At 34.9% G+C, this 72,089-nt stretch overlaps 3 protein-coding genes across 8 annotated transcripts; 2 read left to right on the plus strand and 1 right to left on the minus strand.

The window, feature by feature from the left end:
- Positions 1-3,011: 3,011 nt before the first annotated feature.
- Positions 3,012-7,424, plus strand: LOC102602135 (probable pectate lyase 5). The gene is made up of 5 exons (XM_006364386.2): positions 3,012-3,442; positions 3,523-4,225; positions 4,311-4,502; positions 5,027-5,232; positions 7,056-7,424. Exons 1-5 carry the CDS (start codon positions 3,234-3,236, stop codon positions 7,297-7,299), a joined length of 1,554 nt encoding a protein of 517 aa, XP_006364448.1. The 5' UTR covers positions 3,012-3,233; the 3' UTR covers positions 7,300-7,424.
- A 58-nt stretch (positions 7,425-7,482) lies between these two features.
- On the minus strand, positions 7,483-15,097 carry LOC102601577 (glycine-rich RNA-binding protein RZ1C-like). Of its 4 annotated transcripts, none has more exons than XM_015303940.1 (4): positions 14,868-14,956; positions 10,887-12,563; positions 8,172-8,653; positions 7,483-7,937 (listed from the first exon to the last, which is right to left on the minus strand). In XM_015303940.1, the coding sequence occupies exons 2-4, from the start codon at positions 10,983-10,985 to the stop codon at positions 7,718-7,720; spliced, it is 801 nt and encodes a 266-aa protein (XP_015159426.1). In that variant the 5' UTR covers positions 10,986-12,563; positions 14,868-14,956; the 3' UTR covers positions 7,483-7,717. The 4 variants fall into 4 exon arrangements, with proteins under 4 accessions (XP_015159426.1, XP_006364447.1, XP_015159425.1 ...); XM_006364385.2 differs by having other exon boundaries at positions 10,887-12,904; positions 14,868-14,955; XM_015303939.1 differs by having other exon boundaries at positions 10,887-12,914; positions 14,868-14,950.
- Positions 15,098-27,126: 12,029 nt separating this feature from the next.
- LOC102602469 (uncharacterized) lies at positions 27,127-38,357 on the plus strand. Of its 3 annotated transcripts, none has more exons than XM_006364387.2 (11): positions 27,127-27,164; positions 27,839-29,704; positions 30,156-30,285; positions 30,383-30,471; positions 30,731-30,975; positions 31,263-31,349; positions 31,498-31,597; positions 32,205-32,412; positions 32,490-32,622; positions 37,812-37,869; positions 37,957-38,357. In XM_006364387.2, the coding sequence occupies exons 2-11, from the start codon at positions 27,977-27,979 to the stop codon at positions 38,101-38,103; spliced, it is 2,925 nt and encodes a 974-aa protein (XP_006364449.1). In that variant the 5' UTR covers positions 27,127-27,164; positions 27,839-27,976; the 3' UTR covers positions 38,104-38,357. The 3 variants fall into 3 exon arrangements, with proteins under 3 accessions (XP_006364449.1, XP_006364450.1, XP_015159427.1); XM_006364388.2 differs by having other exon boundaries at positions 32,493-32,622; XM_015303941.1 differs by lacking the exon at positions 27,127-27,164 and adding an exon at positions 27,186-27,267.
- The last annotated feature ends 33,732 nt before the right edge of the window (positions 38,358-72,089 follow it).

The following is a 72,089-nucleotide window of genomic DNA, read 5'->3' on the forward strand; positions in this document are numbered from 1 at the left end:
TTCTAAGACAAATCTTATGGGGCCACGCAGTTAGGGACAAAGAGATTGCTACTATAGACCCAACCTCTACTAACAGGAGAGCCTCCATCTCAATATCCTCTCGGTGCTAAGTAAAATTCCAATGGAATAGTCATATTCATAAACATATCATCATACATGGAAGGCACATTAAATTACTAATTCAAGCTTAAAACATCATAGAGTAACTCCTTAAATCATGAAGCATGCATGTGTGAAAAAACCTTTCACCAATCATGATTCCTTAATATGTGAGGAAATCTTTTAACAATTTCATTGATGTTTATCTTAAATCAACCCTAGATCATAAAACATTTATTTTCACCAATCATGTATAACTTTCATGAAAACATTGTTCATAGATTCATAACTTTTTCATAAATTCACGTCTTTAAGAGTTCATAGTCAAAATCATGAATAATGCATGGGTTCATATGAAATCGATTGAAAAACATGCAATTGAGTCAAAAAATCATAATAAGATCAAAATCAACCAATTGAATCAACACAATTAGAACCCATGAAGAATTGAATGAAAACCTCATCAATTTGATGAAATTGAACTTGGAGAATTGAGAAATCATTGGGGGCTCAATGGGTGAATGGAACCCATTGATGAAACTCTACATACCTTGATAATCAAAGCTCAAAATCAATGGAGGAAAAAAGAGACTTGAATCTTGAAACCCTAGCTTTGGGGTAATTTTAGGAGTAGAAGGGTAGTTGTATGACTTAAAATTAGGATCAAAACGACATAGTATATGTATTAAATGCATAAAAAAAGACTCAAATACCCTTAAGAAATAACTGTCGGAGGGCCCTACGATTTGGACCTACGGACCGTACTGGTCAACGGTAGGTCGAGTTACTGGGCCTAAAATACTTCCTATGACACCATTCTACGGACCGTTTAACTTTCTACAGTCTGTAGACCCTAACCGTAGACCTCAATTTTAACATAAAATTTTTACTAAGTCTGGAGTACCCCTACGAAACCCATCTACGACTCGTCTAAATTTCTACGATTCATCCTATACATTCGTAGGTCAAACTTCAAAAATTTGAAATTTCAAAAACTCAACTCTAGGTCTACAGTTCCCTTCCTACGGCCTGTAGGATTTTCTACGATCCATAGATCTGTTTCATAGACCACTGAATTAGTGCAAAAAATACACTTTTTCTTTCCTTTTCAACTTTTCAATTTTTGAGGTGTTACAATCCTGACTTTTAGAACACTGATTAGCACCATCTATATTACATTTAAAAATAAATATTAGATGTACTGAAAATAAAAATTCAATCTAATATAGAATTGAATAATTTCAAGTACGACTATCCTAAATTGTTATCCTATATCTATGAATTAAACGATCCTTTACTTTTTTAATACGGTAGAACCTTTATAAATTAATACTCGGTCAATTAATTAGTTCCTTTGGAATTGTATTGTCTTCAACTTCATTTTCGACATTATTTTCTCCGATCGTATCCACAATTCCTTCTAAGCTCTGAATCTCTAAACATATATAATTTTCATCCGAATAATCTAACGGGTCATTGACATCCATTTTATTGAAATAATCAAGATTATTAATTATAACCTCAAAATCATGAATGTCGTTTTTCACAAGAAGGATCATTTAAATTCCTTGAGGATTCATCCCCAAATGATATAATCAAAATTAACTTTTATTGAATTTCGAAACACTCTTTAAATTGATAAATATTAATTTACTAATTATATAATTTTTTATAAAATAATATTATTTCATGTTTTCACGATACTAATTTAAAAAAAAATTAATGTATGGAGCAATGGTGGATAACAACGGACTAAATGTACCAAAGAGTAAAACTGCAAAAAGTCAAATAGTGTTAAAGAAAGATTCTTTCGTTAAACGAAGAGAAGGGTCGTTGCCATTCTACAGTGTGGAAGCCAGCTAATCCACAATACACACGGTGTATAGAAAAAAGCTAAATCATATTTTTTTAATGATAAAATTTCTATTTCATGTTCCTAAAAAAAGATTTTAACCAAAAAAAAAAAGATTTTTCATTTAACAAACAGGTAGAGCACAATAACAATGTCTAAGGGCGGAGTCGAGTAGAACTAAATCGGTTTATTTAAATCCTCTTTTACAAAAAAATTATAATATATATATATATATAGTTAACTTTTTTTTTGTATAAATGTTTACTTCTTCATATTTTAAACACTTTTTTATATGTCCACAGAGTAGTGCACAAACTGAAGTACCAAAATGCCCTTAACCTTGACTTTTATTAAACCAGATTAATTTTTAAATTATTTAAATAAGATAAAATTAAACCAATAAAAGTTGGATTTTTATCTCATTTTCCCTCGGTTTGGTTTCTTTTATTTTTATTTTTAATTCTTTTGTAAGGTCTCTGCAACACAAAATATATAACAAGTGTTTCGAAGTATTTTTTTTATATTGTAGTAAAATTTTATAACATATCTAGTGAAATTTTATAAGTGAGGATTGGAGAAGATAAAATGTATGTTAATCTTACCACTACCTCGTGCATGCAGAGAGGTTATTCCGAAAAAGCCTCGATAGTAAATCCATCTACAACAAAGATAGTGAAGAAAATATAGGGTAACACAGGTAGTGCAAAGTCTATCCAAAAAAGGAAAAAATAAATAATACAATAGTGTGATAATCAAAAGACACTAATCAATAATAATACCACTAGTATAATGACAAACACCAACTACTATAAGCAAGACAATACTACACTACTTTCTAACATTCTGCCCTTATACATATCCTTCACACCCTTCTATTTAAGATCATGTGTAATATCATATCATGTTTTATCACCTCTGCTCAATACTCTTTCGGCTTATACTGCATCTCCTCATACCCTCTATTATTAACATCTCGCACCTCCTCACTGGTGTGATAAGTGGTTACATTATAGTACTAAATTAAACATAAAATCAAATTAAACCATATCACAAGTAATTTGTTTTTCTTTTTAAAAATTTGATTGGACACATCCATTTTGTTTGAAGACCCCTAAATAGAGAGTGAGGGAGCTACTAAAGAAAAGTGCTCTCTCCTCCATCCTTCAATATAGTATGAACATCACAGTCATCACCCCCAATATAGAGTATGTCCAAAACCCTAATTACTGACACTACTCCATTATTATTATTATTATTGTAGTATTCTATACATTTTCACAGAATGTGCAGCAAGCATTTCAAAGAACTAGATATGTCCTCCCAGAGTTTGTTTTACAGGGCAAGGATGAAGCTGAGGATGCCTCCTGCCACAGCCATTCTCTTATTTATCTACCTCATTGTCTCCTTCTCACATCTAGTTAATGCCCAACTCAATCTTACCCTTCCTAACCAACACCCTTATCCTGAATCTGTTGTTCACCAACTACAAAGGTAACTAAATATCTGCATTATTTCTCTTAAATTCCCACTTAATTTCATGTTTATGCATCCATCGCTTGTTTCTGTTACAGGAAAGTCAATGAGTCCAGATTACTACTCCAGACAACTGTAAGAGATAACAAATGTCAGAGTACAGGAAACCCAATAGACGATTGCTGGCAATGCGACCCAAACTGGGCCAAAGACCGGCAAAGGCTAGCAGACTGCTCCATTGGTTTCGGTCAGGGTGCAATGGGTGGGAAAGGAGGTCAGATCTACGTAGTCAGAGACTCCTCAGACAGAGACACCGTCAACCCAACTCCGGGCACTCTCCGTCACGCCGTTGTTCAAGAGGAACCTCTTTGGATCGTGTTTGCAGCAGACATGGTCATAAAGCTAAAGCATGAGCTTATTATCAACAACTACAAGACCATCGACGGACGGGGAGCAAATGTTCACATCACCGGCAATGGGTGTATTACATTACAGTATGTGAGCAATGTGATTATACATAATGTTCATATTTACAATTGTGTCCCTTCGGGTAATACTAACATACGGTCGAGCCCTACGCATGTTGGGTGGAGAGGCAAATCGGATGGTGATGGTATATCCATCTTTGGATCTCATAATATCTGGATTGATCACTGTGCATTATCTCATTGTACCGACGGCTTGATTGATGCGATCATGGGGTCTACTGCTATTACCATATCGAATAACTATTTTAGTCATCATGATGATGTTATGCTCTTGGGACATGATGATAAATACTTGCCTGATTCAGGAATGCAGGTTGATTACTGATTTTTCTCTTTCTTTCTTTGTTTTTTCTTTCTAGTTTTAGTAAGTAATTGCGAGATTGATCTATGTTGTTTAGGTGACAATTGCATTCAATCATTTCGGAGAAGGATTAGTACAAAGAATGCCAAGAATTAGAAGAGGATATGTACATGTGGTGAACAACGATTTCACACACTGGCAAATGTATGCAATTGGTGGAAGTGCTAATCCTACCATTAACAGTCAAGGCAATCGATATACTGCTCCTGATGATCCAAATTTGAAGGAGGTAAATTTCTCTATCCTTCTTGCCATTGTGTGGTTTGTGAGCTATTGCATAAAATCGGGGTTTTATCATGTGTGCTTCCTTTCTCAATCCTTTTTAATTTGGGGCTACTGGGAAAAAGTTGTTTTTTTCTCTTTCTGTAGGACATATTTTGGTGATAATTGTTGCATTTGGAACCTAAATTATTTTGAGCCTTGTCATGTTTAATAAACTACTCTCTCCGTCTCAATGTGATACTTTGACATAAAGTTTAATAGTTTTAGTGCAGAAGACTCTTGGCCATTTGTGTTCTAATTATTTATAATTACAGAAGACTAAAAAAATGTATGTGACATATATTGGGACGGAGGGAATATTATATATTTAATCAGAAACCTGAATATGATATGATTGTTACTTCATTAAAGTTGAAACTTGAAACTATAATTGAGAACCAAACTTTTAAGAGCTAATAATTACTCCTGAATAAGAAGTTGTAAAGGTAATAAAAGCTGATTTGTGATTATATATGTGGGATGAACGAACAGGTGACGAAGCGGGAGGACACGGACAATGGGCAGTGGGATGAATGGAATTGGAGGACGGACGGGGACACTATGGTTAATGGCGCATTTTTTGTGCCTTCAGGGCAAGGCCTTACCAACCAATATACCAAAGCCTACAGCGTCGATCCCAAATCCGCCCTTCTCATCAACCAGCTCACCGCCAATGCTGGTGTCCTTGGTGGCTCCAGGTACTTCTCCCATATTTCTACCTTTTTTCTTGAAAATTATAAGCAAGTGATTCATACACACCACCACCTGAGCAAATTTAAAAAAAGTACCTCTGAACTAATAGCTGACTTTAGAGGCAGATAGATAGAAAGTAATTGCACCATAAAGACAGCTAAAAAGTAGCTGGACTCATTACATAATTATGGGGTTGATCGACTCATAAACTCTGACAATAATTAAATTGACAAACCTAAACAAATAAGAGAAAATCAGCTCTTCAAATGGCCTTAATTGATTCATAGACTCAAAAACAACAATTAGTTTATGATTCAAATCATGATTTGAAATGACGTAATTTGTTTTTTTCAAAAGAGTGTTAAAGTGTAGTATTAAAGGTAGGTAGGCGTCTTCACGTGGGACAGTGAAAGCTGATGTAAAACCCTTCAGTAGGGCCCGGCCGGCCACTACACAGTCAGCCCCCCTTGTATATACCTAGATAGATTAATAACTCGTATATTATTAACATCATAATTTGTTATGTATTAATTATGCACTTATAATACTGAATAAATTATGAAGTAAAAATTCTACCAAATTAAAAAATTAAATAATATTTTGCCTAAACATGATACATCCTACCAAACGACACAACCCGGTGGAAATTGGAATCTTTCATTTTTCTTCTAATAAGAGTTGTAGGGCAGGGGAAAAAAAGGACAGATGAGGACCACATTACTGTTTAGCATGTGAGAGCTCTGCTGCTCCAAGCTTTCCAGCAATACAAAGGACGCGCTTATTTTATACTTTCTCCGTTCCAAAAAATATATATATATATGATAATTCAGCATGAAGTTTAATAAAATAAATAAGACTTTTTAATTTCACGGTTCTAGTTTAAAATTATGTCAAATGTATCAAACTATCATCTGATCTTGTGGCTTTAAATATGTCACATGAAAAATTGAAATTAAAATATTACCAAAAAAGGAAAGAGTTCATTTTTGTAATAGACTAAAAAGGAAAGAATTTCATTATTATTTTTGGCAACCGGAGGGTAGTATTTCATTCTACTCTAGTCACATCATTAAAAATAATTTTAAAGTCTCTTTAAGTTTAAAAAATGAGAATTTATTTATATTATATATTAATATAGAGGCAGCTAAAAATAATAATTGTACTTGGTTGTTGTTTGGACGTACAGTTTCAAAGTCATGATTTTAAATTTGTGGTTGCTTCTCAAACTTTGAATGGAACTTCTACTTTTTAATTTAAAATTTTGATTTCACATTTCAAATTCTCCTCCAAGGTAGAACTTGAAGTTCAAAATTGTGATCTTTAAAAAAACTTAAAATCAAAAACCTTCTCCATAATGTAAAAATTTTCTTTAAAAAAAGATGTATATTTATTGCAAAAATAATTATCCAAGCCTACTTTACTCCCTAGGTTACCAATCCATATTTATTAAAAAATGTCATTCTTTGGTAAAATTCACAACCTCCCTTCGCAAACCCATTAATAGCTCCTCCAGATGGCCGGCCACACCTGTTCAACTCATATTCGAAAAAGTTTTGATAATTTTCATAAATTGTGGAATTTTCAGTGAGAAAAAAAATATAACTTTTGATATTTAGATTGCATGTCTAGACACAATTTCAACATCTATTCAAATCAATGTTTTAAATCATAATTCAAGTCTATACCAAAAAGCATGACTCATCAATTAGTGCTTATCATAGAATTTTACTTGCTAGCATTATCAATTCATGTTAGATAAAATTTAAAACTGATGCAAAATTTTATCATACCAGTTGCATTTTCTTACTTGTAAATATATATAAAACAGGGACAACAGCATAAGCATCTCACCCCAAGGGGGCGCTACTGAAGGAAGCGGCAGGGGTCACGCCCAGTCCAATAGCGGCAGTGTCGACTTGTTCGGAATGATATTCAGCGGTACTGGTGCTCAATCTGCAGCACCACCAACAACCACCCCCATCTTACTCTCCTTTTTCATTCTTCTGACTTTGTACATAACTATCACCAATCAAGATGCTCAACTATCAATACCATGCTTACACTTACTATAGCATTTTAGGTCACCAGACTTAATATTATATTATTCAACGAAACTCGCGATTAATTAATTGTATTTATGAACGTCCCACATTTTGTACATTGGTAGGGATAGATATCAGAGATTGGTTGTTGCCTTCATGCATTTTTGTTTATCTTGCAAGTTTTGGTCACCAGCTGTTTATTGCTTCATATTATAAGTGGAAATACCATAATGCATTCCAATAGAGGAAGCTCCCTCTTTTATCAAGCATACAATATTCACTGGAAAAAAAAACATAGCTCTAATGATGTACTCTACTTGTCAATACTCATCACTAGTCACTACTAACTGCTTCCAAACAGAGCGACATACATTTATCCTAGTGTGATCCGTACCACTATACTACTACAGAGATCAACTAAAATTCAACATGGATGCGCTTATTCATCTCAGTAACGGTCAAAGGAAGGCGGCCCGCCTCCCCTTCGAGGGCGATCATAAGGTCCTGCTCTATCTCTGTAGTTTCTTCCCTCATATCGTGCTGGCCCTCCAGCTTCATATCTGTCACCCACATCTCTGTCAAACCCTCTTTCTTTGCCATAGCCATTCTGAGGGTAGCGGTCAGAACCCCCATACCTGTTGCCCAAGCGATCACCACCAGGAGGGTACCTAGGATACACGTTATTTTGGTGAGAAAACAAGCGACCACTCACAATTTTAAAACTAGACAAGAAATGAAGAAGAGGGCAAAAAAAGATTTAAACGCAGCGACACCTCGTACAACTACTCCATTATTTTTCGGGGAGTTGGGGTTAAAATCTGAAAGCTAAGCAGGCTTGCTAACAAACTTCCCCTCAAAATTGTGATACCACTGCATTTTATTCAGTTCTTACAAGGACATACCTGTCACTAGTGTATCGATCACGACTCTCATATCTGCTGTCATAGCGCTCCCTATCAGCATGGTTCCCTCTATCATATCGGTCATCCATGTACCTATCATGGTCACTTCCAAACCTATCCCCACGTGCGCCACCATACCTAGAACGAGGAGGGGGTGTTAGTGGTCGAGCACCCCGGCCACCTCCTTCCAATGGACAGTCTCTAGCCCAATGGCCAGGGCGACCACAGCTGAAGCAAGTGTCTTGCCCAACTGACCTATTACCCCCAACATAGCTCGCCCTGCCACCTGATACGTAACCTCCACCATAGCCATGGTCAGGATCCTCACTTCCCATCTTTGGTTGGGCCTTGTTCACTGATATCACCCTATCACCAACCTCCGCACCATCCATTTCTCTTATTGCATCCTCCATTGCTCGGCGGTCTGCAAATGTTAAAAACCCAAATCCACGAGGGCGGCCCGTGTCTCTGTCCAGCATAACCTACAGGGCAAAAAACTCAGAAACTAATGCCAGAAAACATACATCAAAGAGCTGAGTTCTTCGAACCCCCTGTAATATACAAGTGTGAATTAATCAAACTGATGATGAGCATTATATTGCCAGGATATTATCATTTACTCTTTTCACTACATATCTAGAGCATCAAATGGAATAACTAAATATCTGAAAGACCAGAAATGTTTTGAGCTCCTTCATTTTAATACTAGTAGAAATTGTTCAACCTATTTGGGATTGAGGCATAGCTAATACATTGTGGATCAATACATGTATAATGGAAACTGTCTCAATCAGCATAACAAGACAGCTTCCTTTCAGAATGATACTGCGGAAAAAAATTGCTCAACCAAGCCAATTTTTTAACACGGGAACTCAAATTCTGAGGAAAACAAACTGCTCAACATAGCCAATTTAAACACAGGAACTCAATCTTATCACAGTGAACCATCACAAAAATTCAGAAAAGAAGAGGCAGTATCATTAACCTTTTTACTCCTCCCCATATTCACAAAACAATAACCTATCTCCTACACAAATATACCAAGACATGATTGGACCAAGATATAATCAAAGAAATCAAAGCTATTTGAAGACTGTTACTCTGAGTCAATAAATAGGCACGAAACGTTAAGAATGACACAACTTTCAAGAATTTAGAATAGTTCATGTTGGGGCCCCTCATAATTGGTGTCAATTTTTTTTTGATAACTTGGTGTCCAGGCCAGCTTGCGCATAGCTCGACTAATTCCACGGGATACCTGTCACCTTCCACAAACAATAGGGTATCAAAATATAAGTCTTGGGACAAAAAGAAAAAGGTTTTTTGACACCCATGCATCAACCTTCATATACTGATCTGAAGAGATAGACAAATTTCACAGTTTTTTTGTTTACACGAAAGGGAATAATTGCCTTTCCTAGGTAAGTTTTTCAAATTTTTGCCATTGCTACAAAATCCTCAATCATTCATAACTTAAAGTTTTTTTTCTTATGACTGAGAAAAGCCATAAGTTGAGAAATCCTTATGGCTTCTTATGACCGAGAAATCCATCTGGGGCCATCATTGAGGACCAGCGGCAGCCTTCGAAACTCGGGGAAAATGGATCGCCCCTCCACACTTCCCCATTTAAATACCAGGCTTAGTTCGCATGGCGCAGGGCTCGAACCTGTGACCTAAGTTATAAGTCCCTCAACCTTTTCCCCTTTAACTAATCCCTCAGGTCATCCTCAATCTATGAGTTTTCATTTGTAAAACTTATACCTATACTTTTTGCTGATGTAGAAACGCTGCATATGATTTAGATCATGTATTGAGATTCCTTGCATTTTTGAAAGACATGAAGTCCTTGATACTTTTGTAGTAGGAAACTACCTTCTTGGAGATGAAATATCAGCAAAATTATTTTTGCTTACCAAAAATATATTATCTACAATTCGTCCATAAAGCTTACTCTATGATGCTCCCTTCCCTCCTAACCACGCTTAACAACCAGACCAAATACAAGGTATTATGAGTGATTAGAGTTAAACATTCTCAATTATTCTACTGGAAATAACTATGTTGCTTGGACTCTTCAAAAATGTCATCAGGTGCGTGTCGGATCCTTCAAAACTAGTGCATTTTCGGAGGATCCGACACGGGTGCAGCAACATTTTTGGAGAGTCCGAGCAACTTAGGGAAATAAGACTTATGCTATCAGGCAGCACCTCAATTTTTGGTTTTGCTTGGGCACTTCAGCATTCAACTTCAAAATACTTTGTTAACTTACTTCATGATAGGGACTTCAGGTCTCAAGTCAACTACAATTTTATAATTGTGCGTGCAACAATGGCATAAATGGAGGCAATTAAAATACAGTGGGTAAAATAGACGGCAACACGTTTTCTTAATCAAATCACAAGATGAGAATGGAGGATCTTGAATCAACATGTTTTGAGCAAGGCCTAGGAATTTAAAAGTATTTTTTTAAGAGGAACTTAAGAGTAGTTTTTTTTTTTTTTTTTGGAACTGGTAAATGTGTATTCCACAGCATTAAGGACATGCTGGACACCATCAAAAAGTGTTAGATAAAAAAAAACAAATAGAAAAGAAGATACTTACAAAGATCTTAATAAATCTACAAACTGATCTATATCCTCTAAACCTACTTCTTTACACCAAAAGTAGAAAGATATTATATATGACAATACATTTAAAACAGCAAAGGAGTCTTACTTGGGCAGCAGAATCTGCAGTCCTGCAGATTTCAATCATCTGACCCCAATCCCCATTAGGTTGACTCGAATCAAATGCACCCAATGAAGTCGGTACCATTAACAGCAAACATAAAACAACAAATATGAAGGCATTCTAACATCTCAGGTAAATTCTTGACAATGCCAATTGATCTGATTTAAAGCCATATACTTTTCTTCACTTACTTCAACCATGAGTGCCGAGTAAATGTATGGAAGAAGTATATCTAAGCCATAGGTGATTGATCATACTGAGAAAATCTCACAGCTGCAAGATACCTTTTTTTGAGGAGCTCTTCGCGTTAGATTTCACACAAACATTTAATTTCGGTTATTATGCAACACACTGATCTTCATTCAGCTACCTTTTCCAGCATCAATTCAACTAATCTATATTATGAACATCCACCAACTAGGGACATTTCAACTTCCCCCTCTTCAACTGTTGACTAGAAAGCCACCAAAGAAGATGAAGCCAACCTTCAAAATCTTAATCCAGCTTCAGCATATTAAATACAATGCAAAGGGAGTGGACAACTAAGATGCCAAAGAACTAATCTAACACAATATATCATCAACCACAAAAATCTGATAAGTAAGATCCTTCATTGTTTTCACTAGGTTGTTTGAAGAACTACTACTCTTCTGTCTTCAGAAGTATGTCCTCTTCTGATGGTCCAAAGTACGAAGACCTCAGACACTGAAGCAACAAACCAACCTTCAAATAAACAGAACAAGCTATCTAGATCTTATGGCTTTCCAGAAGGTCAAGAATCGAGTTCCCTCTTGATTGTGGCACATGTTTAGAGAATCAGGGTGTTTGATAAGTGCCACCATAGCTTCAAAATTTTTGTTCCCTGATTCTTCTTCAAAACAAACTCAAAAAGAACGTGTAGTCTATGAACACCCCAAAAATGGACATCCTCATAGAAAGCTAGAGGTCTCAATATTTTAATAGCATCTAAGCAGAAGCATGAAAGTCATTTATGTTTCTCCTGTGAACTTCGTGACCAGATCTTATGCAGCTTACAGTACATAGAATCTATTGATGGGACAAAATCCAAGGACCTCAGAGATCACAAATTAGAAAACAAATAGCACATTTGAAAAATTAACTTAAAAAGAGAAAATGATACTTCCATGTTCCTGCCAAAGTACTTAGATAATCATGTCTAACATCTGGCCCCTTGAACTAGGGAATATGACACCCAACTTCTAGTAAGAAGAGCAGATGACATTTTCCAAATTAGATTCATTTCGAAGGATGCCAAGACCAAGAGGTGCCATTCTCAGAAGCTGTCTGCCAACTCAACTTGAAGAAATGTTTGAACTGACGACTGAGCTTAGTTTATGTATTTGAAATTCATCTCTTGATGGAACCTTTTCAGTAGGGGAATTCACACTGGACTTTCTTAATAGAGAAAGAACCAATACCCTCCTTCTTAGAGCAGAAAAATGTATGCCGACATACCACTTATACGCATAATCAAAGCATCTTACATCAAATGTTATGAATACCCTCTCTATAACCACATTTGATGCATCTCAGAAGGTAAACCGGTTTACTGGACATTAATGTAAGTTGACTGCTATGCATCTAAATCAGAATGAAGAATGTCTTCAATCCAAGGCCAACATCCAGATGATGCAATGAAGTCTAGAAAGAAAAAGGATATTAATAATTCAAGCAGTTAATCACACCAGAGCACAATTTGTGAATCGCTGCAATCTGCATCAAAGAGCACACTTCCAAACAAGTTTTTTCCGAAATTGAATCTGATCTCAGTTCAACTACTTTCAAATGTTTCTTTAAAGCAAACCACTGTTCATTGTTACATGGAATTGAAAGTCAACTGCCTTTTGTGAATAGTCTAGCGAGTGAATTCAAAAACAAGCTGCTGAACAGATTCTAGTATCTCAAATGTGGCACCCAGCAAACTTTGCACATCCCAATGAACTAACAACTTCCTCATTACTAGTCCATTTAAGGCATCAAATCTATAAGAAGCTTGATCCACAGAAAATTGAGGGAAGTTATCAATACATAATCAAATTGGACAAAAATATAGAATATAACAAGACTATAGTTCTCAACATCAGGCAATCTAGTAAATTCAAACATCAAAGACTGTCCCACCCACATTCCCACAGAACACAAATCATAAAGAAATGAAGAAAAAAGAATTTGAAAACAAAAGCAGTTTGATCCACGGTTTATCTTTAAAAAATGTTTCCATTGCTTCAGCAGATGTATACCACACCAAAAGTTCGCAACTCAAAGGACAACCTACAAGGAGTAACATGCAATCTGTTTCTGTTGGATAGCGCTTATCAGATTAAGATAAAGAAGCAACAATTAGGCATCCGGGTACAAAAGGCTGTTAATATACCATTGATAAAAATGGATTTGGATCCTCTCTAGTAGAGGATCCTGCAGACCTGCAGTAATTCTCAATGCACTCTTTTAAAGAAGCCACATGTCCTCCCAGAAAATTAATGGTCCAGATTGTTATCCTCTTATTTAGTCTCCGTCACCTTGGTTTTCCACCATAAGCCCACTTCCCCAACACTTCACAGACTTCATATTTTACCCTGCTTCTTCACTATCATTCATTTCCTTGCACTTTTTCTCTTTGTGTGAATATATTCAATTTCTCTTTATATTACAGTAACAATAGTATAATTTGAATTGTACTCTTCAAAGATTAAAAACTTGGGGTTGGGGATGAGAGCTTGATTTCCAAAGCTCCATTGCAGATGAAGATAAAGAACTTGGGATGTGAATTTGGTTTTTGAATAGCTTGGTTGCACACCCAATTGATGAAGACAAAAAGCTTTTTACTCTTCTTCTCCAATGAATTTCACTATCCAAATTCTCTATATTATGTACTGTGATATTCCCTACGTTCACTTTTACTTGTCCACTTTGGACTTTGCATGCCACTTAAAAGACAATGATTGGTATGCACATTTTATCACAAGATCCATATTAATTGATGTTTAGTCTTAGGTATTGAAAAATGATTTGGGGAATACGTAATCAATGTTGATTCTTCTCTTGATATGCTAAAAGTAGAAATATATATTTAGTATAGTGGAATCAAAGGGAGTGGGAAAGCTGCAGTAATTCTTTGGAAAATCCCGGTTCTCTTTGTACAGGTAAAAGTGAACGAATATACTATAATATTTATATGGAGAAAATCATAAAAACAAAATACCGAAGTAAGTAATGAACTTGAAATCACAATTTTTATTGTAATCACATAGAAACAAAGTGATACGTTTAGTGAAAGAAAGAAAACACATTGGGAAGTAGAGTGCTGGTGGAAAACCAAGGTGACAATCTGGACCATTAATTTACTGGGAGTACATGTAGCTTCATTAAAGGAGGGCATTGAGAATTAACCCCAACCAGTTAAAAATATCTTGTCTTAATTTAACTAAGCAACAAGAACAACCACATATCCCATGTAATCACACAAATGGGGTCTAGAGAAGGTGGTGTGTATGCAGCAGTAACCCTTCCCTCGGTTAATATAACTAAGCCCATTAATATATGATATCAAGCAAATAATATAGTTTCAACAATATAAATGACTAGATGATATTTTTGAATATGTTTGAGCCTAAGTTATGAATACTCTAGAAAAGTGGACTTGTTATAATAATCAAGAAAAAAATGCTCCATATAGTTGCTAGAACAAAAGGTGAATAAAATGAAGTAAACTCAGTATCAAGCAGGACGGCTTACAACATTCAACTACAGGGTCCTTAGTTGAACACCGATCAAAATTGTTCGAGATTTATATGCTCTTCCAATATAACTAAGATTTTTTTTAAATCATCAAATATATGAACAACAGCTAACATCTTCAACTTTTCCATATCAAAGAAGAAATTGCGCTAATTTACGTTAAGAAATTGAAAGAAATATAAGAGTGAATTAAGGAAAACAGCGAACCTGACAATCAACAATTTTACCGAAAGGGCTAAAGGCGTCTTCGAGCTGACGTTCAGTTACGTCCCAAGATAACCCACCAACAAAAATTCGATAATCTTGAACCTTCCCTGACATCTTTTCAATTCAACCAGTACCCTAAAACTGCCGAAACCCTACGCAAATTCTCTAAACACCGTCGGAGATTCACAGAGAGGAAAAAAAAACTACCTCCAGAGTTTTCTCTGTGCCAATTGTTTAATCTGCTACTTCTTCTTAATATATTTATATACTAGGTAAATTACCCGTGCTTCGCACAGAATTGTACTATTTTATTAAGCTTACATATGATCATTCGGTAATATTCATATTTTCGATACATTTATGAGTCATAGAGAGATTTTAAGTATAAAAAAGAAGTCTAAGAAAATCTCCATAGAAATAGTTGGTCAGAAGTAATGAAATTTGCTAAATTCCAAAAAGTTATAACGAACAACATCAGACGTTAAAGAAGAGACTACCAAAAAGCCTCGAACAACAACACTCCCAAGTAAAGTGGAACATCACGTCCATACAAGAACATATTTAGCTAAACTCAAATGGAAGACCTTCAACTCCTTTCTTATAAACCTCCATCAATCTGTTTTTATTGTAATATGACGCATCATGTATATTTTAAAAATGACCCTAAAATTGTTAGTATCATTAAATGTTTTTTTCTCATTGTATCAGAATAGTCATTACTATTGCTCAGGTTTCATATCACCGGCCCCAACTAATTTGGAATTGAACCATAGTTATTGTTATGATTATAGTATGCAATTACAAAGAATTAATGCAATTATCAACCAAGTAGTAGGTGGTATCTGAATGGAACTGTTCTCTGCTGGATATTGTAAACCATAGTTATTGTTATGGTTATAGTATGCAGTTACAAAGAATTAATGCAATTATCAACCAAACAATAGGTGGCATCTGAATAGAACTATTCACCTGGATATTCTAAACCAAAATTTTGACATATAACATATTAAAATCTCGCAGCATAATTTTGTGAACACTTGAACTCACAAATATCCACAAATAATAATAAAGACAACCTTATTTTCCTAGCAATCAGGAAGAAAAATACATGTTGCTTAACATATTTTTCAAAAAGATAGTTTATTGGGCTGTATCCAAATTTACCGTTCACAAATTTAATTGAAATAATCCAAAAGAAAGAGTTGTTACTTCTTTATAAAAAAAACGTAAAACTTTATCAAAATAAAGAGTTATCACTACAGTAAAAATGATCTTTAACGACAATTAATTGCTTAATTATCGCTAAATATGTATTTTCAGAGGTAATTGGTCATCTCTATAAATGTCCCTAAAGTTTATTGCAACCTTGAATCTAATGACAATTAATTAATGTCGGTAAAGGCAATAGCACTCTTCGTTAATGTGCATATTTATTGTCGATAAAAATTTATTTTTGTTATAGTGTATTTTGGACATTTGTTAGTTTCATGAAAACTTGATCTCTTATTATGCCCAAAAAAAAGAGACGAAGAAATATGACAAATTACTTAACTTAAGACAAAAGAAGTGGACTATTTGAGTCTATACTAATATTGTAGGAAGAGTGCAATGACATACAAATTGTTTGTACCTAAGAAAAAACAATCAAAATAAAATACTAACTGTGGCAAGCAAGAGAGGAATCTGTTTTGTCTTTTAACAAACTTCATCATTGGTTTCATATTAGTTATCACATATTTGTTGTTGTGTGCTATCAAATATAGCACAACCCACAAGCAATTTTCCCAAAAAGTATATGAAAAAACCTGTAGAAAGGGACAAAAGAGAAGATAAATTTTCAATCATCCTCACTGAAATTTTTAACAGAGTTAAAAAAAATCATCAAAATAGCAAATAGAAATTGCAATAGATACATGAATCACTATGACTTACGGTAAAAGATTAAGCTTCATGAAATATGAGGAATGAAACACACTTCATAAGAAGTTTAATTGATGTATTTGAATTCGACTCCCCTATAGCAAAAAAAAACCTACAAATAATAGTGGCAGAAATAAAAGTTTTGTTTACTAAAGAACTAATGTAATGAATTCAACCATTTCAACACCGTTATGAGTTGTGGAATGAGAAGTGCAAGAGTAGTAATGTCGCCTTCAATTCAAAATCAATTTTCTTTGCTTATACGAAGAAACCTGTAGAAAGGGACAAAAGAGAAGACCAATTTTTAATCATCTTTACTAAAACTTTTAACAGAGTTAAAAAAAAAAGTCACCAAAATAGCAAAAAGAATTGTCATAATTACATGAATCACTATGACTTATAGTAAAGATTAAGCTCCATGAAATAGGAGGAAGAAAACTTTGACGAATGAAACAAACTTCATAAGAAGCTTAATTAATGTATTTGAATTCCACGACCCTACAACGGGAAAAAACCTACAAAAAATAGTGGCAAGAAATCCCTCTATTTATAGACAACAAAGGGTAGTGTGAATAAATGTTTATTGTACCTTATCGGAAAGGTCACAACTCTTTGGAAAAGGTACAACCCTTCGAAAAAGGTCACAACCTTTCATAAAAAGTTATAATTTTTTCATAAAAGTCGCAACTCTTCATAAAAGTCACAACTTTTCAGAAAAGTTACAACTTTTGATATAAAAGTCTCAACTCTTCATAAAAGTCACAATTTTTCATAAAAGTTACAACTTCTCATAAAAGTCACAACTTTTCATGAAAAGGGAAGGCTAGTTTTGAAAATAAATAAATTAAAAGGGAATTCTTGTTTGTGGTGGCGCCACGTAGGCGGGCCTAGGGTTCTCTTTTATATATATATGATTTCACCAGCATGTCCTCCTATATTTTGGAAAAAAACAAATATGCCCCTACCTTTTTAATTATTTCAAATTTGAAACCTCTTGGTTCATTTTTTATTTTTTTTGTTTTGTTTGGTCATACCGGAGACTTATAAATTAACTTAGGGATCATTTGGTGTGAGTGATAAAATAAAGAATTTTGGGATAAAAAATATAGTCTAGGGATAAAATTTTGGTGTCTTATTTGATTGTCATGTTTGAGATAACTTATCTCATCATTTATACCAGAGTGATGGGATAAGTTATCCTAAGATAGTTAATTTCAGGATGATTAATCCTGAGATAACTTCTTCCCCACCAAATTAGCTCATTACATAGTTGAGGAATTCCCCACTTGGAAAATAATGTTGTGTATAGCCGTTTGTTCTGCCATCATGGCTTGTAATTGTTCTTACAAAAAAAGTTCCTAGCGTGTCTGCTTCTAATGATGTTATGGCATACACGGGAGAAACTTCAAAATGGGTAGGGTTCCCCATAACTACTTGCCTAGCTCCCTCATTCACCAGTGCATCTGCCACTTTGTTCTTATCCTGAAATACATGTATTAGCGTTGCTCTCATATGCCACATCAAGGACCTGCATTCAGAAATTAAGTTAGTGTGACGAAGGTGACCTTTTAAAATCAATTGAACTGCTACTCGAAGTCCATGGAGGATTGTTATAATGTCGGCATTAGTTGCATCTGTGTGGGGTAGCCTTTTAGTGAAGCCCATATCCACTTTTTCCCATTGTGATTTATGCTTACTCCCCCCAATGCCCCTAGGCCCTGGAGAGGTTCCCATTGAGCCATTTATGTTGAGTTGGTATGTGCCCTATGGTGGGGTGTCCCATTTGACTTGAATGTTTTTCTTGATTTTTGGCATTATTGTGTCGATAAGAAGGTGGTATTCAGTAGCACTAACGATCACAAGGTTTGTTTTGATCATGTATTTATTCTCATTACATACATTAGCTTTCCTTCCGAGCCACATATGCCATAAGCTTAAGAGGATTACTAATTTTCCTGGTATTTATCTGTTGAAGTGCTTATCCTTAAGGAATTTTCCGACCTATTTTATGTTAGTTGCATTCATGTTTGAAAGATCTATCTCCATCTTGGGTTTTTCCAGAGGGAGAGTTCCTTCCAAAAGTTCCTTGCTTTGGGTCAATGAAAGAGGATGTGAGATATGTCTTCACTTTGATGCCCATAATAATGATATTATGGGTTGATGTTGATACCTATGTTGTGGAGGTAGCCATTGGTGGGTAATCTTTTATGCCGGAGGATCCACATGAAAGATTTGATTTTATTGGGGATTTCTTGTTTTCAAATCCATCCAAACTCTTTTTGATTGATTTTCCCAAGCTCTTTATGCTTCTTGTCAAGCACGTAGTAGGTACTTTTTATAGAAAAAAAGAAGTCATCTTTGATAAGGCCCCAAGTAAGATCATCTTATTTCCCATTCAGAGGGGTGAAGTGATTATCTTGGATGATGTTAGTGAGGCCTGGCAGGTTGAAAGATAGCACCCCCATTTTTCATTCTCTCTCTTTCTCACAACATTGATTCAGTGTTACCTTATCCTCGTTTTGTTTAGGGGGACCATGAATGAGGTTTCTTATTGGATTTAGGTTTGGGATGTAGATATCTTCGAAGAACCTTATTGTTCTGACATTGTTGGCTATCCGTTTAGACCCTTTTTTGCAAGCATTCCAACCTCGCATTACACAGTTTCCATGTCCTTTAAACTGCTTTTTGGTTTTTGTAGCTGGGATCTTGTTGTGGAAGTATTTAAAATACATTATCCTCGCCCAAATGGTTTACGGTTTCTTGCATACTTTCCAAGCCAAGGAGGCTTGCAACGTTTTGTTTCTGGTTTCACTTTTTTTGCATGGTTATTATGTATTATTTCATAATATATCGTATTGTATTATATTGTATCGTATTATAACGTTCATTACATAATGTCACATATTTATAATTTGAATGATAAACCTACAAGAAATTATATGATACAAGGTAGAACTACAATGAAAAAGTAGGGTAAATAAAAAAATAGAATTACTAAATAATAAGTAAAGATAAAATGAGAAAAAAATATTAAGGTAACGATGCAATCACACCAAATCAATCGTTACACAAAATGAGTCTTTTCATCGTTACCTAACGATGAATTTAAACGATACTCCCTCCATTTCAAAATAGTTGAATTATTGGGGTGTTTCACACCCTTAAAGAAAAGAAGAGCAAAACAATAAATGTAACACCTTGGGTAAAAATCATAAAATGACTCCCCGTATATTAATAGACATCTAGGGGTGAAATAAAGAGTATAAGAGTCAAGGTCAAGAGGCAAGTGCCAAGGCAAAGGGGCCAAGCCAAAGCCAAAGGCCAAGGCTGCCCCTAGCTTGGAGCACACTGCCTCACCCTTCACGAGTGGGACCACAGATCCTGGTCCTCATCACAGCTTGTGAAGGTGGCTCGTGGACTTACTTTGGTCATGGTAGAATGGCCACCCAATAAACTAGCTACTGGCTCAACTTCACTGAAGGGACCACGACTCGTGGTCTTGACCATGGCTCGTGGAGCCCTTTGTGAAGATGACTTAGGCAAAGTGGCTTGTGGCACAAAGTAGCCTAGTTACTGCCTCAAGGACCACGGCTCGTAGAGCCCCTCGTGGGAATGCCTTGGGCAAGTGAGCCTCATGCGCCCTTTTCCTAGCTACAACCCAACCTTCACGAGGGGGACCACGGATCATGGTCCTTACCACGACTCGTGAAGGTCCCTCGTGGTGCCTGGGCGTGGTCACTTAGTGAGGGTCAAATAAGTAATTTTCTTTTTAAGTCCAATTAAAATGGGGTCGTTTTGGGTATTTTTAGGGGTACTATATAAGTTGTTTTAAGTCCAAATACACCCAAAACAAGTCATTACACTCAAACGCCCAAATCAAACCAAAACTTCATCTTACTCACAATATTTCTCTCTCTAAAACTCAAAGAAGAAGAAAGGTGGAATTGAAGCTAGGGTTTGGAGGATTCAAGGTTTCTTCCTCAAATTTCTTGGAAATTCTTAAGCAAGGTATGGTGGCTTTTCATCTATGGGTAGTTTCCACCCATAGAGTCCCTTCAAAACTTGATTTCAAAGCTTCGAATTTCCCCAAAACCTAGGGTTTCAATCTAAGTCATGGGTTCTCTTTCAAAATGTTTTCAATTATTGATTTATGGTTGATTATGGTGGATTATGGTTGAATTGATGATTAATTATTGATTTATGATAAAAATCGCCCCAAGAACCCATGAATCCCCCTTATTACTAAATTGTGAATTCATGATGTGTGTTGATTGATTATAAAAGCATGTCAATTGATTATGTTTGTGTTGATTGAGTTATTGAATCATTATATTCCCTTATCTAATGTAGAAATTCTAGATGTTTGGGTTGAGTTTGATTCATTGCCTTGAAGGATACATGTTGATGAGAATTGTGTATGAGTTTATGATTCACTTAAATGGTGAAGATCCTATGACTATTGTGTAAGTGTGGTATTGTTGCAAGATCATTCTCCCCATACCCTTACACATGACTATGCATTAAATGTCTATGAATGTGATAATGTTGTGGTGTTGATTGAAAGGTTGTTCTCATGAACACTATGAATATGATATGAAAGGTTTACTCACATATTGATGATTCTAAGGTTGAAAGGACATTCTCACCTAATAGATCTATGAGCTATTATGATGCTATGTTGGTTTGAGTGCCTAGTGCATTCTTTCATGAACATGAACTTAAGTAAAGACTTAATATGAATTTTAAAGGGAATTATGCTTAGCACCGTGTGGTTATGAATATGAGATGGAAGTTTTTACGTTAGAAAGTCCGGCTTCCCAAAGTAAGTTATCTCATGAGATGGAAACCGTTTACGTTAGAAAGTCCGGATTTCTAGTAGCAATCTCCTTATCCCATAACTATGTGCCCACATAGGTCTTTAGATAGTGGATCCACCTAAAAGCTAATATATGAGTTCTACCTTAGGCAAGTAGGACACCTCTTTTCGGTGTGGGGGTAAGACACCGAATTCCATGTAGCTCAGATGATCTATGTCGGTTAAGGCTATATTTCCTTACATGATAAGAATATGAGTTATGACAAGAACATGAACAATAACTATAACTTCTTAAGAGGTACTACTTAGTATGAGTGGGGGTATGGGACTCCATTTGTGCATTGCACAAGTAGGCTTTATTAAGAGTGGTTGTGGTAATGTTCTCTTATGCTATGAAAACTTATGAATTATGCATGTATGATATGTATTGTTGTTAAGAATGACTTTACTTGCTACAAGTTATGAATATGAATATTTCCTTGTCTATGAATGTTGGCTAATGATGAGGTCAAGGTATGAGATGTATGATGTTGGTGACCTAAATGTGGTACTTAGTATTTGGTAGGATTATGGGATCTTACCTATGCATTGCACAAGTATAGCCTTGGGTTGCTTATGATATGGTATGACTTATGTTTCTTCACAAATGTGCATGATGACTGTTAAACTTGACAAATGCATGATTTGAACTAAATGTCCCTTTTAAGCATGTTTTAAGGATTTTTATGCATGGCTTCCATACTTAGTACATTTTTGTGTTAACCCATATTTTCTACATTTTTCTAGAAGTGTAGGTCCCGGTTGTTGAGGTTGCTTCTCTTTGGTTGAAGGCTTGGATTGATTCTCTCCTTGCCTTGGTGAGTCCTCATGGTTCGAGGACAAGAGCTATTCTTCCTAGTTTCCTTTCGTATGTTCTACATTGAGACTTTATTATAAAGGGCTATGACCCTATTGATTCTCGATTATATTAGATGGTTTATGGAGACGATGTCTAGACTTCTATTTCAATTTTATGAAAAGACTTTGATTGTAAAAAAGTTTTAATTTTGCACCATTTCTATTACTTATGTTTATGATTATGCTAAGGGCTTGTGTGAGACCCCTTCGGGGTCGAGTACGTCGTGTTACATCTAGGGGGAACCCCTGGGTCGTGACAATAAATTAGACGTTACTTTTCATTTTTGCCCTTATTAATTATTGTCAAATTAATCTTTAGAATAATTCAAGCAATTAAAGTTTCTTGAACTTATCACATAGAAAATCCAAATAAAGGGTAAAAATGAAGAATATTCTAAAAGTAGTCTTGAAGATTGAACAATTAAGTTAATTTGGAATATAGAAAATGTCTCAACAATTCATTTATTTTGAAACAGAGGGAGTACAATACAATAGAATTTTAGTAACAATCAAAACAAACACTGTATTTAGACTAAGAGCCTGTTTGGCATTGCTGCTAAAAATTGCATATTTTTCAGAAGATTTTTTAAAAAAAATAGCTTTTCGGAAAAGTGGTTTTGAAAAAAAGCAATCTGTGTTTGGTTAATTCATTTGGAAAGTGCTTTTGATAAGTGGATTGTGCTTGACTATTTTTTTTATAAAAAAAAAAACTTTTGAGAATCAAATTACTAAAAAAGACACGTATCAATGCAATTCTATTATTAAAGATTATTTAAAATATCTATTATAAAATTTATAATTAAATTTTTATTTTAAAATTAGAATATACATGTTCAAAATTTCGATCAATATTATACATAGATGAATAAAAATTAAATTAAATATTAATAAATCATTAACATGATGATTATATAATTAAAAATATCAAGCAAAATAAGTTTTAAAATCATTTCACAAATTAAATCACTACATACAAAAAACTCATTAATAAATATATATAAGAGATATATTGTTAAATATGTATATATAGGCTATAACAAAGATATATTGGTCTTGAAATAAATAACTTTTTGCTTTTGCTCCTTATTTTTATTTAAAAACATAATTTTTTAGCTTCTCTTCAACAACAGAAAAAAAATGCTTATACTTCTATTTAAAAACATTTTCAGTGATTAGCCAAACACCTTATTACTCAAAATAAGTGTTTTTGGTCTTCCAACAACAATGCCAAATATGCTATAACTAGAGTTGTCAATATGGCTAAGCCTAAACCGTGATTTAGTAGGGCTGAGCTAAGATTTTTGGAGCCCATTTACGATTTTTTTTTTTATAGCCTGACCTGAATAAACTTGCTGATTTGTGGGTCTTGAGAAATATGGGTAGGGTAGACCCATGGGATAAATAAAAATTAATTAAGAAAATAAAAATAAAATAGAGTATTAAAAATAACAAGAGTCCAAACTCAAAATCTATTTAAAGTTTTAAATATAAAAATTTAAATACAACTTATGTATATAAAATATGTAATACATAAAATAAAAATTTCCTAACATTCCTAGGAAATTACTACGTAGGCCATAGCCTATTTATTCACCATTTTATGGATGAAATATTGTCATTTTTTTGTGTTTTATTGTGATCATCGAAAACCAATTATGTTAATATTTCTATTTAACTATTTATACTTTTACTTGAAATCAAACTTAATAAATATTATAAAGATAATTTTATTTATGGATATGATTAACAACAGTAACACTAACATCATGTAATATTATCTTATTGATATTTATGATAATATTTTAAAAAAATAACTTAATTTAAAAAATATAAAAATATATATATATTTAAAATAGGCTAGACCGGCATAGTCCACAGTCCACCTACTTGTGAGTTGCACTAACAACTTTTTAGCCCAAAAAATCAACCCGTCCTAATCAATCAAATTTCAAAGCCCGTATAAATTAACCCAAGGCAAAATGACACAAATCCCCCCCTTAAATTTACTTATTACTATTTTCCCTTAAAAGTTTTATTAATCCCCAAAATCCCTCTTTTTCTCTTTTAAGTCAAAAAATCTCACGGATACAATATTGGGCCTTTCCTACGCTAAAAATCAGAGTTCATTCTTTTCTTATTTCTCTTCTAAAACTTCTCCACATTTTCTTTGACAGTTGATTTCTCCAATATTCTTCAAAATCAAGTATCTCTCTGTGTGTACTCTAGGTAAATTTGATACTTTTCTTGTAATCCTCTTTTGTTTCTTCTTATACTGTTGAAATACTCTTTTGTTTGTTCTTCTAAACTGTTGAATCAGATGGATGATGCTAACACTAATCAGATATATGACTATGAAGATACTGATTGGGAGGAGAACAGATCCAAAAGCCTACACGACCCATTGTTAATGGCAAATGTAAAAGATGGAAAGAAGAAAAACGATTGTACTTCATCTTCAAAAACCGTTCGTAAAACCCCCAAAAAAAGGGGTCAAAAATTTGCTCCCTCCAATTTCTCGACCTCCATTACCTGAGGTTAGGTTTTAGTTCTTCTTCTTTCGAATGTTGTAATTTTTTTTGTTAGTTAATCAATTTATGATACAAAAAATGCACAAATTCAGGTCTCTTATTTAATGTATCGTTATTATCTGTAATCAATTTATACACTAACCCTAACTAAGTCAAATTATAATGTATTTTATTTCAACTGTTATAACATGCATTGTTCAGTAGATCTCAGTCATTAATGTATCGTTTGTGTTTTGTTTATGGGTCTGTGTATGTGTATCTGCTATTTCAAGTTTCATACTAAATATTGTATCAGTTACATAAGATACAGTTATTGTATCACAATTTTAGTCCGTTACATTTCCATACTGTTTCAACAAATTTCAACGATATATTAATCAGAACAATCATATATTGATACATTATCATATGAAATAAACTAGACACAGTTATTGTATCATAATTTTAGTCTGTAACGTTTTCGTACTGTTTCAACAAATTTCAACGATACATTAATCAGAACAATCATATATTGATACTTTAACACATGAAATAAACTAGACATAGTTATTGTATCATAATTTTAGACAATAATGTTTCCGTACTGTTTCAACAAATTTCAACGATACATTAATCAGAACAATCATATATTGATACATTATCTTATGAAATAAAGTAGACACAATTATTGTATCATAATTTTAGACAATAAAGTTTCCGTACTGTTTCAACAAATTTCAACGATACATTAATCAGAACAATCATATATTGATACATTATCATATGAAATAAACTAGATACAGTTATTGTATCATAATTTTAGACAATAACGTTTCCGTACTGTTTCAACAAATTTCAACGATACATTAATCAGAACAATCATATATTGATACATTAACACATGAAATATACTAGACAAAGTTCCATACCTCCTGTTATCAGATCTCTTTACTCTGAAATTAAAGCCATGTTTTATTTTGTATTTTGCCATTACATATATCAGAGTGGCTTTATCTTTGTACAATTGATCCACTTTCACGTCTGTACTTTTTGTATCAGATATGTAATTCGTCACCTCTAACTCTAGTATATAACACAAACCACCATTTTTTGATTCTACCAAGTTGAGAGTGAGTGTATCCTGTTCAGCACCTTCAACACAGACGATTGAACCAGTCGACACATCAAAATTTTCACTATCGACAACATCCTTAGCAATTGTATCAATACAGAGGGGATACATTCCAAATCCGATCTCGCGTTTCTTCATCTCTACATACAATCTTACTCCCATATCAGTCCTTATATTCATTGGAGAGGAGTTTCCTTCTACAATGTATCATATTTCAATATTTTTTCTCGACTCATCAATATTCAACTCAGCCGCAATTGTTGAAACTAGGTTCATGAAGGAAACATCTTCACCAACCAATATCCCATCACTCTTGTATCTTTCATAATTAATCTCACTCTCCCAAACTCCAGAATGCCTCAACAAAATTGATATATTCATTACCTATCCGATTAAACTCACTTCAACAAAATTGATTCTCAGTCGAAGTCCTCTTTGTTGAAACAAAGAAGAAGATGAACGCAATTTGCAGAAGATGAACACCATTTGAATCTTTTCAATTCTGATTTGATTTGATTTGTTATTTTTGGGAATCACTTTACGAAAACTGATTTGGCGTGATTTATGGGATTCAATTTTTGATTTTCCGTTTTCATTTTCCATTAAAAGCGCAACAAAAAATATCCAACCTTTAATTAATAATGTATCTGCGCCATATATTTAATGTATCAGTGCTGAATTATTGTTCCGAACCGTATGTGGGACGAGTTTTTGCCTCATACAGCTCGGGCCGAAGATCGGGGGAAGTTTAGAAGAGATGGGGAAACCTAGCAGCTGCCGGTCGGGGCGGGGAGGGATTTTCAGTCATTTTAAACTTATAAGGGACAAATGGTCATTTTGGCTTTAAAGTATGTGATTTATGTCCTTTCAAATTTAATGGGCCAACCCAATTTGACTGCTCTAGCTGAGTAGCTTAACAATAAAAATACAAATACAATACAATAATAAAGGGTATCTTTTGTTAATACGGTACTTCTCATAGTTAAATAATATTTTACATCGCCTTCATTGGTTCTCTTTTATAGGTATGTATATGTAATCTTCTTCTTCTGTCTGCTCAGTGCTTTTGGTTCTTCGTTTAATCTTGCATCTTGGTCGAATTTGTTTCTTTTTTTTTGTGCATCTTCGGTATGTTTTCGTATTAGAGCGAACTGAATTTGGGTTTTTTTTTGGGTGGCCTTGGGTTGAGCCGCCATTGTCAGTGAACTGGTTGAATTTAATCTTGAAGGGAACATAAATTTTTAATTGAATGAATTCATCCTTATGCCAATGTAATCAGTGAATTGGCTGAATTAAATCTTGAAGGGAGCATGAATTTTTAATTGAATGAATTCATCCTTATGCCAATGTAATCAGTGAATTGGTTGAATTAAATCTTGAAGGGAACGAATTTTTAATTGAATGAATTCATCCTTAAGCCAATGTAATCAGTGAATAGGTTGAATTTAATCTTGAAGGGAACATACATTTTTAATTGAATGAATTCATTCTTACGCCAATGTAATCAGTGAATTGGTTGAATTAAATCTTGAAGGGAACATGAATTTTTAATTGAATGAATTCATTCTTATGCCACTGTAATCAGTGAATTGGTTGAATTTAATCTTGAGGGAACATGAATTTTTAATTGAATGAAGAATTTTACCATAAAAAAATTCAGTTACTTCATGAAAGCTAAATTCTTGAATTTTTTCTTCAGGAAACTTCAAGAACATGACAAGAAAGCTGAAGCACTGGTTTAGTGGCTTTTAGGATTGATAGAATTTGTAGAGGAGGCAATTGATAGAATTTTCATCAGGCTATACTCAAGGTTGAAACATATTTTGATAACTCAGCCATGGTACCTTTTATTGAAGCCATATGCAATTCGGTTAGTGGGGAGATGCTGTGTGTGGATCCGTATGTATCATGTCTTCAGCCTGTAGAAAAACAACTTGTTTCGGAGGGTTTTGCACCAATCTCAGAGGATGTTCCAATGAGTGGTAGTGTTATGTTTAACTCAGTTCTGCCAAGCCAAGAACAACAACCAGCTATATCACCTAATGCTTTGTCAGTTTTACATCCCCCTAAAAATGAAATTTCCAGTACTTTGTCAATTACTAAGAGTGAGAGACTGAACTTTCAGTCTTCCAATAAGAAACATTCTAGAAAGAGGAAGCGACTTGAATGGAAGACCATCTCCCATGAAACTGAGCTTTGTCCTGATGCAGTTTCCGAGTGCAATGATAATAATATGTCGAACCATAGGTCCTTAAAGTCCTTGCAAGAACTTAAGGAACATTTGTCTTACTTAGGATGGAAAATTGAGCAAGCAAAGGATTACAACATCATTAGGACACGGTACGTGGCTTCTGATGGGAAGATATTTCAATCACTTCGTAAAGTTTGTAAGATGTTGGAAAAGTCAGAAACTTGGGTAGAAGGCCAAAAAACATCATATGATGGTTCATCTGATGATCTCAACCTTTCTACTTGCCTGGCAAAAGCACAGACATGCAGTGAGGTGTCTGAGCTGCAATATACTTCTCAAGAACCAATCGTTCCTCCTGAAATCTGCCCTGAAGCTGTAATTGACTATTGTTTACTGGGATCAACAGACAATCCTGCCTATAAGAAGTTGAACAGTGGGGAAAAGAAGTCTATGATCATGAAAGCTAAGAAACACCTCGCTGCAATAGGATGGAACTTTTCTTATTGTCAGAAAGGGGACAGGAGAGAACTGCGGTATTGTCCTCCTCATGGGAGGAAAAAATTCATCTCTCTTCGAACGGCATGCATATGGTGTATGCAGCAGTGGAAAGCTGAGGGACAGATGCCTGAATTATTTTCCCGGTCAAATGTTCTGGAATTTCAGGTGAATTTGGCACCTCAGAGGACCTCATGTAAGAAATTATCAATGGCGACATTTTCTGTCTTGCCACTTCCGAAAGAACCTGCTCAACTTAATAAAGTCACAGTTTGTGAAATCAGCAAAACAAGAAAGAAGAGTAACCACACAGGTGGGTGGAACATGTTGAAAGAAGGAAAATCCAGATCTTCAAGAACAGTAGTAGATGGTACAGAATCTCAGTCTTCAGCTCGTCAGTTGCGATCAAGTAAAAGAGCTCGGCAGGCAACAGTTTCTTCTTCCTTGCATCATACACCTCGAACAGTTTTATCTTGGTTGATTGACAATAATGTGGTTCTGCCCCGTGCCAAAGTGCAATATCGTGTGAAAAAAGATGGTCGTCCAATGGCAGAAGGGCAGATCACTCGTGCAGGGATCAAATGCAAGTGCTGCCAAAAAGTTTATGGAATTAGCAATTTTGAGGTGCATGCTGGAAGCAGTTATCACAGACCTTCAGCAAATATATTTTTGGAAGATGGACGATCCCTTCTTGATTGTCAACTGCAGATGAAAGAAAAGAGTATTGTAAGAAACACGAGGAAGAGATCACCTTTGTTGAAGAAGCACAGCCATTTGGGCACAAATGACAATGTGTGTTCTGTGTGCCATTACGGTGGTGAATTACTTCTGTGTGATGAATGCCCATCTTCCTTTCATACTGGTTGCCTTGGAATGAAGGTGTCTTTCTGTCTGTCGCTCTTATCGTACCTTTGTTTCTTTCTCCTCCCATCTCCAACCCAACAACAATTCTTGCACTATTTTAGTGTGTAAATAGTGTTACACCAAATTTGGTGTTATACTATTCATCAACACCAAATCTCTTTTTGATTATTTTATTATTATTTGTATTATATAAAACTTTTGAAAATATAAATGAAATAAAAAATAATAATATAATATTGAAGAGAGGGAATAATATAAAGTGAATATTCTTTTTAGTGTAGTGGGTTGGAGCCGTTGGAGTTGGTTTATACTAAAATAGTGTTGGTGTTATGGGTTGCAGATGCCCTGTGATTCATATTGTCAATTACATTGGTTAGGCAGTGAGAGAGAGAGAGAGAGAGAGAGAGCATTTTGCATATTGGTTCTACACCTGTTTGATACCAACTGCATTCTATTGCTTAAACAGGAGGTTCCCGATGGCGAGTGGTTTTGCCCATCATGCTGTTGTGAAATGTGTGGCGAGAGCAGATTTGATAAAAACAAAGACCACTTTACAGAAAGCAGTCTACTTATCTGTTGTCAGTGTGAGCACAAGTGTAAGAAGCTCTTTTGATCATTTTTTATGTTCCTACTGCAGCTTATACAGGATTCTGTGGATGTTTGGCATTACTGATGTTGATCAATTATGTACAGATCATGCTCGGTGCGTGAGAGATAAGGGTCTTCAAAAGCTGGATTGTTATCCTGTAGGAAAATGGTTTTGCAATAAGAGATGTGAGCAGGTAGGATTCATGCCTAACACAGAATAGAAAGCATTTGCATCTTGAGTAGAACGCACATCTTCCATTTCTTGTCAATTGTCTCATTGAGAGGTTATTTTCAGTGTAGAATGCAGTTGACCGGTCGGATCTTAAAAGAATTTCTTATTGATTATTCCCATGTTATCAATCCTAGGGATATGTTAAATGAGTCTCCTCTTCTGTCTATTGAAGTTTACTTTTAAGAAACAGTTTGTCTAAGTCAACTTAATATCTGTTGCAGATATGTTTGGGTATCCACCAACTCTTGGCAAAGCCAGTTATGGTGGGAATTGATAACCTCACTTGGACTTTATTGAAATACGTAAAACCTGATGATTTTGATTCGGATGCTGCTAAAGATGAGTTCGTCTTGGAGACTTATAGTAAACTTGATGTCGCTTTGGATGTGATGCATGAGTGCTTTGAGCCTGTCGAAGAACCTTACACAAGGAGGGATCTTATGGAAGATGTTATCTTTAATAGATGGTAATATCCAGCTTTATAAATTCTTGAGTAACCTTTGTTGAATTTTGTGCAAATATTCTTGTTGAACTGCGTAATTTATGGAAAACAAAGTTATGCATATCATATGACACTTTCATTGTTGACACTCTTTCATCAAAGGTTAGATTAGAGCTTCTACCATTCATGAACTTAATCAGCCTTGAGTGTAGTATTTATCTCTCGAGTTGCTTAAACACTACTTTCAGAGACTTGTATCTATATGTTTTAATTATTTATGCTCTGAAAAAAGTTGTAATTCGAAATTGCAGGTCAGAGCTGAATCGCTTAAATTTTCAGGGTTTCTATACTGTGCTTCTGGAAAGAAATGATGAAGTGATTACAGTAGCGACTGTGAGGTATCCAACCATTATATATTAGTATATTATTCATTGAAGTAAACTTTTCTCAACTTATCATTTTAGTATAAATCTCTTTAGTATGAAAAATTAGTTGAATAATGTGACTGAATCTTAGATAGTAAGCTAACAATTTTCATGCTCATAGGATTTATGGAGAAAAGGTAGCTGAGGTTCCTCTTGTGGCAACAAGATTTCAGTACCGCAGACTTGGAATGTGTTGCATCTTAATGAATGAGCTTGAAAAGGTATGCAAATCTACTTTTTCTTTCATTTTCCTTCTTCAGGGAGCGGAAGGAAGAGTTGTTGCTAAGGATGTATCTAATGTCTGTTTTAAAAAGATCACCAATAATTACTTTATTAAGCAGGGATGTTCATGAAAGCTATAATTTATAGGAGATAACTTTGAATTTTTATTTTTTAGTCATGTGTTTCTTTCATTCCATGGTTATATAATTAACATTTTCGAGGCTATGCATTTGAGTTGACTGTTTGGGGACATTGGCTTGCTCTCCTTATCGGAAGCATAAACATGCATTTTATAAGAGAAAAACCTTTGGACATGGTTATTTTGGTTCTCTAGATGTCATATTAAGCAGCACTCTTAGGGCTTTTTTTTTTGGTTGGCTTCAATGCTCAGTTATGCTACATCGATGTCAAGTTATGGTTACCTATCAAAACAAAAGGACTTCAATTCTAGTTAAGAATAAGTGATGGTATGGTGCACATGTATGGTTTTCTTTCTTTGTCGCTACGTACGTGGGATAATGATGAGCATGCTTTGACATAGATTGAATATGCTTGTCATCTGATCTGCTTGCCTTTCAACTAATGCAATTTTGTTATTCATTCCAGAAACTAATGGAATTAGGAGTTGAGAGGCTAGTTTTGCCTGCTGCCCCCGCCGTGCTAAACACATGGACCACTTCATTTGGTTTCACAATGGTGAAAGAATCTCAGAAGCTAAACTTCTTGAATTACACTTTCCTTGATTTCCAGGGTACAGTAATGTGTCAGAAACTCCTCCAGAATATCCCTCCAGAGGTATCAAGTGAATCAACAGGTATGTAAAACTCTTCATTTACTGTGGAAGGAGATGGAGATTTGATATGGATGGACTAAAACTTCATTTTTATCCAGAAGTTTATCAAACTCAACTTGACCACATAAAAAGCAAGGAGACTGTTGAGTTGGATGGAAACAGTGCGCTTTCTGAGGTCTTCCAAGCTGAGCAAATTGAAGGGAGTGAAATTGTGGATCAAGGATATGCAGAGTATGTTTCCCTTTTGTTTTCTCTGTTTTTTAAGGACTGAAGAAGGGAGTAATCAGAGAGATATAACATTCAAATTATGCAGAACGTAACATGAAAATTGTAATATGACTTTGATAACCTATTCAAGCTTGATAATTATGTCTTTAGGAGACAAATGACATGCAGAATATAGCTTTACCCCACAAATTATCAGGAGCATTAGAACTATAAAAGAATTGGCAGAACTCCTTATGAGTTGTGGAAAGGTTATAAACCTAACTTGAAATATTTTTAAGTCTGGGAGTGCCATGTTAAAGTTCTTTTCCCTAAACCTAAAAAAAGTAAAATAGGTTCTAAAACTGCTGATTGCATGCTTTTTAACTATGCTGAAGATAGAGATCTGCATATAGATTTCTTGTCTTAAAGAGTGATGCGCTTGATTGCAATACTATTATTGAGACAAAGAATGCTGAATTTTTTGAATTTTTTTTTTCATTGTGATACAATTTCTCATGCACCTGTTGAAATAAATAGTGAGTCTTTCTAATATTGAGGAACTACGAAGGAGTAAAAGGTCTAGGAAAGAGTGTTTTTCTTATGAAAATGATTTTCAAACTGTTTTGGTTGACAATGAACCATCAAATTATTTTGAAGTTATATCTTCCTTTGATGCTAAATTTTGGAAAGAGGCAATGAAATTGAAATTGATTCAATAATGAAAACTAATACATGGATTTTGACAGATTTACTTCCTGGTGCAAAACCTATTGGTTGTAAATAATTTTTTTTTTAAAAAACTTAATCTTGATAGATCTATAGATACATATAAAGCTTGTTAAGTAGCAAAAGAATTTTCTTAAAAACAAAAAAATGATTATTTTGATACATTTGCATCAATGACTAGAATCTCTTTTATTCGAATTTTAATTTCCTTAACATCAATTCACTAGCCTTTTCATTCATCTAATAGATGTAAAAACAACTTTCTCGAATGGTGATTTAGAAGAAATTTATATGGTTCAACCTGAGGGATGTATTATTCTTGGACAAGAAAATTCAAGTTAGTAAATCAATTAAATCTCTTTCTGGCCTCAAACAAGCTCCTAAACAGTGATGTGAAAAATTTGATCAAGTCTTTCTAAAAGACAACTTTTCTTCTATTGAAGTGGATAAATGTGTTTATCCTCCTAAAGTGGTAGACATTGATTATGTGATAATATGCCTATATGTTGATGACATGCTTATATTTGGTACAAGTTCAAATATTGTGAAAAGTACCAAACTATTTTTGTCTACTAATTTTGATATGAAAAATTTGGGTGAAGTAAATATGATATTTAGAGTTGAAGTTATAAGGAATGGATTTGATATAATGTTGTCACAAGAACGTTATGTGGAGAGGCTTCTTAAAAAGTTTAAATATTTGAGGTGACACCTGTGACCACTCCTTACGATGCTAACTCTCAATTGAAAAGGAATAATGGTGACCAGTTGCTCAGTCTAAATATGCACAAATTATTTGGAGTTTGATGCACTTAATGAATTTTTCTAGGCCTGATAGCCTATGCTGTGGTAGATTGAGTAGATATACTCACAATCCAATATAGAGCATTGGTCTGCATTAATTAGATTGATGAAGTATCTGAGAGGAACCATGAATTATAGTATCCTGTATAGTGGATTTCCTTCAGCTTTAGAAGGGTATTGTGATGCAAATTGGATCTCTAATTCTTTCTCAAAAAAAATAAAATGGATCTCTAGTATAGATGAGATAAAATCCACTAGTGAATGTGTTCACCTTAGTTGGTGGTGCAATATCGTGGAAATCAGCTGAACAAACGATCATTGCTAGTTCAACTATTGAGTCAAAGTTTGTAGTTGTGGAGTTAGCTGGTTTTGAGGCCGAGTGACTAAGAAATTTCTGAGTGAATTTCCCTTTAATAAAGGATGTATTACATCATGTGTCTATGCACTGTGATTGTCAAGCCACAATTGCTATTGTGAAGAATAAATCTTATAATTGCAGGAGCGCACACATGAAATTGAGACATAATGTCATAAAACAACTGTTGAGAGATGGAATAATTTTCATTGATTATGTGAAGTCAACTGAATTCGGCCAATTCACTGACTAGACCTGTGGGAAGAAAATTAATTCTTCAAACCTCAACAGTGATGGTATTTAAGGCCAATATGAATGTCAATAAATATGGTAACCCAACCTTTGTGACTGGAGGTTCCATGAAGTAGGTTCATATGGTTAATAACAAGTCGATATTAATGCACACTAATTGAGAGTGCTTGAACTGTTACTAATTGTGAGGGATGAGTTATTAACTTTTAATGAATTTTAGTCCTTAAGGATGGTGTATTCAAAACAATATACATTTGATGAATTCACCTATATGTGAAGTGGAGCGAGGCTGCTCCTATGAGATTTTGGCCTAATTTCTAGAGCTCTCATGAATAACCAGGCACGCTCAGGGCCTATTGGCACAAAATCGTGTTGAACAACAAAATTACGGAGGTCTAAATGTGATTAATATAATCTCTGACTTACAATAAGAATTATTGGTTCATAGAAATATATTATTTCACTCGTAATTCTGTAAGTTAAATTTTAGCGGTCTAAGTTTGGTTCATAGTTCAAAAGACACCAAAACCTATTTTGCATTTAGGCCATGCAAATCCAACAATCTTTTTACTCTTTGATTTAGTACTTTTTTGTTGGTCTTTTTAATAAAGAAATTAAGAAAATAACAGAGAAAAAATACTGCAGTATTATCAAAGGGAATTATTTTATTAATAATCCAGAGACTTGCATTTATAGATATAATTCCTAACTAAAATAGAAAAATAAGATACTAACTTATCAGTTTAATTCAAATAACAAATAAAAAGAACTAACTCCTAAATATAAGTTAAATAGGACTCTAATAACATAGTTTAAAAACCCTAAAAATAGCTAACTGTTTTATTTTTGCAATATTCTGAGACATATTTTCAACACTTCTTCTTGGATCAGGAATTGTAGATTGTAGTCTCATTTGAAATTGACCTTGTGAACAAATCTGCTAATTCATCATTTGTCTTGCAAGGCTTGTGTGCATCATCTGTTGGATTAAATGAGAAACTCTTACCTCTCATTGCAACTTGTAAAATCTCTTGCTTAGTAGAATCAAAGATTCGACAATATTTGTCTCCAAATAATAATTTAAATCCTTTTTCTATTAACTGACCAACACTAAACAAACTTTTATCAATATCAGGCACATAAAGAACATCTGAAATTATTTTTGTACCTGAATTTGTTTTAATTGAAACAGACCTTTTTCCTTTTGCAGGAATACAATCACCATTCCCAATTCTGACTTTCTTATTTTCCATAGGAATGTAACTCTTTAAAAAGATTTCTTTCATATGTCATGTGGTTTGTACAACCACTATCAATCATCCAAAAATCAGATTTTTTGGTTGAAAAACAAGTTGCCACAAATAAGTGGTCTTCTTCTTCTTCTTCTTCTTCAGTAGTGACTTGGGCAACTGTTTCATCTTTTTGAAAATAGCTTTTACAAATCACAGCTTCATGACCAAGTTGTTTGCAATTCTTGCACTGTGCATCTGGTCTTTTCCAACATTTATATGGAGGGTGTCCATTTTTTCCACAGTGTTGACAAGGTGGGTAATTTTTCAAAAATTTACCATTGCTTTGAGTTTTGTGGCTGGCTACTAATGCTCCTTCAACCATGCCATCTTGCCTCATAAGTCTCCTTTGTTCCTGAGTCTGCAAAGAATTTAACAATTCTGCCAAGGTAATTTTGGACAAATCTTGTGTGTTTTCCAAGGTAGTTATACATGCTTCATATCTTTCGGGCACTGTAACAAGAACTTTTTCAACAATTCTTGTATCTTTAAATTCAGTGCCTAGTAATCTTACCTTGTTGACAATACCAAGCAATCTGTCAGAGTATTCCTTGACTGTTTCTGACTCTTTCATTCTCTGCAATTCGAATTCCCTCATTAAATTTAACACCTTCATTCCTCGTATTCTTTCATCTCCAGCATATTCTTTCTTTAGATAATTCCAAATATCTTTTGGTGATGTGAGAGTCATGATTTTCTTGAAAACAGTTGTTGAAACAGCAGCAAACAAAGTTGCTTTTGCCTTCGACTTAATGGTTTTCTTTTCCTTGTGACTCTTGATTTGGGCCACGGTGGGATTATTTGACAGCGGATTAATTTCATAATCCTCTTCCACGGCTTCCCAAAGATCAAGAGCCTCCAAGTAGGTCTCCATTCTTACAGCCCATAGTTGATAATTCTCACCATCAAAATAGGAGGAGCCATTCGTGAAAAACTATTTTCGGAATCCATTTTTCTACTCACAGGTCCCTCAAGAAGAAGGCTCTAGATACCAATTGTTGGTTTTTTTAATAAAGAAATTAAGAAAATAATAGAGAAAGACTTTGAGAGAAAAAATACCGTAGTATTATCAAAGAGAATTATTTTATTAATAATCCAGAGACTTGCATTTATAGATATAATTCCTAACTAAAATAGAAAAATAAGATACTAACTTATCAGTTTAATTAAAAATAAACAAATAAAAAGAACTAACTCCTAAATATAAGTCAAATAGGACTCTAATAACATAATTTAAAAACCCTAAAAATAGCTAACTGTTTTATTTTTGCAATATTCTAAGACATATTTTCAACATTTTTCGTTGAAGAATCTTCAAATAGTGGGGGATTGTAATGATATTTCAATATTTTTAAAGGGCAAATGGTCCACTAAGTGAAAAGGTGGCAAGAGAAATATCATTAGTCAAGCAAGTTGCCACCTCACATTACTGGAATGAAAAACTGCACTATCACAGGAAAATAACTACTACTAAAAAGAAATAATTACTGTTGTAACTATTGGATGACTAAGGAGTGATAACATATAATGGATAGGGGATTAGGAAGTTCAGCAAATGAACATCTTACTTATTGATCTATTTTTATTGTATAGGAATGTTGGTTGCAGAGGCTGTTTGTAGTCTTATATTAGGTTGTTCAGTCTTGATTGTCCTTTGGAACAGTGAACACGTTTAGGATCCAAAAGCACACTTAGAATTTGATTGTGTTCTTGTGCTGTTTATTGTGTTCAAACTCTGCAATTTCTTTCCTAGCTGATAAAAACTAAACTGTTTTACTACTTCTCAGTGCACCTGGAGGATGTGAAAATAATGATACGGATGCTCCAACTCCTCTCATTAATGTGGTACATTTCCTTTGCTCATAACATCTCAGCAGATTTTCTTTACTTAGATCCTCATGTTAAGTATTATCGTTTGTGGTCTTTGAACAGGCGAACCAACAAGCTCCTCTTGGCTGCCAGGATGAGACTAGTCTGCAATACCAAGCTGAAGTTACTGATAGTAAGGTTTTAGAAAAAACAGGTGTTGTCCAATACAAATGTTACAAGCGGAGAAAAAAGATATCAGCCTGTGGATAATAAGCTAGTTTTGGAAGGAGTATCTAGTAAGCTGGTAAATTATTAGAAAAAGACGACACAACCATGGAATTTTGATGGCCAAATTATTTTTTCTCCGTTAACCTTATTTTTTCGTAGTTAAAGGAGAGAATTTAAGGGGTGTTACTCATGTATATTTTCATGTACAGCTATCTCTAGGTAGCATTAGCTAATAAAGATGTTTTCTAATCCTGAAAGTACAAATGTATAGAATCACAGTCTACGGTTTGCAAGTATTCAATGTCCAGAGCCAATTCATATATAAAAGCAGAATGTTTGAGAAATTTCCATGATGGGTTTCGTGGCCAGCAAATGAAAGAACATAGGGATGGTTGACGGCCATGGACAAGGGGTTGCTTACTATTGGTATCTGCTACACCCACAGATAGAATGAAACAAAGACAATTTGGTACAGTAGAGTCTTATAGTTATGCAAATGATTGAAAGAAACATTTTGCTTGATAAAACTTGATACGTCTTCATCTGCACTCTTGTAACATCTTCAATTCTCATGAGCTCTTGATTTGCATCTTCCCCTTAATAATAACTCATATGTTGATAATATTCCTTGTAAGCAAGAAGCTGTAAGGCTAATATTCTCTTCAGTTGCTTTCCCCATATTTATCTTATTTTCTTTCTTAATTAATAGCTCCATAAAATTCATGTCTCTAAAATTAGCTTCCTCTCTTTATTTGTACTTGAGAATGATCATTCTTTTTCTCAACATATCAAACATGAGCTTATGTATATGGGTGTCATTTCCTCATATTACACTTTTCTGGCCTCTTCAACACTCACCCTTTGTGAGCATTTGGAAATCAAAAACCTTCTCCTTTGTCTAGATACCTCTTCATCCCACTTATATGTCCCATAATGATCAACACCCACATATGGCACCGTAACACCCTGTAGCTTATAGTACATGCACGACCAAGTTGATGTCGATAAAATTCATAATAATTTGAGCCTTTAAGGCCAAGAACACAAATGTAAAAAGGTTATCCCAAGAGATGAGTAAGTTTAGGAGTCAAACAATGAGGCCAACCCAAGATGCATGGGATTCACGGCTGTATGTGGTACATACGATCCATGCCTTGACATATGAATTAATACTAATATTTAAGGCCTAAGTATTTGACCATATCAATATGGTGTGGTTCACAACTGTGAAATAAAGATACCTTCGTACATCTCCAATATATCACCTCCATAAACAGTGGACATTGCTAAGGACAAGCTCAACCACGATGGCTTTCATAGTCCATAAAGTTGATCTACGGCCGTGAAGATAGATGTGCTTGAGGGAGAGATAAGATGAAATTCTAAATAAGGAAACCTCCACAACTTATGGTGAGTATCACAGCTATGGATGGCATTTCACGACCACTTTCATGATCGTGAATGGTTCTGTGAGTTTGACGTGATGAAAAGTTTATATATTGATCAGAAGTCATGAGTTATGTATATCTATTTGAGCATAGTAGGGTCTGTACATTATGGAATAAGTAAATGGAGTAATATTCACCTTATTTTAGGGTCATATGATCATTTGGGTGATGGCGAAGAACGGTTTGGTGATACACCTTGTTTATAGTATTTGATGAGCTTGTAACTTGTTGAGATAATTACTATGTTTTCGGCATGGCCGTGCTTGTTATATAGCCCTTATATTTCTATTCGCTAAATATAGATATTGTAGCTTGGAGGGCAACTTTGGTATGTCATAAGGGATCAAATGAAGGAGTAAGCTATATAAAGCTGATTTAGTTTGGGGTGTATTTACGCATTTAAACACCACGTTTAACCCATATTTTAGCCTAGTTCTAAGTATAATCTTGTGAAATTCATGATATGCTGTGATGAGCTAATGGATATGTTACGTTTAATTTCAGGCCAAAGATAGCAACAAAAGACCCATGTGATGGATAAAAAACATAAAGCAAAGTGATTTAGGCAAAAATGAAGGAAAATTGCTCCAGAAAGGATCATGAGATAAACCTCGCGCCGCACTTGTCAAGAAACTAAACTTCAAAGACTCCACAAAAGGAGGACAAGTGTGAGATGAGCCTTGCATGGCGAGGCAGGGCTCCTCTCAATGCTCCTCACATTGCGACCCTCTTTTGTCTGTTAGACTAGGTTTGACCCAGTCAACGCAGAGTCCAACTGGGATTAGGATTTCGATTCCCTATATATATATATATATATATTGATGATGTTTTTAAAGAGGAACAAATTCTTAGAATAGCTATTAGGACTTAATATTAAATATTAGAAATTATTGTTCTTAGATTCTAGGGTTTACTTCATAGTTCTAGACGATTATTGTGGAACTAACAAGATTAACTTGCAAGTGGTGCTTTAATCAAAGGTTCTCTTGTTATCTCTTACATTCATATTTTCCAGTAGTTTAAATTATTATAATTGTTATTCTACACTAGCTATGAGTAGCTAGAGTTATGGAACTTAGGGTAGAGATGATGATAATGAACGCTTTACAGTAAAACATCTGTTTATAAAAGAGTGATTATTGTGTACTAAGTTCCTTTCATACATAACATTTTCTCTAAAGTTGATTGACAATAAGTAATGTATTCTTACATGCTTGACCATAGAGGTATAAACTAGGAAAATTATTCATTAACATGGATTTGGTACTACCAACCACCGTCTAATAACTTGAGATAGAGAGAAGATAGTTATCTTGAAAATTATGACAATATGAACAAATTAATTCGACACTCAAGTGATTGAGAATGACTTTGGGTGAGATTCTCTTAATTGAGTCGAGAGGCTTTAAGAAACTTATAGATTAGTTGTGCACAATGAACACACTTGAATGACTGTATAGTAAAGAATTTTGGAGTTCTGATATCTAAGAACTTTAGCCCTAGTTTGTGAAACACCCGACGGTTACTAAGACCAGACATGACCTTGGAAACAAGAAGAACTGAATTGTTGCAGAAAAATGGGATTGTACAGAACCATTCACAGATCATGAAAGGAACCATGAGCCATGAAGGACCTGTGGACTTGAACTTAGTTGGAACTTTCGGAGGTAAGTTTCACAGATGGATTCACGAACTGTGAAAGATAGAACCCCCTAGGACTCAGGAATCTTGCCCTTCATGGACGCTTGTGTGGACCGTGGAGTGTTGTACGTCCTGTAGGAGCTTTCGTATAAGTTGGCCCTCAGAACCCAGACTCCTCTACATTCACGGACACCTTCACGAACCGTGAAGTGTTGAAATGTCCGTGGAGGGCTCCTGTAGAAGTTGTCGACATTTATAAGTCAAGATTATTTTAGTCTTTTCCTATTGTTTTAATTCCTATACTATGTCATTTTGGCCTATTTTAAGTGGGTATAACTGATTCCTTAAGATCCTAACCTCTTGATTCCCTCTCATTCTCCCAAGTTAATGTTTCTTCTCTCCCAAGTTTCCTCTCAAGGCAAGAATACGGGATTCAATCTTCAAGCCCCTTTTTCCAAGATTCAAGCTAGGGTTTCATTCAAGGTATGTTGGAACTTCATCAATGGGTTCTTTTTCACCCATTGAGTTCCAAAGAAACTTCAATTTCTCATTTTACGTTTCCCCAAAACTAGGGTTCATGTGATCTTCATGGGTTCTTATTGAATTTCAGTTTCTTCTTCTCTATAATAGATCTTAAATTGCGTGAATTGATTATAATTCCATGTTAATAATGATATTTTTATGAGCCCATACTCTACAAGTATTTTCATGATCAAAATTATGTTATTTTCATATGCATGTCTCAAGTTATCAGTTTTTCATGAGATGTGATGCTTCCAAATGAAGTATCTCTCAGTATTTATAAATATTATGATTTAGATGCTTTCGATTAAAGTATCATTCAGATTATATTTAGTTATCATAATTTAGGAGCTACTCACCACTTTATCAAATAATCAGTTGATTCAGTAGGACAATTTATTACTATTTCCAGATTTAGACATGTTTCCTGAGAGTATACTTAGCACCGAGTGGAATTTTGGGATGAATGTTACCTTTTGGCATCTGTGGACCTTTAGGTAGTAATTCCTAATCCCCAAAACTACGTGCCCCCATAGGTTATATCTCAAACATACATTAGCTAGTGGATCCACCTTAGCTCAGATATCATGGTCCTTACCTTGGTAAGTAGAACACTTCCTTTCCTGCGTGGGAGAAGTACACTGAACTCTATGTTGTAGCTCACATGACTTATGTCGGTTATTAGTATCTCCCACATTATGATATGATTTTTGAGTTATTGCATGACCTTTTAACTATGTATTTTAGATCAGTATAAATTAGTTTACTTGGTCTTTGCTCACCATGTTCTACATACATATCATGTTTTATGCATTTCCTCATACTCAGTACATTCCAAATACTGACCGCATACTATTCTGTCTATATTGTTTCATAAGATAGGTTCTGACATTCATCATCTATCCCACGATTATTATAGATTCAGTCAACATTAGAGTAGCTTTGGTGATGCCTCATTATCCTAGGACGACCTCTCTATCTTCGATTTCAGTCATTACTTTCAATTTTCAGATAGTTAAAGTGAGCTAGGGGTTTATCCTAGCTAGTCACTCATGTTAGTAGAGGTTTTTCAGACAGTTAGTTAGATTTCTGCATTTTTGTTTTGTATCACATTCTTTCTTATGATATGTTAGACTATTTTAGACTTTATTTTGCCTTTTAGTTTATTTAGTCTATTCTATGCTTCTTAATGTCATTCCATGAGGTTAGCCTAAGGTCACTTGTGGCTCTAAGAACCGTGTCACGTCTAGGGGATAATCTCAGGGCGTGACAATTTGTCTTCCTTATTGATTACAAATCTAAGCAATGAAAGTAGTTAATAGATTATAATCCAAACCCCCCAATTTTCCAATAATAGTTACTTTTGTGAATCTTAACAACAAATTATAAACAAACTGTAGTACGCTCTCTACGAGATTCAACCTCAACCTAGATTGGTTACTGTATTTTTAATAGACCACTCCAATCCCATAAAAGGATGTAGTCTGAGCGACATCAAATGTCTGGTGCCATTGCCGAGGAATGTATTTTAGAGTTTTATAATTTCTAGAAATTCATTAGGTAGTTATTATTTTCCTTTTCGTCATACACTGGTTGTTGTTTTCATCCATTGTAGGGGTTTCCATAGTTTATGCTCGATACTAGGAGTCAAGGATCTCCCTCGACTCCAATGGACCCAGAAATAGAGAGAATATTCAGGAAATGAAGGCTGAATTTTGCAATGAGTGACGAACACAACCACAAGTTGGTAGGTGAGGATGCTTTCAGAATAGGCCATGCTGGGGCCAATAGACCTATACCGCGAGTGGGAAATGCTAGTTTCAACTTCACCAACACAATTTTGCATTTACAGGGTGCGAAGGTTTCATTTGGTGGTCTACCTCTTGAAGAATCGAATAAATATGTTAAAGACTTTGTAGGGGTATGTCTAGCTTACAACCTACCATGTATCTCTCAAAAAGGAATTAGACTTAAGTTGTTCCCATTCTCCTTGATTGGTGAAGCAACTACATGTCTTGGGGAGTTACTGGCCTGGGCGAAACTTACATGTGGATTCTTGGAGAGGTTCTTTCCTCCAAGTATGCGTATCTAGCTTAGGAATGAGATTAGTAACCTCAAAAAGGTGCCAAGTGAAGAGCTACATGAAGCTTGGCTCAAATTAAAAAAAAGGCAGTTTAGTGTCCGAATCATCAGCTATCAGATGAAGTGTTGCCAGAGATGTTTTACAGATCACTAGATGCAGTGAAAAAGTTCATGGCCAACAATATTGTAGAGGGTTCACTGATAAACCACACTTATGAAGAGGTTAGTACTTTGCTTGACCAGATGAACATGCCGTCACATGCTAGAGAAGCTGATGTAGTAGGCAGTGCATCAATCCAAACGTCTTCAACTAAAGAGAGACTCAAAGAAGAGGCTAAATAGGAAAGAATGGCAAAGTTCATGACGCAAATTTAGTTATTGACTAGGCATGTGATGGATGCCCCTAAACATAAGGTGAATGTTGTACCTTTTAGTGATCAAGGGTACAAACATGAGGATGCGTACCATAATTATGAGCTGGAAGTTCACTATATTAATAATTATATGGGTGGTTTCCATCTGAACTAAAATCGTTCTTACCAAGGACCTTTGAGGCAAGGACAATAGGATCAAGGTTGGAATAGAGACCACAACTCAGGTTGGAGAGATAAGAATCAAGGTAATTGAGACCAAGGCTTTAATCATAGGAGTACTAATCCATATGTGCCACTCAAAAGGGACATATGATCACCAACCAACCCTCAATAACCTTGTAACATCTAAACGGAAAGACACTTTCTTGCATACTCAAGAAAGTGGAAAATACTGAAAACACTATGCAACATCATATCATTTATGGAAAATGTGGTAAACTCGCATGCTACATCTAACAAACAAATTGAGACTTAGCTGAGTTGAATCTCAATAGAGGTAAATAAAATGTAGAAGGGTACTCTTCCAAGTGATACAATCATAAATCCAAAAGCATACGGAGTTAATGTAAGTCAATGCATGACTGTCGCAACACAAGATCAAGATGTAGTCACATTTTACAAAGTGGTGAGTGAAGATCTGGAAGAAGAATATATAAACAAACAGTAAACAAGCATTATTGATGAACATGTAAGCAAATATGAAGAGGTTGGAAAGATTGTGGCAACTACACCTACTTTAGAGATACTCCACCAATTCTTTAGAAGTTGGAACATGATGAGGAAGAAACTATCTTCAACAATTTTTTTGATCTCTTCAGAGGACTACACTTCAACATTCCGTTTATCAATGCATTGAGGGGAATGCTAAAGTATGCGAAGTATTTACAATAGATTTTTTTTATGCAAGGAAGGGATTGGACAGAGTAAAAAACTAGCATTTATTGATAAGTGTAAGCCGATAGTAAGGAACCAGTTTCCCAAAAATCTTGATGATCTAGGGAGTTTCACATTCACTATACAAAGTGGTAAAAGGGAAGTTGGACTTGCACTGTGTGACCTAGGAACAAGCATAAACCTAGTATTATTGTCCGTGTTCAAAGCTCTTGGACTTGGGAAACAACATCCTACTAATAACACTTTGGTATTGGCAAACATATCCACTTGGTAGTACATGGTATTATTGAGGATGTGCTCATCAGAGTAAGGATATTCATCATTCCCACGAACTTTATATTCTAGACTTTGAAGCAGATGCTAGGATGCCAATCATTCTAGGACGTCCCTTCTTAGAAATTGAGGGAGAAATAATCAATGTAAATGAAGGAAAGATGACTATGAGAGTCTACAACAAAGAGATGACTTTCACAATCTGCAAAGCATCTTCAAAACTTCCCACTATGGGAATCTATGCCTGATTACAACAATAGATGCAAAATCTAAAAGACCCAAGACACCATTGCTTTATTTGCAAGATTTAATTAAAAGAGATATCAAGAGTCGAGGGATATTTTTCAATCGAGAGCGATCCTCTCCAACTCTTGAGAAATTTTATAAGAGTTTGTGCTAATCATAAGAGTGCATTACTATCTGATGAACTGTGAAAACTTAACATGTTTGTGTACTCTCTTACAGGTGAAGCAAACACATGGTTCAAAGCACTGATACCAGATGAGATTGACTCCTAGACAAAAACTAGTTTATATTTTCATCCACGAGTGGAGTTTAGTAGATGGAAGAATGCAAGCTATCAATAGTATCTTATACTTCAAGCAACTAGAGGATGACCTACTACCGGATGCATGTGTAAGACTTTGGATACTGTGGAAGTAATATAATCATGGGTTGCATGGCTCAACTATTCTAGATGCTTTCTGGACATCACTTTGTTATGTAAATTAAGAGCTTGCAATGCGAGTGACTAGAGAGAGACTTAATAACATTTCATAGGAGAAGGCTATAAAAGTGCTAAATGATGTAATCAGACATGTGCATGAGTGGAATACCACATTGTGAGGAACCATATGTCCATGAACCAATAGATTAAGTTAAGTTTCACCGTGTTGTGATGCTAAATCAAGTGCTGCTCGGGGGGTAATTCAAGAATCGTAATAAAGAAGGACATAAAAATAAAAATATAAAAATATGAGTTTTTCCACGAAAAAAAATAAGGCGCTTTCTAGGAGGAAACCAACCCTACTAAAGCTATATTGAGCAATCTTGCAGGTTTTGAGGAAGTACGAAAAAGAGGAAAAATGCATGGAAGCAAAGCAATGTTGAAAAAATATATTAATTAGGTAAACACACAAGCCTCGTGCCATGAACCCTATGTCATAGCACAAAGGCTCATGGTGCGACTGTCTCTAGACTAAAGTTTAGACACTACACAAGATAGGGGAGACTCATATTGGGCCTTGTGGCTGCACCCACAGTGTCCCTAATGGACCCTGCACCATGCCCAATGCGGGTTCGTGAATTTTCACTTAAAATTTGAGTCAACCTGATACAGAATTCCTATTTTAAATCCCAAATCAAATATTTTCATCTTTTTCTTTCCATTGCGGTGCAAAAACTTGATTTTCTCCCTAGAACCTGGCAAGGCACATCCATATTTCATAATTTTCCTTCTTCAATTTCTTACAAGCATCAAGATATGAATTCTATTAATCCTTGTTGAAAATTACTTAATGTTTCAAGGTTTGTTTGCCTAAACCCTACAATTCCTTCCCAGCCCTTTAAATTATTTTCAATTAACATTGGGCTTGTGATTTTTTTAAAATCTTAAATCAATAGGGTTTTCCTAGAACTTTATTAGGTATTGAAGAGAACACTTGCATATTGCCTAGAAAATATTAAAATAGGATAGCCGTTAAGACTTAAACTAAGAAAATCGTTGATTTTCTGAAAGGGTTAGTAAAAATTCAATGCATCACTACAAAAATAGTTACTAGTGATTACTCAAATACAGTTAGGGAATTTTCAGTACCTAGCTAACTATAAAACTAAAACCATGCTAGCAATCTTAATGTGGGGTAATCCTTTGAACTTTACTTTGTTACCTAACTAAACTAGAAATCTGAAAATTCATTGCGTTATTTCTCAGGTACAATGAAGTCACACCATAGTGAAGGTAATGAAAAAGCTGGGCCTTTATGAAGGAATCCCAAAAGAACAAAGACGGGACAACCCTTTCGATCTAACCCACTTGGTCCATGTGCACCCTCATAAATATATCTAGTATCGTACTAGATATATTTAGGAGGCTGAAAGCAAGGAGTTGACTAGGAGGCGTAATTAGGGTTGGACATAATTTGGTTAAAACAAAAAAAAATGACCAAACTGATTTTTTTAAAAAAATTTGGTTTCTATTTTTCGGTTTAATTGGTCGATTTCAATTTTAAATTTTAAGATTTCGATAATTCGACTCGGTTTTTAATAAAAAAAAACCAGTTAACCAAAAAAACCAAATTTCTATAATTTGTAACTTTTTCATTTTCCTCGTACCAATTCCTTCATGTCCAACAAACCCATGTAGGTAACCAAAACTAAATGTGCTTTTTACCGAAGTCAAGACCAATGATATCATCATTTAATTTGCGATATCTAAATTAGAGGACTATGTATTTGAACTGAAAATATCATGACCCAAAAATCGGCGTGATGACACTCATCTTATCCCACCAAGACAAGTCATCCTAAAATTCATAACATAACTATAATTGTGGAAATAAAACAAGGATAAAAGTCTAACACCATAATATAATGCGGAAACTATAATAAACTTAAACAAACTCTCAAAACCTGGTTGTCACGTATACAAGCCACTTATGTATTACAATAGAATGAAGGAAAAAATAAGTCTCAATGTCATTGTTTCTGAGCAGTACAAGAACATAATAAAGGAACAAGAGGGTCCGCTAAGATAACAAACAACTATCTCTCAAGTATCCACAGTAAAGCCTTGGACAAGATATAGATGAAGGATAATCATGAGAATGCGGGCTCGTAATCTACACAAGTATAGATGCAAGAGGCGAGTACCAAACAACATGGTACTTAACAAGTACACAACTAACTCACTGTAAAGCATTATTGAACACAAATACTCCAACCACTCCTTACGATCCTTCATAACTACAACCTGCAATAATTAACAACCTACCCTAAGCAATTCTCACTCCACATAACAAAGCACATAAAGAAGTGCAATGCAACGATGTGCAATATCATATAGAGTGATGCGTGTCTGTCCTAACAATACACATCCGCTATCTCTTAGTCTGGGACCCATGTGGGATTTCTTAGTCTATGCATCTGCCAAGGGCGTGTGGCCCGTTTCCTATTTCCTCTCATCCTCACCAATATCATCACCATAGTAGTATAATATCAATGCAAACATAATAGTACAATGATCAAATATGAGGATGGTAATTCAACACCAATTTCCAAAACAATTAATCAAGGCATATCATTAAGTGATCTCATTCGGCCAATTGCCCACAACACAATCAAGTCATACAAATCAACAAGATTCTTGTTTTAACCCAAGTTGTATATCAAGTTCACATTATCAATTTACAATAAGTAATTCTTACATGAATCCCTTCACCAATTCCCATTACTCACAATCATTCAATAGCATACAAGGTTCAATAAACTCAAAGAAAAATCAAGAAGTCCACCTACCTTAATTAATCAAACAATCACTCTGGGACTTAAGCTTTCTCCCTTATTTGAGTCTCCAAAGCAATGTAATCTAATCAAATAAGTAATCACAATAAAATTTCAAAGCTAACAACTCCCTTATCAAGAATTTTGGAAAATGGGGTCAGACCAACCTAAAAAAATGATTATGAAAATGGAGGGTAAATCTGGAAATCTATATAAAATGCGTTACCCAAAGAATTTGGAAGCCATCAGTGAAAATGATTTTGAAAATATTGTTGAACTCAACCCACAATCACCATTTTTGTAAAACTTGAAGTTCTTGAAAACCTTTCAAAATTTGTCATTCAATGTCCCAAATTTGATGTTTAAAATTGAGAAGAATTAAGGTCAAAATCACTTACCCAAATGATCTATCTTGAAAACACTCTTTGAAATTGCCTACCTATGGTTTCTATAGAACTCAAAATGGGAGAAAATGGGGAAGTACCTTGATTTCAGAAAACATAACACTGCCACATCTCCTTCGCAAACGCGGACCCCTGTCCGAGAATGTGGTCCAACATTCAACTTCTCTCTAAAACATGGCCATCCATCTATGAACGTGGAGGCCAAAAGCTTAACCCTCCGCGAATGCGAGTGCTTTGATGCGAACACGGAGGCCACAAATCAAGGCTTTCTATGAATGTAGTCAAGCTCCGTAAACATGGGGGACACCAGACCTCATTATAGAAATCAGGTAACACCTAAATCTCTGAAAGGACCCTCGAGATTCGTATGGGATCCTGAACACACAAACCAAATATGCTACTCAATTAAATTCGATGTTCGAGACTCAATAGAATCACCAACATATGAATTTGAGTTCTTCTTGACTTGAAACTCGTGAAGTCACAATAAACTAATATAACGCTAAAAAAAAACCAAACTGTCCTCAGAACCTCTGTAAAATCAACCAAAACCTCTCTTAGGCCTAAAATCATCCCCCAAAGCCAATCAATCCATTAGAAATCCAATCCGAGTATCTGAACTCCAAATATTGACCAAAGGCATTCCAAAGACTGAAATCACATCAACTTTCAACTTAAGACCTCAAATCCATGAAACAACTCTGAATTTGAAACTGAAGGCTCTCCCAGGCCAAATTCCACAATCTGGAGCTGATAGATCTAACGAAAATTGATTCTGAGATTTTAAACTCTGGTTGATACCAAAAACCGCTTTTCACCTATTTAAGCCTTTCAAAACTCAAAACTTCTAAAAAAATATAACTTTTCCTTCAAATTTCAAAACCAACTCCACACATTGATCAGAAATAAATCAGGAAAACTATTGGATGGGGTAAAAATTGTAATTTTAGAATTTTTTTTTCTAAAAATGATCTCGGTTTAAAATTTATTTTCTAAAAATTGTAATCCATTCATGATCCAATAAAGACTTCTGAACTGTTTTACTAGCATTATGATCTTTTGGATTAAAAGAAATACACATAGCTACTATTACATGTTTGTAGATTTTGACGTCTTCAGATATGTAGGGTGATTTACAAGAATGGTCTTGGAAACCAATAAAACTTTAGCTGCTTAGTTTAAATTTATCTAGTTTTAGTTGCATATCTTAAAACATTTTTTCATTTCATTTTTTTTTCGTGTTTTTTTTCTCTTTTTATTTTTTCATAATCTGTAGATTTCAAAATTTTCTAATATGATAAGTGCAAATAAAAAAATGGAATAGAAAGAAACCAAACAAATAGAAGTAATTTCATTTCAGTTTTGATTTTTACATTTACTAAACCGAAGACCAAAAAACTAAACTGAACTTCTCAAAATGAACCGACCCGACTGAATGGCCATCCCAAGGTATAATGAAGTAAGATATCATCCCGATAAGAGGTTAAACATGACTACCCACTTTCCTATTATCCTTTATAGAATCCATGAATTAGGGATGAGATTTATTTTTGATAACCCCGACGAGTAGAATTTGAATAAGGTAAGAGAATTATTTGCCAACTAGAGCCCAAGGATTCAAAGCAATCAAGTACCTATCTGAAGCAGAACCATCATGTTCACTGTTGGTGCCTTGTGTGAACTTTTGAATGCACCTATGGAGGAAACAAATTCATGAGATACATTGATCACAAATCCTCCATAGAGAGATATTTGTCACACACTATGTGGCGTGACATCCACGGTAAGGTGGAAATGCCATCAGTGAAGGGTACACTTCATACTTTACCTGTTCCCACTTGAATAGGAAAGATAGAGTGCAGTTACGCATTGTTTGCAGTTGTCTCCTTCCTTAGACACACATGATACACATCACCTGAGATAGGGTGTTTTTGATGGATAGGATTCCGATTAGTGTAGATGCAGTTCTAAAAAAATTGATGAGGAGATCAAGGGTGAAAAGGGATTTAATTTTGGCTTGGGCAGTCCTATATGGTATTAAGGAGGAAAATAGAGATATTTAGCACGAGCGATTCTTACTTTAGACGAGGAAAATACCTGAAAAGATAATTATCATAATCATACGTACGATGTAGCTGTAATATGACTAAGATATAGAGGACCCCCTATTGAGGCAAAAATAGAGTAGATCCATCATGGTTATCCACTTTGTGCTACTGCTCAAAGATATGCTGCATTAGACTAGATTTTGAGAATCTGCTAGATGATGATGTTCCCATTGAGGAGAAGCGTATATAGGGAGACTTCGATGATGAGTATAGTGAAGAAGAATAGAAGGTCTCAACATAGAAAATGAGTAGACAGGGAGTAATTTCTTCCCTTACTCGACTTTTGTTTTTCTTGATTTGAATATTGAGGACAGTGCAATATTTTCTTTGGTATTGCAATTTTATATATGTCATAGGGGATATTCCTCTCGCATTTTCTTGTTGTTTTCATTATCGAGTTGTACATTTTTTTGATATTCTGGGGATGTTTGCATTCGGTCATGTTTTGTCTAAAGTTGTGATGGTCAGGTTTCTATGATTAGATATTTTTTATTGCTAAAACATGATATTTCAAATTATTTCTAAGTTGTTTGTTATGTTGTTATATTATTCTTATTTAATCTTTATTTGTTTTAATTGTTTGGGTTCTCGACTTTTGTTTTTGGTACTTTTTTTGAGGATAGTCTCTTTGAACTGACTAGGATCTTACTTTTAGATTTTTAAGGATTAGCACAGTTTTTTTTCAAGTCTCAGAAACTTTATGTGACAACATAACCCACCGGGCCGTGCTGGCACCTACTCTAACACCTAGATTGATAATCACCCAATTTAAAAGTGGAAATTTGAAAGTAAAACAAAATGTGATATATTACCTTAATAAAATGAAAAAGTCAATCTCAACCTTAATTTTCAACGAAAATCTTTTTAAAAATACACGGAAACCCTCCCAAGGAACTAGTATAAAAAAGGTACAAGAGCAACTAAGAGAGTGAAATTTATAAAAGAAATAAGATACAACTCCCCCATAAGAAAATATTAGTAGAAGCTTTCAGAGATCATTATCGTCTTCACCTATAAAACATCCCTAAATTCCTGCAACCAGATTATGCCAAGTGGCATAACAAGAATAGTATCAGTACAAACAACATGTACCGGTAAACATCATCGTTCGGCCCAAACCTACCACATAATATAAAGTAGAAATTTAGAAGGGACTATGCAATATGATTGTTACACCACCCCAAGCCTCTATAAATTTGTTTTCACCATTGTGGGACCACTTTTTGTTAAAAATATCCTCTGCTAGGAATCCTAACAATTTTTTAGAGTTCAGAATAACATTTTGGTTGGGTAGCATTCTTGGTTTGCCTCATTTTGGACCCTGAATGGATTCCAAGGGTCCATTAGAGGCTTGGGATTTTTATCTCAAGGCATGATGGTCCATTGTGCTTAAGTTGCCTCTCTTGTGGAGCTAGGTTCACTTCGGCGTAGCCTATTAGTAGAGAGCTAGTTAGTCTAGCAATAGAGTCTAGCTCATCGGACCTTTACTCTTGCGATAAGGCCCTCTCTTATACGGGCTCGCGCTTGTGAGGAATGGTCTATTCCTACAAATCTTACCAACCTCAGTTGAATCTCAGCCTTATGGGTAAACTTATGCTCTTTTGAAGACACTCTTGAAAAGTTGGGTCTGCCAGGGCAGCAATTATAGTGACTTAAGATCATTGTTTTCCTCTTCATTTCATATTTTGAAGAAGAGGGTGAGAAGAGAAACATTAAGGCAATTATATGTGGTTTTCATAGGTTTGAGTTGGGATTTATGTGGGATCATTGTGGGGTTCATCATCCATGCTTCTAAAGCAAAAGTTCTCGTTAATTTCTCCAATTAATTCTCGAAATGGGTATTGTGAGGTAGTTTAATGTTGGGTCTATTTTTGGGTGATTGAGCTTTGAATTTTGACTAACTTTGGGGAACAAGTTATTTGAGCTGATTGGAACCTATTGGTGGAGTTGATTTTGTGATTCCTCATGCATGTCCTCGTTTGTTAAACTTATTTTGAGCCCGAGTATAACTATTGCAATATGGGCATTTTTTTACTTGTAGTGATGCATAGTTTGTGATAATGATAATCTCTTGGATTTCTAAGGATGTGTAAAGGAGACAAGAAACTGATGGGCAGTTCAAGATTGTTGTTCAGCTTCCAGGTAGGCTACAATGTACTTTCTTTTAGATTGTGCTCTATTAGATATTGTTTAGTATAGATTGCATCGGGGGATGTACTTATATGGTAGGTTTAGGGTTATTCCCTTATTTCTATATTTTTGACTCTCATGTTAGCCTCATGCTAACATTGGATTGTGGGATCATTAGCTTAGGTGTGAAATTACTTCCTTATGGCTTAGTTGGTATTATTAGCCTCTTCGAAGTTGATTTTCGAGGCTTTGGAATAGTTTGTTAATTTGTGAGCCTTAAAATGATTTCTTAATGATCCTTTAGTTAACATAGTTGTTCCTTGTAGTAGTTGCTATGTATTGGTATCCTCTATTAGTGCATGAACCTTGGTTACACTTTGATATTAAGGGAATTCACCCTAAATATACCCTTAGCATTGACATTGATCCCTATCTCAGATTAGGCTATGAAACCTTAGTTGCTTATTATAACTGTAGGTTGGAATTAGTTGTACTTAGTGTTCTTTTGAGTAGTGCGACCGGTAAAGGTTGAGATGCCCAATTTACTCTTTTGGCCATTGATTTCTCATATTTACCTTAATTTACTAAGTTGTTATGTTTATATGACGATCTTACTGATTTGATATTTGGAATATTGTTGGGCCCAAGGTCTTGGTCGAGGAGCAGTTGCATTCCATGTTAGTTTTCTATGCTATGAGAGCAAGGGAATTTTATTTATGTACATTTGGTTGTTTAGATTCTATTGTTGGATACTGGTGATAGCATGCATTTATTGCATTGATGTTCATTTTATGTGTTTTGGGTTACGATCCAAAAAAATTCATTAATTTTCACTACCATTATTGAGAAAGCATGGTTTAACACTTTTTACTCTTAGAATGGTTTTGATGGGAGTTGTACCACCTTTTCTACTATGATAAATGGATTTTAAAGATAAATATACATCGAGGATGCACTCACTATTCACTTGATTGGTCAAGGAGGATTTCGACCCTTTCTATGTAGATGTGGTTTTCTTATGTATCTCTAGTACTATGATTGAGAAAATTTGAGGCGGATCAGTTATGAAATCCTAGGTTTGGTTTAGGCTGTCATGACCCAAAGTACACCCTAGACGTGATATGGCGTGTAAGACCTCTAGAGGCCCTATACAAGACACTTGACATACATACAACACAACATAGTAGAAAATTCGAGAAATTAAGAAGAATGTCTCATATTATAAAAGAATTTTGACATAAAGTGGAAGTATAATCATAGTCTCAACAACCATTCTAACATCTTAAAGAAGTGTTCAGGCCGTTACCCCTAAACCACATACAACATCCTAAAACTAAAGACATACGAAAGTAAAGTAAATGTGACATGGTCCTCGGAACATGATGACTCACCAACTTTTGAACTTCATATGGTCAAACCACTATCCACGAGCATGCAGAGAATGATCGTCGGATCCTACATTAGTTAAACAATGTAGGAAAACTATGTATTAGTACATGAAATGTAGTAAGTATGAGGCATATGCAATAAAATACGAAATATGATCATAAAGGGACATAATCGAAATATGATATGCATGGCCAAGCTAAGCATAGTAAAACCCTTTTAAAGAAAAATCATAAATCATGAAGACCTTCGAAAGTAACTTAGTTCTTTTTGTGGGATAATAGCTTTAACCGACATGAGACCATGGAATCCGACGTAACTGCCACATCGAGAAGGGATAATCTACTTGCCAAGGTAGAACTCCATATCATATCATATAATATATGTGGATCCACTAGCTAGGTCATTTAAGACAATCCTACATGGACACGTAGTTTGGAACTATAGGTTGCTACAAGAAAGTACCCTATTTGATCCTCCACCTCAAAGTTCTCTTGGTGCTAAGTTAAATTCCAACGGAACATTCATATTCATAAACATATAATCATCAATGGAAAATCACAATTAATTTATTTATCCAAGATTAAAACTGTAACAACTCGGTCTTAGAAAGAGCTAATTTTAGAAAGAACTAAATTGGAAATAGCTAATTTGAGAGTAGTGCAAGTTATTCTTAAATTGTGAGTTTTGGGGTAACTTCAAACAACCATAACTTCAACACAAGATGAGTTTGGTGTCCCATGAGATATCAAATCGAAGGTTGCTGAGACCTTTTCCCAATGCCGCCGAGTTTGCTAAATTCTGAATTTGGATGAGGGAGATATGCCTGTTTGAGTTCATCCTGTCCAGTTAAAGAAATTCATCCGAATTAAGGAGGGGTATTTTGATATTTTCCTCACCCACTAGGCCTACACTTTTTGTTTACTGAATTAGGGGTTAAAGCTCATTAAAATCAGTTTTTGCTCAAGTCTAAAGCGTTCAAGAAACTAGGGCAAAGTTCTAGAGGAGAAAAGAGGAGATTTGAAGAAGTTCTTGAAGAATTTGGGCAAATCACCAAGAACGTGGTTCTTTCGAGGTATGTAAATTTTCATAGTGATGGTTTTGTTCACCCTCACCCAATTCAGGAGTTTTCTTATTGAATTCGTTCATGAGATTGAGTATATTGAGAATCTTGTTGAATTCTTGAGGTTTTGTTGCTTCATTCTTGAATATGGAGTTTTTGTTGAGTTCTTGAGGTGAGGGTCTTGCGTGTGAGGGTTGTTCTTGAGGAATTTTGAGTAGAGTTTCGTTTACTTGTGTTGGGGTAATGAATCTAAGGGACTGTGGAATAAATCAATTGATTATAGGTGAATTAGGACCAAAAATTGAGAATTTTTTTTTGTCAGAATGTTCTGGAAATTGCCTGGGGTAGTGCGCCCCAGATGCGCCTGAGGGGCTGGCATGGGGCGCCAGCAGTGTGCCAAAAATGACCCCCAGGAAGTGGAGACATAGCGACGCACCCCTGCGCTCGGAGCGTCATGCCACTTTCCTTTCCCGTTCTCATTTCGTACTTGTTCCTTTGAGCTGAGCTTTCATTCTCTTCCCGATACCAACCATCTAAACCTTCATAAATCATCGTGAGATACTTTATATAACCTAAAAATGTCTCTTAATTTCACTTTTAAAATTAAAGTAAAGATTAAGATTAAAGTTTGAGAATGTCTTTTGAGTCATTTAGAGAAGTCTTTTACAATTATTTATAACTTGTTTTAAAGCTTGAGTAAATGAGTATAAGGATGGGGATAGTTGAGTTCATTTTTTCAAAATGAATATGAGGGGACTAAGTATTCCCAAGTATGTAAAACTTTTACATTTAAACGAGAAGAAACCTTGATTTCTATATGAGTTCATGAGGAGTTTTTGAACATTATTCTCTTTTAAGAAAGTTTTGAGTAATTATCTTAAATTGAGGAGGAATTATGTTTTCTTTAAAACATATGATATATATTAATTATTGGGTGTAGAATTGAGCACTGATATGGGGATGAGTTCAGACAACTCAAAATCCTCATAAACCATGTATTCAAACATGGGTAAATGATCATACTTTTTAGATGATTACTTATTGCTTTTAAGCATAGATTAGTGTATCCACTTAGTTGATGACCCTTAAAATTTGTAAAGTGCATGTTTTTCAACTACAATGTCCTTTTTAGCATGTTTTTAAGGTTTTTATGCATGACTATCATACTTGGTGCATTTTTGTACTAACCCATATTTTTCCTATACTTTTCCCAACTGTAGGGTTCAGTTTTTAAGGAGGTCATCATTGGAGTTCAAGCTTGGATTCGAATATTCTCCTAGCTTGTGGTGAGTCTTCATGATTTGAGGATGAGAGTTTCATTTGTAGTTTCATTTCTAGTATTTCCTATCGGATTATGTTGTATGGGCTGTGCCCCTTTCATTTGAACTATTGTAATAGATGGCTATGCTGAGACTTAGAGTCTAGACTTCCGCTTTTGTCTTTTATGAAAATTTTAGACTTGGACTTGAAATACGTTCTTACTCTTTATTGTTCTATACTTATGTTATGATATGCTAAGTGGCATACATTGTGCCTTTCGGGGTTCTATGTGCCATGTTACATCTAGGGGGTACTCCTGGGTCGTGACAAAGGGTTCGCTTGGGGACCAACAATGGTTCTCGAATGCCAACTATGTTCTGGGTGTAGGCTTGGGGATCGACAAAAACATCATAATGTAGCTCCTTAAACCATATGTGAGAAAACCTTTAACACATCATGATTCCTTAATGTGAGAAAAACTTTCACAATTACGTGATGCTCATCTTAAAGAAACCTAGATCATAAAATATTCCTTTTTCATAAATCATGCATAAATTTCATGAAAACATCATTCATAGATTCATGCTTCTTTATAAATTGATGTCTTTTAGGGGTTGTTTGGTTGGGAACAAGTTATCCCAGGATTAATTATCCTAGGACTAATTATGTTGGAATTTGTTATCCTGGGATTAGTTATCCCACCATATATATAGGATAACTTATCCCATCACAGTGGTATATATGGTGGGATAAGTTATCCCAAACATGAAAACCATACAAGACACCAAAATTTATCCCATGTTTATTTTGTTTTATCCCATGACAAATTATTCTTATCACTCACACCAAATGAACCCGTAGGGTGAGTTCATAGTCAAAAATCAAGAATAATGCAAGGGTTCATATGAAATCAATCGTAAAGCATGTAATTGAGTAAAAAATATCATTATAAGATAAAAATCAAACAATTGAATTGAAATAATTAAAACCCATGAATAATTAAATGAAAACCCAATCAATTTTGGTGAAATTGAACTTTGGGGAATTGATAAATCTCGGGGTTCAATGGGTGAATGAAATCCATTGATGAAACCTTACATACCTTGAGGATCAAAACCATAAAGCAATGGAGGAATTGGAGACTTAAAACTTGAAACCGTATGTGTTCTTCCTCGATTTTGAGAGGATTTGGAGAGGATGATTGTGGATGGTAAAAGACATAATATAGGTATTAAATGCATATGAAAAGACCCAAATACCCTTAAGAAATAACTACCGGAGGACCTATCATTTGGACTTACGGTCTGTAGAAATTTCTATAGACCGTACTGGTCAACCGTTTGTTGAGTTACTGGGGCCTAAAAGTTGGCCAACTTCCTACGATTCTATTGTACGGACCGTCTAACTTCCTACGGTGTGTAGATCCCATCTGTAGACCTCAACAATAACCTAAAATTGACTAAGTTTGAAAACTTTCTACAGAACCGATCTACGACTTGTCCAAAGTTTTACGACTCGTCCTTCCCATTCGTAGGTCAAACAAAAGAATGGATGATTGGGATAAATGGTGGTTAGGTGATAGGTATACTTGTAAGTATTGCGATGAACCCCATTTGGATATCGAGTATCTTATATGTCATTTATGTGGTGGTCACTTTGGTCTCTAAAACGCTTGTCCTAACTCTTGTTTTAATCCCCCGAACCCCTATTATGGTTCTTCAGTTATTTGTGATGTTGGCAGGGGAGATGAAGTGGAGAATGTTGAACAAGAGGCGCGTAATATATTTTTTAAGCAATTTATGGACATGCTGGACAAAAGTAATTTAGCACTCATGGTACTATAATCAATACTCATGGAACACCGAGCATAAATCATGGAACTACATGCAAAAATCATGGAACTGCAAGCTAAGGTTGACACTAATCAATTGTAAGTTACAGACCTAACTAATACTCAATTAGAGACAGTTATTGAATCCCAAGAAGAAAATTTTGAAGAAGCTGAGATAGTGAGCCAATCTTGGCAACAAGAGCAAACCCAACTTCTAAAGTTTCAAAAGTCTATCCGTAATGGTTTGACATATATGACAACCTAACTGATAGAAGGAAGAGCTGAGCTCACACAAGAAATAAATCAATTTGGCTAAAATATTCTTGACTTGGAAGCTTGCTTGAACAAAAAGGTTGAGGCTTCTGATGCCCAATCACAAATTGTCATGGATGATGACCAACTAGTGGAGCAAAAAGAGGAATTTCAACCATTCAACTATACCTTATTCCTTAATGTCAATGTTGAGAAGGAGTACACAAGTGAGAATGATGTAAATAATGCTGCTTTGGAGTTGAGGCATCTTGGGTCTCATTCTAAACATTTTTCTACATTATGCTTGGATTACGACATGAAATTTGAGTCATCTAAACTAATGAATGAGTGTATAGATGAGGAAAAAGGCCCTACATCTTAAAGTTTTCTAGTCCACATAGACAAACTAATATTCTTCACATAAGGTCCAAGAAGTGTAAGATGCGATATAAATTATTTGGTTCCTTTATCGCGATACCACTTCCCTTTGAGAGGAGCAGAAAAGTTGATGCAAAGTTAGGAGTGCAATTCATAAGCTTAAAGTGGAAAGAAGAGTGGTGAACTTACTTTTGTCATGCCACGATATTAAATCATGCACTTATTGGGAGGCAACCCAATTTATAGTGTAGCTATTGATATTATTTTTTAGTGTCATTTTTGTGTTGTTTTTGTAGATTAGGGGAAGTCTGACTACCCAAAAATTTGAATCAAAGGAACAAGTTTGAGCTTAAGTGTGGGGTGTGTACGACCCTTGATGAAAGTTGACAAAACATGCTACTTGCTTGGCCTAGAGGCATCAGGGAGATTTCCGAACTCTTGTTTTAAATTTTATTTGATGCTTCGGGGACATAACATATTTTTAAGTGTGGGGTGGAGGAATGAATTCCTGATTTTTAGTATTTTATTGAGTCTTTTTTTAGGATGGGTTCCTTGACTTTTGTTTTTGATTCTTTTCCTGAGTATAGTCTCTTTGAACTGAACTGAGTATATTTTTTTTTAAGGAATAAATTTTCTTTTTTTGGAGAGAAAAGAAAAGACCCTTTTGGTTAGTGTGATACTTGCTATTTATGCCTAATTTTTAGTAGTACTTTCTTATGAATGCTTGATTACTAATGAAATCGGAGACTCTCTAACACCTAGGCTCATGGTTGTGACTTTGTAAACAACTTATTTTAGTTTGTAGTTTGTTATGATATAATATCTCATAGAAATGGAATTGATCCATTTTTATTGATACTTGTGCCAAGTGTACGTGGTGAGAATTTGTTCATTCATATTTTACATCTTAGTCTAGAACCTACCCTGCATGTTATTGAAGCAAAGTAAAAAGTGTTGCTCTGTTTAGAAGATGATAATAGGCTTTCTTTAATTTCTCTTGTGATTTTTTGCCTTTTCAGACATTATATCACCCTTTTGAGCCTGTAGCCTTTTGTTGGTAGCCATATTTTCCCCTTAACTATTTTGTTAAATCCCTAGGTTTTGCACCTTTCTTCCAAGAGCACTTTAGCATAGACTTATTATGATTTTTAAATCTTAAAGAAAAAAGGATGGTTGAGTGAAAAAGGTAAACAATGATAGCTACAAAGTGATGAAAAAACCATATTTGAAAACATGTGGCATAAAAAAAATCTCTGAGAAAGAAAAATGATGATTGAAGCATTCTTGACATGATGAGAACTAATTGTGAAATAATTGTTGAAGAGAGGGATGGAAATAAAGAGAAGAAAATAATGGGTGATGAAGTGCTTAGGTAAGTGCAAGTCACTATTTTATAGTTTTCCTATCCATCCCCTAGCCTACGTTCAACCCATTAAAGTCCTATTTGATTCTATTCAAGCATGCTTAATAAGTGGAGATGTACTTAATAGGAAAGCATATGGTTCTTTGTGAATACACGTGAATTTTATTTATGTGTTTGAGAGTTGTTATTTGATGCTAAGTCCTTTATTTATTTTCAATATTTTGAATTGATTGTGTGGACTATTTCTTCTTGTGAGGGCACTTGCTTCATGATAGATAGCTAATTTTATTAGTTTTCTTTGATGAAAGTAGGTGAGCAAGCTTAAATTTGATGAGTTCAGAGTCATTCCTTGATATTAGGAGGTTAGAGATTTGTTGTTTATTTGTATATTTTGCATAATGTTGAGAAGTGTACTTGATGTTTGGAAATTTTTATATGACCTAATTGTTTTTATCAAAAAAACTGGTGGCATCCATAGTTTGATTTTTTTAGATGAACTTTAAATGTTTGTTTGAGGAGGAACAAAGGTTTAAGTGTGGGGTGGTGATCTTAGGCGTATTTATATTCCCATTTACTATGATTTACCATGCATGTGCCTTATCTTTCGAGGACATTCTTGATGATAACTATTGTGTTTTGATTAAGTATTGTAATGAATTTACACTAACCTACATGATTAGCATATGTAGGGATTTCTAAAGGAATATAAGCAAAATAGGAGGGGAAGGGAGCGAAGGGAAATGAGCGCGAATAAAAACACACCAGGAGCAGCCATGACGCGCCGCGCTAGGGCCTAAAATGCTGAAGCCAAGTGTTGCTGCACTGGTGGCATGCTTCCGCAACAGTCCTAGCATGATGGTGGCGCGCTGCCCAAGGCCAACCCCGACTTTACAGACAAATTTTAGTTGATTTAGGATTGCTAATTGGACTAGAAATGGAATTATTTTTTCCTAAACTCTATAAATAGTATCCTAGGTATATTTTGTAGAGAGAACTTCTTTATCATACTTTGTAGCCGTAATACTTTTTAGCTTCTTCTTCTTCTTCTTCTTCTTCTTCCTCCTCCTCCTCCTCCTCCTCCTCCTTCTTCTTCTGCTCCTCCTCCTCCTCCTTCTAGTAGCTAAAGACACTTGCTTGGGCTTTAGCTACGGGTAATTGTTGAACATTCATTATTTTGAGTTAATGTTGGTTATCGCTTAAATAACTTTTGTATTCATCTGTTAGTATTTCATGATTGACCACCATAGATATACGCATTTTTTATATTCTTGAACTCGGAAGACGAAGAGCTAGATAGACCAAAGAATACTTTGTAGCCGTAATACTTTTTAGCTTCTTCTTCTTCTCTTTCCTCTCCTTCCTCTCCTTCCTCCTCTTCGTCCTCTTCGTCCTCTTCGTCCTCTTCGTCCTCCTCCTCCTCCTCCTCCTCCTCCTCCTCCTCCTCCTCCTCTCTTCCTCTAGTAAAGACACTTGCTCTGGGCTTTAGCTACGGGTAATTGTTGAACATTGATTATTTTGAGTTAATGTTGGTTATTGCTTAAATAACTTTTGTATTCATCTTTTAGTATTTCATGATTGACCACCATAGATATAAGCATTTTTTATATTCTTGAACTCGGAAGACGAAGAGGTAGATAGACCAAAGAATACAAAGAACTCAATCTCTCTTGTATATCACTTGTTCAGATTCTTCTTCCGGATTGACACCCAGACGAACAACAAGCTCGATTACTAAACAAGATGAAATATAAATGCTCGCCAATTGAGTCTATCTATCCCCACTTAACGATGTAGTTAGACAATCAATTGGAGTAGGTGATTAGAGGTCAAGCGATCATGATCATAAAATAAACCTTGTAAATCAGTAATTTGATAACCTTAGTTAATTCATTACATGATATGCGTCACATGAAACCCTATGCATGTTGTAGCCCAAGAATTTTCCAATAATTGTAGGTAATTTTATTTTATCATTCTTGCATTTTTAGTATTTAAATATAAATTAAACTCTTTTGACACGCTTGAATAAATAATTAGAATAGTATAATTTAGTAAAATAGTTAATCAATAATTCCTTTGGGTTCGATACACGGATCTTTTAAGGCCACTATACCACTTGCGCGACTACATAAAATTGCATGTGCAGTGGGAAGCAACATAGAACATTCTACGAATCATAGACTGGTCTGGTGGACTTGAACCAGTTGCCAATCTTTTGGCCTTCTTTCCTTTTCTGAATTTCGTGGTGTTACAATATCTCCTTGGGAACATTCGTCCTCGAATGAGACTCAACTAGCATGAATAGAATATGAGTGACACTAAAAACCCAATATGAACGCAAATTTCATAAAAATGCACATAAACATGAAGAATCACTCCAAGCTAAATCATAACATCAAAACAGAGTTTTCATGAACATGCATGCATATGGAAACATGAGAATAACTAAGACACATGAATGCAAAAGAATGAACCATAAGGAATCAATACCTCAATCTAGTGTAGAAGCGGAGGAAAAGAGATGAGGATACCAGGACATCATATTGGCTTTAGCCTCCCAATTAGCACCCTCAACTAATTGATTCCTCCAAAGAACCTTAACAGAAGCAACTTCCTTATTTCTCAACTTCTAGACTTGCCGGTCTAAAATCTCAACCGCAATCTCTTCATAAGAAAGATTCTCTTTAACTAACAAACCTTCCAAAGGTAGAATGGACGTCGGATCTCCAACACACTTTTTCAACAAGGAGATAGGAAATATCGGATGTACCGATGCTAAATCATTAGGCAACTCAAGTACATAACCAACTTTGCCAATACGCCTCAAAATTGGACATAGGCCCACATAATGGGGCCTAAGTTTCCCTTTCTTTTCCATATCTTATTACCCCTTTCATGGTTGCAATTTTCAAGTAGACCCAATATTCAACATCATACTCTAGTTTTGTTCTCCTAACATCTAAATCCGACTTTTGTCGACTTTGAGCCGTTTTCAACTTCTCATGAATAAGTCGAATCTTTTCCATAGCATCATGAATCAACTCGGGCCCTATCAAAGTGACCTCCTTCACTTCAAACGAACTATAGGATACCTACACCTTCTACCATAAAGAGCCTCAAACCGTGCCATCCCAATGCTAGAATGATAGCTATTATTATAAGCAAACTCGATCAAAGGTAAATGATCTTGTCAATTTCCCTTGAAATCAATTACACAAGCTCTTAACATATATTCTAAAGTATGAATGGTACGCTTGGCATGCCCATCAGTCTGAGGATGACAAGTTGTGCTAAGTTTCACTTGAATATCAAGAACTTTCTGGAACGACTTTCAAAACTGAGATGTAAATTGAGTACCTCGATCGGACATAATAGACAAAGATACTCTATGAAACCTTACCATTTCTCTAATATAAATCTTGGCACTATATTCCAATGAATATGAAGTCTAAATGGGAAGAAAGTGATCTTATTTTGACATTTAGTCCACTACAACCCAAATCAAGTCAAATTTTCGACGTGTGTGGGGTGAACCTGTTATGAAGTCCATGTTAAAATCTTCCCCTTTCCATGTAGGAATATTAATGATTTGAGCCAAACTACCAGTTTCTGATGATCAACTTTCACTTGTTGACAAATCAAACATTTAGCCACAAATTCCACAATATCTTTCTTTATCCCATTCCACCAATAGACTTCTCACAAATCACGGTACATCTTGGTGGCTCCTGAGTGAACGTAAACCGAGAAATGTGAGATTCTTTCAAAATTGGATTCCTCAGCTCATCAACATTTGGAACACATAACCGACCTTGGTATCGAAGGACACCATCTGCCGCTTGGGAGAAAAACTCAATGGCTTTTTTAGAAACTGACTTCTTCAACTCAACCATAATCGAATTGAGATATTTCTTAGCCTTCACATACGATACAAACGACGATTCTAAACCATTATGAACAACTATAGCACCTTCAATGGAATCAACCAACCGGACACCCAATAAAGACAATCTATGAACACTACGAACTAAATCTTCTTATCATCCTCAACATGAGCAACACTACCCATCAACAGTTGATTAAGGGCATCTCCTACCATATTTGCTTTTCTGGGGTGATATAGAACACTTATGTTGTAATCCTTTAACAACCCAAGCCACCTTCTTTGGCGAAGATTTAGATCCTTTTGAGTAAACACATATCTCAAGCTCTTGTGTTCGGTGAATACATCTACATGAAGTCCATACAAGTAATGCGTCAAAATCTTTAAGGAAAACACCACTGCCGCTAACTCTAAATCATTAGTTGGAAAAATCTCTCCATCTGCCTTCAATTGCCTTGAAGCATAAGTAATGACTTTACCATGTTTTATCAAAACACAACCAAGACCTATTCGTGATGCATCACAATAAATGACAATACCATCTGATCTTTCTGATAATGTCAAAATAGGGGCTAAAGTGAGTCTATCCTTCACATCTTGGAAACTCTTTTCACAAGCTTCCGACCATAAGAATTTTACCTTATTTTGAGTAGTTGTCATTAATGGTGAAGCAATAGAGGAAAGTGGTTCCCCGAACCTCCTATAGTAACCGACCAAACTCAAGAAACTTCATATATCCGAAGTGGACAAGGCTCTAGAACAATTTACTTCCTCAATTTTCTTAGGATCCACTTGAATACCTTCATCAGAGACAATAAGACCAAGGAAAACAACAGACCTCAACCAAAACTCACACTTGCTAAATATAGAATACAATTCACATTCCTTTTGAGAATTTGTAACACAATATTCAAATTCTCAACATGTTGATCCTCACTCCGTGAGTAAATCAAGATATCACTGATAAACACGATTATAAATATATCAAGATATTCCTTAAAATCCTATTCATTAAATCCATAAATGCCATTGGGGCATTATTCCAACCATCAGACATCACCAAAAACTCCTAATGACCATACCGAGTTTGAAAAGCTGTCTTCAAAATGTCATTCTCTTTCACCCCCAATTAGTGATAACCTGACCAAAGGTCAATTTTAGAGAAGTAACTTTCTTCTTGGAGTTTATCAAACAAATTATCTATCCTTGGAATAGGATACTTATTCTTAAAGGTAACCTTGTTTAATTGTCGATAGGTAATGCACATTCAGAGAGAACTATCATTCTTTCAAACCAAAAACACCGGAGCACACCATGGAGATATACCCAGTCTAATAACACCCTTATCCAACAAATCCTTCAATTGATCCTTTAAATCTTTAAGTTTTGCAAGGGCCAAATGATAAGAAACAATAGAGATAGGTTGTGTATCTAGGAGAAGGTTAATAACGAAGTCTATTTCCCTTTTGGGAGAAATATTGAGAATATCATCAGAAACACTTCCGAAAACTCATTTACAATCGGAACTGACTCAAGAGTAAGGGCTTCAAAATCTATTTCCCTAACCCGAACAAGATGGTAAATGCAACCCTTAAAAATTATTTTTCTAGCTTTTAGGCAAGACATAAACTGACCCTTGAGAACACAATTCCCCCCTTCCCATGACATGATAGGTTCGTTCGAAACCTTGAAAGTGACCAATCGGGTCCTACTGTGGAAGTATAATATGCATGAAGCCAATCCATCCTAAAAATAAAATCAAAATCTAACATATCAATCTCTATAATATCAACATGAGTGACTCAATGAGAAACAAAAATAGGATTATTTTGATAAACTATCTTAGTGACAATAACATTACCAATTGGAGTAGAGACATGAAAGGGATTAGAAAGGATTTCGGGACCAATATCAAATCTCATGGCCACATAAGAAGTAACAAACGATAAGGTATCACCCGGATCAAGTAAAACATAAACATCAAGATGAAATACTTTCAAAATATTGGTCACTACATCGCGAGAACCCTCACTACCCTATCGAGTCTGAAGAGCATAAAATCTATTTTGCTTTGGAGCACCCGCATTGGAACTACTACATTGAACATTCCTACCATCCTTAACTTAGTAGAAAGCAATAGGTAATCTCTCATCTTGTGACCACTTTTTCCTCACTTAAAGCAACTATCCATACTAGCCAAACACTTGCTATCCTATTTCTTACCACACCTAGTGCAAGCAGGGATAAAAGATCCATTACCACCATTCCCTCTTTAAGGCTTAGGGTTAGAAAACTTATATTTATTGAACTTAGGAGCCAAAACTTTAGAGGAACTTGACCGAAAAACTTTTGCAGGAATTAAGGACGCCCTTTTCCACTGGACCTAGAATGAGAAAAGTCACCATTACCGGCCTTTGCCCTTTTGGACTCCTTTGCTGTTTCCTTGCGATTTTAATCTTTAATTTATTGGGCATGTGTCAAAAATGGGAAATATCCATCTCCTTTATCAACATGACGGTACTACATACTTTGACAACCAAGTTGGAAACACCTAACACAAACTTGCTCATCCTTGTCCTAGAGTCAACAACCATAGTTTGAGCATACCTAGCCAATTGAGTTAACTTCAAGGAATACTCCTTTGCACTTATATTGCCTTGTCAGAGGTTAATGAAATCAAGAACTTTATCTTCTCTCATTTCAAGAGGAAAAAAACAATCAAGAAAAGCTCCTTTAAATTTCTTGCAATTAAGAGGACCCGATCAATAGCCCTCTCATTTTTCCATTGTTCAAACCACACTTAAGAAACACCCTTGAGTTGATAAGCTGTCAACTTCGCCTTTTCAACCATAGACAATACCTACCATATTGTAAACCTCATCAATGAAATCGTGAGGATCCTCATCAACCTTAGACCCATGGAATTTTGAGGGATTCATCCTAGTGAATTCCCTTATCCTTGGTGTCGTTGTACCCATATTTGAGTTCACGGGAGCATTAGAGTCTCTATTGGATTGGGTCGCTATGGCTTTAGCCAACAGTTGGAAAGCGGCTCAACATTCAACATTGAGTCACTTGCTCAGCCAAAGGATCAACCAGAACTTGAGGAACCTCAGGCTCCACATTGTCATTTCCCATATATCTTCTCACTTAAGCTCATCGAGAGCCCATACCCTGAAAAGGATCGAACACTATTTAGGAAAATGATCTTTATAGAGATAAACTCTATGGCACGACTTTAGACAAACGAAAGAAGTGAAGTTTCCTAAGCGCTTTGTATCCTCCTATTCATAAATGTGGCACACTTCACACTAATGAACAAGACTGTACTCAATGCGGCTTGTCAAATATCCTAGGATATTTCTCTAATATCTTTTGCTCTAATACCACGTTTGTCACGACTCAAAGTAAACCCTACATGTGACATAACGTATAAGACTCTAAGAGACCCTACAAAAGTCTCTTCACATGCATGTACACAACATAATGAAGAAAAGTAGAAAATTCATATAATGAAAGAGTTTGACATGTATGTGAAAATCTAACATAGTCTTGAAAATCCTTTCTACAACATCAAGAAGTGGTCGGGACGTAACCCGTACACCGTGTAAAATATTTAAAAATTAAAGATATAAGAAAGAAATAAATTCAACACGGTCCCCGGAGTATGAGGACTCACTAAGTCTTCAAATCTCTAAAGTGATTAACAAGTCATGAACAGAGGGGGAGGACTCGTCAAGCCCTATATCAGTGAAACAACTTAGGCACAAATATGCATTAGTACATGGAATGTACCAAGTATGAGGGATATGCATAAAAACATGAATCATGATAATAAGGGGACATAATCGTAAACAAGAAATGCATGACTAAGCTAAACATAGTAAAATTTTTAAGAGGCATCATAAGTCATGAACATGGTTAATGCATATTAAAATCATGAGTAAAGCTTTATAAAACCTTTAAGAAAAACATAGTTTGATTTGTAGGATATTTACTATTAACCGACATTGACCACGTGAGCTATTATGTGGAATATGATGTCTAGCTTCCACACCGAAAAGAGATATGCTTAGTTATCAAGGGAAGTACCTTAAATTCTAACTTAGGTGGATCAACTAGTTATGTCACTTAGACAATCCTATGGAGGCATATAGTTTGAGACAAGGAGATTGCTATTAGAGACCCGATCTTTACTAACGAAAGATCCTCCATCTCAATATCCTCTCGTTGCTAAGAAAAATCCCAACATAATTAGTCATAAACATAAACACATATTCCTCCATGGAAAATCACAATTATGTTACTAATTCAAGCTAAAAACATCATAGAATAGCTCCTTAAATCTTGAATCATGCATGAGCGAAAAAACCTTTCACCAACCTATGATCCCTTAATGCGAGAAAAACTTTCACAATTGAATTGATGCCAATATTAAAGTAACCTAGATCATAAAACTTTTCTTTTCATAAATCATGTATAAGTTCATGAAAAAAGATGTTTCACATATTCATAATTTCTCTACAAATTCATGTGAATTAGGGTTCATATGGAATTAATTGGAATGTATGTAATTGAGTCTAAACAATCATAATATCATCAAAATCAAAAACTTAAATCCATAAAAATAGAACCCGTGAGGAATTGATTGAAAACCTAACCAATTTAGGTAAATTGAATTGGAGAATTGGATAAAACTTTTGGATTTACCCATTGATGAAATCCCTACATACCTTGATCTTGAAGCCCTAGGCAATTTATGAATAAAGGAGACTTGAACTTGAAGTAACCTATAATTCATCTTCTTCTTCCTTGAATTTGTGAGAGAAATGAGATGAATTTTGGTTGGAATTTGGAATTAGGGGAATAAATTTTGAGTGGGTAGTTTTAGGACTTCAAAATCTTATATAGGGCTTAGAATTTGGGTCAAAATGAAATATCTTAGGAATTAAGCACGTAGAAAAAAATATCCAAATACCCTTAAAAAATAACTGTCCACAGACCCTACGGTTTCCTGGTCAACCGTAGGTTGAGTGACTGGGGCCTAAATGTTGGGAAAGTCCTACGACTCGTTCTGTCAAACTTCCTACGGTCCGTAGATCTTAACTTTTAACTTAAAGTTTCACTAAATTTGGGACTCTTTTATGGTACCTTCCCACAGTTTGTAGTTAATTCGACAGATCGTCTTGGTCAGTCTTAGAATGAGTTACAAGGACTGATTTCTAAGAATTATTTTCCCGCTTCCTATGAGACTTGTCTACTACCCATAGAATATTCTACAAACCTTAGACTGGTCTCATGGACCTAAACCAGTAGCCTATCTTTTGGCCTTTTTTCCTTTTCCAAATCTCGAGGTGTTACAAGCAAATTAAATTTTAGATAGTATTTAAATATTATGGTACTTAAAATCACTTTAGATTATATGTTTATATTTTAATCTTATTTATATCAATCCACTCATAAAATAGGTTTTTTATATGCATTAAATTTTAAGTGAGCGTGGATTTGTGGGAGCGGGTGGGTTCCATCTTTGTGTACCTCTATATTACAAAAAATGCATGTTTTCATCCAAGAAATTCCCTACCCATTCTATTATTTGTTTTACTATGTTAGTTTCTTCATCATTATATTTTATTGTTCTTGATAGGTTATCCCTCTTTCCACCCGTTCCTCTATCACACAAAACATCATTAGATTTTTACTTATATGAATATGTTTTAATTTATTAAGATTTTCTTGCTCCGTACTCCATTTATTTTTGTAGCTAAAGTAGATATAACTTTATATAAATCTGATATGGGTGATAACAATTGAGATATAGGCACAATTGTAAGAAGCATCAAAATTAATAAGCCTAAAAATGCTTTAGCTCCTAGATCAGGGTTGGAGTCTCTAAATTTTGAAAATGATTATTGAAATCTTCTTGACAGACTTTTAGATGTTAGCATGACTAATTCAAATTTCTTTCTTGAAATTTCCCTATAGATTTTCTAGTTGCTCTCTAGGAAAATCCAAATAAGCAATCTTTAGTGATCACCAACCCCACAATCCCATTCCTGTAATTTCTAATTAAGTTATCATGGAACAAAATGGTAACAAACAAATGTTATGATCTTGTCATCCAACTCAATTTAGCCAATAAATCTTTCTGCCCCTTTTACCACCAGCTGCAGTACTAGTGTATGTGTCAAAAGTTTTTATAAAATTTGAATAATGAATTGATCTGCTATAACAATTAATGATGTGTCATAACATTCACCCTAATTTTACATTATTTATAAGAATTACTCTAATTCGAAATCAAAGAAGGTAAATACTTCATATGTTTCATTTTATCTTTCTGCTTCCAAATTTTTAGTTTTGTTCATTTGATTTGAAATTAGAAAAAAATAAGTTTATAACGATTATCTATAAATTAAAGCAAGAGAAACTCGAAGATGATACTTGGATCTGGTGCAAAATTCTCCATTTCCGAGATTTGCTCTTTTCATTGTTTTTTCATGTCATAGAAAGTTTCATTTAGTTCTCAATTTTCTTGACAATAAATAAATAAATTTACATTAGTGATGTTATAGGGACATGTAAAAAATATGTCTCTATACCATTACTATATAGATTTTTTTTCTTTTTTTCCCACAGAAATTGAAAAATGAATGAAACTTTCTATGACATGAGAAAAATAGCGAAGAGAGCAAATCTCAAAAATGGAGAAATTTTAATTGTCATTGAACCACACTTGTACTGTATCCATGTATGATCTGTGAGTTTCTCTTGCTTCAATTGAGTGATAACCTTTATTGACCTATTTTTCTTGATTTCAAATCATAAGTACAAGACTCAAACTCTAAAACCAAACATATAAATGAAATGGAGGAGTACTTATCTTCTACTAGTTTTGGATTAGAGGAGTCTCCATGAGCAAGGTGAAAGTAGGATGAACATTAGCTCGTATCACGAGTTATTTATACACATCAATTCATTTCCTGGGTGTTGCAGAAATAACTGGCACATATGCTAGCTAAGCAGCTAGTGGTAGAGGAGGAAAAAAGATTTGTTGACTTATATGAGTTAGCTGATACGATCGTAACATTTCCTGGTAACCTGGTCTGCAATCACATGAATTGGGGTAATGGGGTTGATGATCACTAAGTATTGATCATTTGGATTTTCGTGATGAGAAACTGGAAAATTCATATGGAAATTTTCAAAAAAGTAATTCAAATTATCATGTCAAC

The sequence above is a fragment of the Solanum tuberosum genome, unplaced genomic scaffold (assembly GCF_000226075.1).
Source record: "Solanum tuberosum cultivar DM 1-3 516 R44 unplaced genomic scaffold, SolTub_3.0 scf00491, whole genome shotgun sequence".
NCBI lineage: Eukaryota > Viridiplantae > Streptophyta > Magnoliopsida > Solanales > Solanaceae > Solanum > Solanum tuberosum.

What these genes read in the sequence shown, in the direction of transcription:
- LOC102602135 (XM_006364386.2), top strand. Translation starts at nt 3,234, where the DNA reads ATGTGCAGCAAGCATTTCAAAGAACTAGATATGTCCTCCCAGAGTTTG. An exon ending in TGCCTGATTCAGGAATGCAG is followed by an intron (nt 4,226 to 4,310) that starts GTTGATTACTGA and finishes TATGTTGTTTAG; the next exon opens with GTGACAATTGCATTCAATCA. An exon ending in ATGATCCAAATTTGAAGGAG is followed by an intron (nt 4,503 to 5,026) that starts GTAAATTTCTCT and finishes ATGAACGAACAG; the next exon opens with GTGACGAAGCGGGAGGACAC.
- LOC102601577 (XM_006364384.2), bottom strand. Translation starts at nt 14,981, where the DNA reads ATGTCAGGGAAGGTTCAAGATTATCGAATTTTTGTTGGTGGGTTATCT. An exon ending in GTAAAATTGTTGATTGTCAG is followed by an intron (nt 8,654 to 14,867) that starts GTTCGCTGTTTT and finishes TTTGCCCTGTAG; the next exon opens with GTTATGCTGGACAGAGACAC. An exon ending in GATCGATACACTAGTGACAG is followed by an intron (nt 7,938 to 8,171) that starts GTATGTCCTTGT and finishes CGTGTATCCTAG; the next exon opens with GTACCCTCCTGGTGGTGATC.
- LOC102602469 (XM_006364387.2), top strand. Translation starts at nt 27,977, where the DNA reads ATGGTACCTTTTATTGAAGCCATATGCAATTCGGTTAGTGGGGAGATG. An exon ending in TTGTCAGTGTGAGCACAAGT is followed by an intron (nt 30,286 to 30,382) that starts GTAAGAAGCTCT and finishes AATTATGTACAG; the next exon opens with ATCATGCTCGGTGCGTGAGA. An exon ending in GCAATAAGAGATGTGAGCAG is followed by an intron (nt 30,472 to 30,730) that starts GTAGGATTCATG and finishes TATCTGTTGCAG; the next exon opens with ATATGTTTGGGTATCCACCA.